The sequence below is a fragment of the Coffea eugenioides genome, chromosome 3 (genome assembly GCF_003713205.1).
Source record: "Coffea eugenioides isolate CCC68of chromosome 3, Ceug_1.0, whole genome shotgun sequence".
Lineage (NCBI taxonomy): Eukaryota > Viridiplantae > Streptophyta > Magnoliopsida > Gentianales > Rubiaceae > Coffea > Coffea eugenioides.
The window spans coordinates 14,646,111-14,717,406 of record NC_040037.1 but is presented as its reverse complement, the minus strand read 5'-3'; the positions used below and the strand labels follow the sequence as shown (position 1 = coordinate 14,717,406).

The window sequence follows — 71,296 nt, the reverse complement described above, 5'->3', positions numbered from 1 at the left end:
AGTACCTTTGCTAAATGTTAAATTTAGCCATCTGGCAATTAAGCTTTTGTCAGAAAACATGAATAATATTTCAAATTATATACGCACTGCTTCATTGACTTTTTTTTTTTCTTTGGACAAAATAAAAAAAAATGGAAAAAAATTGTGAAAACCTGTAACAGCATGTCAAGCCTTTTGTCGTTCAAATGCGAATGCAACCTCCTAACCCCATTACTGTTCCAACTATTCATGGGAGGAAATGCTTTGCCACCTGTGCTACTTCCATTTTGGCGTTGCAAGAAGTCACCACGTAAAGCACCGCTCGTCTCACAAGCCATCGTTCAGAAGCATTCACAAAGATCTCATGGCGATGAATGCTCTAGAGAACAGGCATCTATTTGTACTTATTTACCACATTCTCGGATCCTCACTAGTCTATTTCAAAGGGTAAAATTATCATTTCAAAATTTTTTTTTTTTTTACATTTTATCTAAATTTATTTACATCTTATTTCAACTTTTGCACACTCTAGGAGGTACAAAACTGATCTAAAATGGAGCTTGTGCTCTTCCTCCCTGGGGGCCCCAACATCCCAACATTCTTAATCGATTTTGCTTCTGTCAAAATAGGTAACATGCATTTGCACATTTTTTCACTGCCATAGATAGAGTGGTTATGGATATTTTGTCACACATTAATATGCAACATTCATGTCATACATTCTTGTGCACACATGAGATTTTCAGTACTACTTTTTCAATGACAGCTCAGTGTCATTTCTATATTTAATTCAAGTGTTCTGTTTATTTAATTTGACATATACTGTTTATTTAAATTTCTTCTACCTTCATGTAATAAATAGGATTGACACTGAATTTGACACCGAATAATGACATAGAGGATCCCAATTGCCTCATGCATTGACATATTTCCTTTTTAAGAATTCAACTTAAATAGAAATATTATTATAATCATTTAAAAAATAAGTATCAACGTATCAAAATGTGTAACATAAATGTTACCCTTCAGTGTGTAATAGAAGACCAGTTGCCCACCAAATGCTAAGATAGTTTTTTCTGCAATTTAACGCCTTGGGACACGTTGAATCGCTAAACCCACACAACATGTATGCAAGATTTAATGATTTGCCTTATTGGGAACGACATTATATTATTGTCTCCGTGCCTCGCGCCGGTATAAAAAAATGCGAATCAGTTGGTCAAGGCTTTCATTGTGGGTCGTTAGGAAGGAGCTTGTGGTTTCAAGTTTCAACCCCAATTGCAGGTCAAAGCTTTCAGCATCCTATAAAAAAGCAAATTGGAACAGTTGATAGCTCAATATTAATTGTAGGAAAAATGACCTTCAACAACATATTGACCAAATCGATTGAGTTTTGAATTCGTATTTGTCGAGCACTGCTTATTTTTAATCTTTTTACTCTTGCATCCAATCAATCTTTTGCCGGGAAGTGATATTGTTATTTTACCTATTTTAGTTCCATAGTAAATTTCTTTGCAATGACAACTGCATCCTTCACTGGTCCAAGGTTGGATTCATTGTTAAAAAGTTTAACTTGTTATTTAAGTAGAAATTTGTTGAGGCAACCAAAAAAAAAAAAAATATTTTGTTGTAATGCTACCATTAGCCAGTTTCCTGAAATATTATAATTTCACAATTGAGTTGTAATCCATTTTGCCGTAAGAAACCCTCCATGTTCAGCTCAAGACTATAAATTTTATTGAAGAATTATACTTTCTAACTTTTGAGGGTGGAGGGAGGTCTAACTTTTACAAGGATAGGTATGAAATGTTTAAAATTTTATAGGGGATGTAAAAGAATTTCTAAAACACGCACCCCCATATATAGCTATCTAGTGTAATCCTTGCAAAGTGCATCGATCTGTCCTTAATTTTTTCCCCTTGCTTCTGAAACTTGTTTTACTTTTCTCAATGTTCAAACACAAATAATTTTAAAGTCATGGAATCAACTTACGTGTCTCTAATATAATGATTTTTTTTTTCCTTTTTCAGCAACACTTAACTGCTTTCATTGAGGGGAAAGAACAGGATTGTGCATAAGATGCTCCATTGCTTCATACTAAAAAACTTTCTTCCTTTTTCTTTTTTTTTTTGGTGTCCAAGGATAGATAAAGGAAATTTTAGTTCACATGAAATTCTTTCTTTTTAAATCAATAGTAAAAGGCTGCAGCAAGTTATCAACTTCGATTAATGAGGTGTCACAAAATTGTGAACAGTGAGTGTAAACTCACTTCATAGTGATGATGTAGGACAGATTTATCGAAATATTTATTAAATTCATAAAAGAAAAAGAAATCTCTTTCATTTATTTCTTAAAATCTCTTCTTAATTTTGTTGGGTTATGTTTATTTTTATGCATGTATTTTTCCATTTATTATAAATAAAGTTAGATGTCAACACAAGGTATTCTTATGCTTTTGACATGATCATTTTCAAGTATAGTACTAAATATTCTTTTCAGCTTATATACTATATTCTTTTCAGCTTATATACTATATTCGACAGACACATGTTTGAATAAGGGTCCTTTTGAAATCACTTGTTAGCCAAACAAATAACCGAACTTTATAGAAGATTGAGTTCGTTGATTATGTTAGCAAAAATATTTGCATTGGTTAGTTTAGGTATACCCAAAAGAAAAGAAAAGAAAGACCAATTTGAAAATATTGTTAACTGATTTACAAATAAACCGACCAAAAGTAGCCTTGGTTATGTTGTCAATTTGAAATATTCAATTTTTTCTCTTCTTTGGGTTGAAACTTACTAAGCTGAATTCATATTGCTCAAGAAAAGAGACATGGAGTGATTAAATATTGAACTAGCAAATATATGGAGTCCATATTACATAACAATCCAGCTCTTATTCGTACTTCACAGTGCTATATGGAGTACATATATTACATCATAACTTGCTCGCTGGCTTTGTTAGTTCTGAGGCTCAGCATCCACAGCCTGACCAGGATATCCACCATGGCCATAGCCACCTCCAGGATATCCCCCATAACCACCACGTCCTCCATAGCCACCCCCAGGATATCCGCCATAACCACCACGTCCTCCGTAGCCACCATAACCACCACGTCCTCCGTAGCCGCCATAACCACCACGTCCTCCGTAGCCACCATAACCACCACGTCCTCCGTAGCCCCCATAACCACCACGTCCTCCGTAGCCACCATAACCTGGATATCCTCCATAACCTCCATAGCCTCCACCGTACTTGCCTTCTTCTACACCAGTTGTCTCATCTGTCTTGGCTGCATTGAGGATAGTAAAGCATGCACGTCTATTAGTGTAATCTAGGAATCACCTTGTCAAATAAATTCATGTGGGGTCATACAATTTTTGAATTTTGGACTAATCTGTGTACTTTTTTTTTTTTGGTTCAAAGAATACCAAATCAATAATATTATATTCAGGTCGATAATTTGTCTTTAAGTCAAAATTAGTATTCTTTTTTTTTTTTGTTTGAAAATGTCCCTAGGATTGTTTAAACACTACCTATTAATAGGTAATTTCGTGATATCCAATCATAGTTAGTAACCACCATAACCCAACTCCCACGTTAGTAAAGGCTTGTACTTTTTTTTTTTTTTTTATCGCAACGATAGCATTAGTAAAAGCCTGTACACTTAAATGAAAACCTTATGGAAGCTGTATTTAAACTTAAAAGTAAGCCTTAGCATTGTTTATCACTATTCCAAAGCTTGGCATGCATTTAAAAATGGAATTAGTACACAATCAGAAAGGGGAAATATGGTGATCCTAAATATATTTTCTTAATATAGACATAACTTTAGAGAAGTTAAAAAAGTGGGGGAGGGGGGGGGGGGGAGCAAAAACGAGGACACTAGATAGGAGAAGAATAAATGTCTTACAATTCTCAGCTGACGTGGTAGTCTCAGCCAATTCCCTAGCAGCCACCTGTGAGGCAATAGTAAGAACTATTGCCAAGGAGATGCAAAAGAAAAGGAGCGTCTTGGAACCCATTTTTGCTCAAGGAAAATTAATTTTATGTATTGAAAACTGATTTCGGGAAGGATGAGAAATCGGGTAGGGATTGATATCTATTTATAGGAAAATCTATGCCACATTGCCATTTGCTGGCAGAAGAGTCGGAGAGTCGGCCCACGATGTAGTTGGCCGTTGGGAGCTTATTGCTGTAATTGGTACAAAGTCCACAATATCATAAATTGCAGTCCCTTTACGGGAAGTTAGGAGCAGAGATATATGCCAAGAGCATTTACTCTACTTTCTTCTAAGAACCTGTTGCAGTTGTGATGACTTATCAATAAGTACTTCAATTATTAGATTTTTTTAATTTAAGTGCTTGATTATATTATTTGAGTGCATACTTACATAAGTACTTTTCTATATGATAATGTGCAAATTTTGAATTTTTAAAACATATGTATCTCTGAATTCAATTGAAAATTTATAATAAAATTGTTAAAAGTCAATTTTTTTATATTTTGAAACACAAAAGTTTCTCTAAAAGTAACAATTTTAAACTTATGCCAAAAGTGTTTTAATGGCCATAAGCTCTACTATTAAATTCAAGAAATGATACTCTCCAAACACACTCTCCAAACTTGAGCATTATGAAGAACTAATTCATGTGTTATATCCATCAATATGTCCTTAATCTAAATTATCCACTGAATTTGAAGTTAAAGATATAAGCCTATGATCTCCAAATAAGGAGACACAAACATAAGTAAAATTCTGCCTTGAAAGAAATATAACTGATATATATATATATATATATATATATATATATATATGTAAAAAGTAAAATCTTCTAAATGTTTAAGCTCTTCTGTAATTATTCTAAATCTTCTAACTTGTACTCTCATACGTACGACACAATCAAAGGCCACAGTGGCTTTTGCCTTCAAAAGAGAGGCATGGTAGAAGCCGCCTAGTCAGAGGAGAAAATCTCAGGGAGATGTTGTACCCTTCTTTTTAAGTGCAAGAATACATTCATGGGAATGTAATCTAGACTTGTAGTATAGATTACAGGTTTCTTTTCTTGATTTGATGTATTTGACTAAGGGGCAATCCCTTCTATAGTATACATTCTTCTCTGGATCGATAAAAGATTAGGAATTTACAAAAAAAAAAAAAATTAATCAAGGTTTGATCATGTCTCGTGCTCCCTAATTTCAGTGAATGAGTCTGAGGAGCATATTTAATGTGGTGTAGTTAACGAACAACAGCAACGTGTCAAGATTTGGTCCAGTCCACAGCAGGAACCAGTGAAGATTGACAAACCAAGTTGAGACGACAGAATCGTCTATAAATACTTACCTAATTGTCTATACTCTTAATCTAAGCTTGTTTATACATTAACTAGTAGATGACTTTCCGACTTTGGTATTATTAGGTCATTTGCAGCCAAGGTTTTTCTTTCATCTAGCAGGTCAAAACACTTATTATCTACATTCTTCAACTGCAAGACACACTTGTCAAACCCCACCACCGAATGACAATGTTTGGATACAAAAATTATTTTAAATATTATTTTGTTCACATTATAAATATATTTTTCAATCGTCTTTTTTACATTTTAAATTATATTTTTATTTCACATACATCACCCCATAAAAATATTATAATAATTATTTCAAATATTACTCTATCCAGACACATGATATTTTGAGTCAAATCAGTCACTTTTAGCATTTAACAAAAACCAATTAATACTATGTCACGTAAGAAAAGCACATTAGGAAAATGTGCCAAATTAAACCAGTTCCACAGAAAAGAAAAAAATCAAAATCCTTTTCAAATTCTATCTCCTTGGCTTTCAGTAATTGCTAATTGGACCATTCGGACAGATGTGATTTTGCCAGATAACATTTATATGTGATATTAGAGGGAAAGAAATTTCGAAAACTTACCTCACACATTCTAAGCGAGGTTAACTTCTCAACATAGCAGCAATTGAAACCGTTTGTTGTGTCAAATGCAATGTGACCTTGCTAACTCCATCAAAATTGGAGGGAGGAAATGTTTGACATGGCAATGAGACCTTGCTAAATCCACCTATACGCTATTTTGGCATGCCAACGAGGCAAAAACTTACTGCTTCAACACATAAACGTTGCGTATCTTTCTGGTTATCCTTCAATAAAATTTAAATCCTTGACAAAGACTTTACTGCTTTCAACACTGTGGAAAACAAACACCTATTTGCAGAATTTTACCAGAAACTGTGTACTTATACAATATTTGCAAGTTGAAATAGATGCAAATATTGCGATTGAGCTTATTCAACATCCTGACTTATCCGCTATGAACATGCTGATTGCCGGTCCCTCAACGCATCTGTTATAGCAGATGCAACAAAACAAGAGAACAAGCAAGGACACTAGAACAGTTTTGGGGGAAATCAGATTTTTATTAGGGTTTAAATCAGTATAATTTACAGACTGAATATAAGGTGTATATATATACAACTAAACGGACTGGACCCAAAAATAGGTCCAAAACTAAGACCCAAAATAAAAATAGACACGATAACTAATATATACGTAAGCTTCAGCGAGAGCCCCGAACAACTCAGCGAAGGTCGAAGACCTGATTCAAGGTATCCCAACAGCATCATTAAACCAAATCTCTCTTAAGCATATCTACCGCCAAGCAAATTGTTGAGCTGATTAGCTAGCAAGAAAAGGATGGGACCAACAAGAAGACTTTTTGTTATTGAATGTAACGCCATCAGATGTAGCTTCCTTACTTGAAGCAGACTTCTTAGGAGTATCTACTCTTGCGTTTTGTATTGGCTGATGTTTAATCTCAATTATTATATCTTGTTTTACCTCATTTACCGGGATTTATGCATTTGTTCTTTCGCAATGATAGTTTTGTTCCATTTAATACCTCCGGACACGTTGAGCCATTATAGCCACACAGCACGCATGCATGCTTGCAGATTTTAGTTGATTGGTCTACTTGGCCTATTGAGAGGAATTTACACTGCCTCCGGGTCTCGTGTCCTTTAGGCTACGGCGGTGAGGACGGAGTTTGTGGTTTCAACCCCGGTTGCAGGTCAAAGCTTTCAGCGTCGCACCAAAATTCAAATTGGTTGGTCCGTCAAATTTAATTGTAGGAAATGACTTTACACAACGTGGTGACTGAGTCAGCGAAAGTTGAATTTTGTAAGCGATGAATGATACAGGTCTGTTTGGATTGAAAATTATTTAAAAAATTGTTATAGAATAATATTATAGTAATTTTTATAATATAATATATGTGAGATAAAAAAAAATGATCAGAAAATAAGAAGGGTGATTGAAAAACATGTTTATAATTCAAGTACAAATTTTTTTTTGCAAAATATTGACAATGAAAGCAACCTGCACATCCAATCAATTTTTTCAAAAAAAAAGATATATACTAGTATTTATGTAGTAGCTAGCTTAGTTTCACCATAATTTCCTTTTAAAATGATAATTATTTACGTTACTAGTTGGGTTTAATTTGAAAAAGGGATTTTGTCATTTTAGGAAAAATTTGCTGTGCCAATAAAAAAGAGGGAAAACACTAGCTTTCATCGCCAAACTTTGAGGCATAGATACATTTTGTCCTTAAACTTTTTGGCATAACACATTAAGTATATGAACTATCAATTTTTGACCTATTTCATCTTCAAACAAAAAATTAATAGAAAAATTCTAGTTTTCATCCCCAAACTTTAGACCATGGACGCATGTCGTCCTCAAACAATTGCATCCGAGTCAATTGCTACCAAGAAAAGATAGAATCAGCAGAATAGCAAAACACATTGTTTGAGGACGAAATGTCCCAAAATTTGCATCCGAGTCAATTGCTACCAAGAAAAGATAGAATCAACAGAATAGCAAAACACATTGTTTGAGGACGAAATGTCCCAAAATTTGCAGATAAACACTGGCATATTCCCATCCAAATTGATTAATTTTTCATCTAAAGATGAAATTGGTCAAAAATTGATAGTTTAAATAGTAACTGTGTTATGCCAAAAAAGTTCGATGATAAAATGTGTCTGTGACTCAAAGTTTGGAGATGCAAGCTGATATTTTCCCAAAAAAGTGGTGTGGCATTATCAATAGCAATTTTATCCTAATAGCTAATACCATAACACTACAACAAAAATGGTCTTTTCTGACATGTCTATAAGGACACTTGCTGGTTTGTGCCATTATAACACTTCTATCATGACACTAGTTATCAACTCAATAATATATACTCTAATTTTTTTTATTTTATTTGACATAAAAATAATAATGTACCTCTAGACTCCCTATTATGACACTTGCGGAAATGTGAGATACACCAAAAAAAAATTAAAACACAAAACGACGTCATTTGATTTTGGTGGAAGATCCCTTTGCCAAAACACTTAGTGAAATCTCAAAATTTCATTTTGCCTCCTAGTGAAATTTTGCTTCTTCTCTATCTCTCGCAGAAACTCTCTCTCTCGGCAAACTATCTCTCAAAACTCTTGGCCAAAATTTTGCTTTCCCGCAGAGTCTTTTCTGTTGAATCTCTCCGCAATCAAACTACCCTTGCTTTCCCATTGAAGGGATGTAATTGCATGATAAATTTTTGCCCTAAATTGATTTCTCTCGGTTGCCTAAATTTTTGCCCTCCGCCTCGCTCGGCCACTCTCCTCTCCTCTGCTCCCTACCTCCGCCGTCCCGTTGCCCCTACTCCTTCCCTCTCATCATCAGGTTTAGGTTCGTCAAAACCAGAAAATGGAACAACATGACATCGAAAAGGACGAGTTCGGATTCTCCAGAAATTATTTCTTAGCAAACGAATTAGGCAATTCCGGTAAGAAATCCAGCCGCATGCTCGCAGATATCGATGTCGTCGATGAACAGGTTATACTCTGCAATTTTTCTATATGTAAATTTGGTTGGTGGTTTCCTGCAAAAAGAGTTACCTTTTTGGGCCTTTTTCCTTACTGAATAATGCAGGAGCTAAGGGAAGCCCTTGCCCATCTCCCCAACATTTCTAATTTCCAAACTGGTGTCCGACGAAAATTAGGGCTCTGAGTCTGAGAGAGACCTTAGATTTGGGGCAGTATTCGCAGCATCTGTAGTTATTCTTTCTTCGATTTCAGCGATCGGCAGCAAATGTCGCCTCCTCCTGGACCCTACTCCAGCACCAGCACTCTCGCCTTGGTTAACCATCCACCTCCGCCAGCTTTAATTTCTCACAATTTCATTGATGTCTGATCTAATTTGGATTTTTTTTTCGTTTTCGTATAACTGGTGGCAGGTGGCTCGTGCTTCAGCCTTCACGTTTGGAGTCGTCTATGGAAATTTGAAGCTTAAGTATCTTAAGGTATTATTCACTATTATTTTTCTATTTTTCTCTAATTTTTGAAAATTTTCTTTTGTTTACTTTTGTCTGATTTTGAGTTCTTTTTGGGTAATTATTTTTTGTCATTTGGTGATTTGGGTTTACATAGTCAGAAATGAACATGTAAGGATATCTGTTCACTTTTCTGTTCTGCACTTTTGTTCACTTGAAAACTGCTTTTCTGTTCTGCTGTAAGAATATCTGTTCCATAGCACCATATGTCAGAGAGAGCTGTAATGCTATTGAGATTTGTACAAATTCATTAAACATAGGATAAATAGTTGATAATGCAAATGTTTGTACTTGTCATGAGTTCAATTTGTGTGACAAAATAATGTATTTTCATTTATTTTATTTGAGTATTTTGTTGGCTTTGGGCTTTCATGACACCGTGACTCTCAGGCCAGAATATTGCAAAACCCATTCTGGCTACGTATCCTTCTCAAATGTCTCAAATGGCCCTGCTTCTGATCATTCCGTTGTGAAGATATCAAGTAGGAGTCATGTGTTTGTGCATGACTATCAGAGGCCTACTTACAAATCCTGGGGTGACGTGACTCAATACTATAAGAGAAGAAAGGAAGCTTATTGTGCTGAACGGACTTCTAGTTTGCCTAGTTTGACAGATGGAAGTGATCACAAATTTAGACAACAAAGCACTGATAATGACTTATCTTGTCCATCTACTAGTAATTCACCTCTCTCGTTCAGAAATGTTCATGATTCAGCTTGTTCTTCAGGAAACCTTAGCCTACCGAATATCGTAAGTGTGAATACAATTGCACCAGATCGTGAGATGAAGGACAACTTTTCAAGTAGCAGACAGTCTTATACATCAAATAGCCAACAAGCAGATATACACTGGAAAATCTCTCCGAGGACAATGCAGTTACTTCCAAAGTCTTCCCAACCTAAAATTTCCCTGCCAAAATTATTCGAAGAACAGAAAGAAAAGTATCCCTCAATTGATAAAGGCAGTGCTCATAATGTAACAAAAAGGGAGGCTGCTGCTGAAAAGTCTGTTGGTGTTGACAAAATAAATGGAACCCCCACAGGAAAAGGATCTGTGGAACCAGAAGCTATTATCCAGTCAAATCTTCGTGAGAGGCTTGGTTGCATTTATGACAAGGTTCTTGTGGTTGATACTGTCTCTGCTGCAAAGGAAGTAGTTGGTATGCTCACAAATCAATACAGGCATATGGTCCATGCATGTGACACGGAAGTATGTTTTTCATTTGACTTGCTTTTAGACTATTTTACATTTGCATACAACCAGTTGAATTCTGTACTTTAATTATCTTATTCGCTTAATATTCATGTTCTCTCCAGTAGCATTCAATTTTTTTTTGGGAGCTCATTTTACTGGTTTCTGCTAATGTCTAGGTATCAAAGATTGATGTTAAGCAGGAAACACCAGTTGATCATGGAGAAATTGTATGCTGCAGTATTTATTGTGGACCGGAAGCGAATTTTGGAAATGGCAAGTCTTGTATCTGGGTAGATCTTCTTGATGAGGACGGGAGGAATCTTTTGGCTGAATTTGCTCCTTTTTTTGAAGACCCGTCAATTAAAAAGGTAAAGATTTTTTGTATGTAATTCTATGTGGGGCTCTTTGTTGCTCATCAGTTCTTCGAATGATTATATGCCATGTGGGGAACTGCACTGGCTTGTTTTTTTGTAGGTGTGGCACAACTATAGCTTTGATAACCATGTTATAGAGAATTATGGACTTAAACTTGATGGTTTCCATGCTGATACAATGCACATGGCCCGATTGTGGAATTCATCAAGAAGATTAGAAGGTGGGTATTCTCTGGAAGCCCTTACCGTGATTCTTCTGTCATGTCTGATGCTAGGTTATGCCTTGGTGAAGAGTTGATTGGTAAGGTGTCAATGCAAAACCATCTTTGGGAAGAAAAAAATTTCTGTTCACTTGAAGCTCCTGAATCTGTGCAGAGCAATGGGTGGTGTAGAAAGGTTGAAATTGAATGGGGAAACCATGCCCTATCCAACAGAGTTCAGGAAGCTGTCCAGGCAATGTTAAACTTTGTCAAAAGAGAGGGCCCCAAGGGATGGGATGACCCATGGAGTTAAATATCAACTTTTTTTTCCTTTTTTTTTTTGAATTGTTATGTCATTGAATTCAGGCAATGGTGGTCCTCCTTTTAGTTGTTTGATTTTTTTATAGGTACGGAATGGCATCTATAGCGAAGTTAGTAGATTAGTATAGTTTCTTTTCTTCTGAAAGAACTTAGAGTTTCAATGGAAAGTTCAAAGACTTGTATATCTGACATAATTGTGGCATGAATGAAGTGAAGGATTATTTGTTGTTCTACATTGGATCTCGGTGTTATTATATGGTGTGATTAATTTCTCTTTACCTATGTATTCCTAGCAATTAAAAGTGTTAGCATAGCGTAGCTTCTAAAGCAATATTCTAATGTGGTAGAATAGCTATCTTGACACTTTCAATTATCAAGAAAAATATTTTTGTTGGTAGATGAGATGCTATAACAACATAGTTTTCCTGACACATTTTAATGCTACGAGGCTATCCCCACATTGGAAGGGACAACACTCGTCCCAGGTGTGAGGAAAGATAAAATGTCAGCTTAGATTATCTATACTGACACCTTTAAATGCCGCTAAAGGGCATTTTTGTTGTAGTGTAATATTGAAAATGAATGTTAATCAGCATTTACGAATTTGGCAGTTGAGAAAGTTATATCTTTTTACTGTTTCTGCTTCTTTTTTTTTTCCATAAGAACAATGCATCTTCAAGTCTAGAATATAATTTTCATCAAAAAATTACACTCATAACTACTAACTCAAAGAAAAAATAAAAAGCCATCAAAATATTTTGGGCTTATGGTCATGAATGGAACTGTAAAAATATAAAGTAAGAATAGCCATATTGTCTAGTGCTAGCAAAGTGAAGTCCTTCATTCTTACCCATGCTTCTAAAAAACTTTATTTTTTTATTTTTGTATTTGAAAAAAAAAACTGAAATAAACGTATACCAATTCTGTTTATAACTTTACCCTGTCTTTTTTAATCCTTACAGATGGAGGTATCATCGATGGCCAGTCCAAAATCCAAACCCAAGGATTGAATGTGCTTCAATTCAAGACAGCCTTCTTTCAAGTTCCTCTAACTTACATATGATACTTATGAACTTTGATAGCCAATATCAATTTAAGGAGTTGGGATTTCCAAGTTTCCTACAATTTAAGACTTAGGAGTCAGCATCAACAAGAAAATTTTTAGAAAACTCTTTAATGCCCAGTCTTTTTGAATCCTTTTCCTTTTCTTTTTTTCTTTTCCTTTGTCGCTAATACCTTGGAAAATACAGGGAGTAGTAATAAATACATTTTCCTTTTAAAGCCTGTAAGAATGACTTATCATTTACATAGCATTTAGACATGATTCAACTTGGGCATTAATATATGCATGTATACACCCAAAAGGGAATTAAATTTATGATCCGATGGACTTCTTCCTACTAGTTGTCGTATTAATGCCAAACTACTTTATGGGCCAGTGTCAAAACCCTTTCATGCATTTTATCTCACTTTCTGACGGCATTGTCCCCGTAAATCATCTTTCCTGCAAATTGAGGGTAATATACACTAGCTTTTTCATCCTTGTAAAAAATGAGTTTTGACACTAGATAAATTCCGTAAGAAAAAATGAGTTCCAAGATACTTCTTTTCTTTTGAAGTTCACTTGCTACAGTTCTAGTGATTGCATCAGATGTGGCTGGTAGGGAGTTGGCTGAGACTTCTAATTCAGTAGACAATTGTGAGATTTTCTCCATTTTCTTGATTTTTTTTAATGTATGTGTACTAATCTTTTTAGCTTAGTAATGTAATGAAAGTGCATGTTTCTTTTGTTGGAGCAAAGATTAAAAAAAAAAACTGAGAAGACAAATGGCTTAGGAGAATCCAAGTATCTTGGGGGTGGATATGGAGGATATCCTGGACGTGGTTACGAAGGACGGGCGGGTGGCTGCCGTCGTGGTTATGGTGGATATTGCAGGTTTGGTTGTTGTGGCCGTAGTTAATTATTATGGCTGAGGCTGCAGGTGCTGCTCATATCCTAGTCAAGCTGTGGATATGCTGAGCCTTGGGAATTAATAAACTAGCCTCTAGTCTAGGCTACCATCAATACTTAAGCTGGCTCAATGTAATAGTACTTGTTTGTAGAGTGAAACATGAAGAAGAGCTTGATCAATAGTTTCATAGTTTATACATCCATCTAAGTATGTACAACTTTGGTTGCAGCTACTAGTGCAGTAGCTACTATTGCATAATCAGAGTATTTCATTGCAACTTCTAAGGAGCTTTTGAATGAAGTTTCGAGGATGTGCCTCAAATATCATACATCCTAGAGATTTTGAACTTTGTCCTTTACAGTTCTCCTTGCATACTTGGTGGGATATGATTGGCATTGGTGCAACTGCAGTACCTTCTCTCATATACTCTGAAGAGCTGATGAGAAATCTGTCCGCTTGCAATTTCTAATCATTACTTTCAACATTACAAGCATTCTTGAAACATAAAGCAAAGACTCTTTCTCTTGTATTATGGCTTTCTTGGACTTGACATTGATACTTGTACTCGCATTTTGTAACGAAAAGTAATCACGATTAGTTCATCGTTCTACCCTTTTATCATTCAAAACACTAAGAGAGGAAAGCTTTTTCTAGAGCAATTGTAGTGGCTTTGCTTATAAATTTGATCTTGTTTTTCCATGCATTGACCTATCTTGCAAGTATATTTCTCATAATTCTAATTTTTTAGTGTACCATATAAGCAATTTTTGTACAACAAGTGGTATAGTCTATACACCACTACATCCCAGAGATAAAATAGATTAGATCTTTTATCCTAAATGTACTAATCTATAACACAAATATGTCCTTCATTACTTAATTATAGTTAATAACAATAGTAAACCACAAGTACTTGCTGCAGGTCAGAATGGGGCCCAAAAATGGTGACGTGTCATTTCCATAGCAAGTGTTTTGCACCTATATATATTAAACAACTTGCTGAAGGTCAATTATGTAATTTCACTTGGCCTTTGATATATTTTTTAATGGTTTTGCTATAGTTTCAAATTCTCTTATTATGAATTTTGCTGATGTTTTGCCCCCGATTAGGAATCAAACCCGTTGCCATTAGACAAATTTTCCCAAGATTTCAAGAGAAATTCCAAAATTATAGGGAACATCAAAAAGGAATGCCAGTGTTTGGGCCAACATGAACATCAAGAGAACAACTTCGTTGTAGAATTGATCCATTGACCCATCTAAGCAATTGTGAATATGGGCCAAGTGCGGCTCATATATTTATAGTTGGGCCAACATAATGTTAAAAAGTTTTTTTTTCTCTTCAGTGTAATTGCGATGTCTCAGATCCAAGACATTTCAGTTACATTCCCTTTTCCCTCTTTTATTATATTGTTTAAGAATTTTTCAACAAATAACGCAATTTCTTGCAGGCTATATGAAATCAATTTGTATAAATGAAAACTTATTAAGTTTAAAGTTTTAATATGTTCGTACGTATTTCATATATTCTATTCAAGAGATGTAGGGTTGGGTAAAACTTCATTCAATTCAGTAAACAGAATATAAACTCCTTCGTTACAAGATCATCTATATAATTCAGCGAAGAATGAATTAATAGTGGAATTTTTTTTTTAACATGGGTTTCTTAGTAACAGCAACATCGTTTATTAGTATTAAACAAGTACTAAAATAAAAAAGGAAAAGAGAGGCCTTATCGTCTATTGCTTCTTATTATCATGAACATAATTGGAATTCAAAAGCACATATTTTGTTTTTTTTTTTTTTTTTACTTTTCAATTGAGGTAATAATGTGATATCAATGACACTCCGTGTCTCACATATGCATGCAGTCTAAAAAGTACTTGGAATACTTGTGATGAATTTATTAGAATTGGTTTCAAGCCGTTAATTACATTCATTTTGCTTTAAGCAAAATTTACCTTTTATTTAGTGCAAATTAATGGACTAATTATCTTTAGATATGATGAAATTTGGTTGATGACCCTTGCATATCAAGATTACAAAGAAGAAGCATCTGTTCTGCATCTGCAAAATTTCTAAAATTGGGTGAATAATTTTCCGCAGCAAGCCCAATCTATTGATTATAGGTCAGAAATATTAACGATTAGTTAAAAATGATCCCAAGCTGTGCTTTGAAATTTGGATAAAACCTATTGAACAGGAAATCCCATTAGCTTTTTGGTCCAACTCTTTTGAAAAACCAAATTGTAGTTGACCAAAAAAATAGATAAAATGGGAAAAAACCAATCTTAGTCTCTACAGCACTTGACCGAGGAAAACTGCTACGGAAAAAAAATGTAAGGAAGTACACCAAAGAAGTCTAATGTATAGATCAAGAATCCAATCTTGAACCAAATATTTAAACTAGTAAGCCTTGAACTAAGCATTTTTTTCTTGTTCTCCTGAACCAACATAGAATAAGTAACCTCATAAAGTTTACAATCTCTCTTTTCATGAGTAGCCTATCATATTGAAACCAAACTCACAAGCTTATACTCAAGCCGCCTTGATACTCAAGGCAAGTCTATCATTTCCATCTAAGTCAGTCTCTTCCTTAACATCTAAATTGGATCCACAACCCTTACCAAGCTCCTATTTGTCCCTACCTCAGAGCTCGATCGAGTCACTGCCACAGTCCAAGTTTCAAATCAAAGAACCCAAGTCATGTATTTTCATTGTTAGTAGTTTATTCTTGTTCTAATTGTGTTAACGATTAGATTACAACATACCTTTGTTTGTCTTGATCACCAATATGTTAAAGTTTGAGACACAATTCCAAGTGTCAAAAGGGGCTGGGGTTACAATCGAATCGAATTGAATTTTGACATAATTAAGCCAAGCTTCACACTGTTTTATCAAATTCAAACTCAATGAGCTCTCAATGTGACATTCGAGTTAAACTCAACCTCAAGTTTGAGCATAATTGAATTTGAATTCATGACATATTCTAAAAATATATAAAATAGACATTTCACCTTGACAAATATAAAATGTTGGAAACGTATGTGTAGTTTCACTATTAATAATGCTATTAATAATATATATATATATATATATATATATATATATATATATATATACGCGCGTGTGAACTAGTTGGATGAGCCAACAAGCAAGCATCAGTATTTTCACCTTGACTCTATAACTCAACTTGATTGGTTCAAACTCGACTCAAGATTTGACCAGGCTCACGAGTCATTTTGATTCGCTGCAACCCTAATTGAATATGATTGTTTGAGTGAGAAGACTCAGAAGTCAGAAGAGTTAAATGTGGTAGGTCTTATGCACGACTTGCTAAAATTATGATCATTGGCTCCGGAAGACAAATTTGCCCTTCAGTCAAAATGTGCTGCGGAAAAAGAATAACAACTGTGGCAAAATCAGCTCCAAATTCTAAAATTCCGAAGCAGTGAGCCTACCACTTTCATGTGCCTCCAAGTACCCTTTACATTTAAAAAAAAAAAGTACCCTTTACATGGTGGATCGATCATGGATGACAATTTGACAATGTCGTGCCAATGTTTTAAAACTCAGCTCGGACTGTATGGTTCAACTAGTTAAATCGTTGACCAGCCTGCATTTCTATCTGGTGAGCCTCAAAAGCCAGTTTGGATGAAGATCATTCCATATCACATTAAACCAAAAAAATCATTCGGTTCGACCGTTGAACGATTAAACCAGAATAGTTTTTATTGAACCAATCAGTTCCTTGCCCAAATTTAATTAACCAAAAAAATTTTAATTTGGTTAGTTAATCTCATTCAATAGCATTCCCAAATTAAACCTTACTAATTTTTCATGCATAATTGTCTCCAATTAATTAGGCAATAACAATTGTTATCTTATTTCTACTACTCTTTCTCTCTCTAACATTTATTCCATATAGTATATTAATTATGTTAACTCTTCAGTGCATTTCAATTGTTTATCATTGCCTTCTATTATTTTCATTTCTATCTTATAAACAACTTATCATATAATTCAGAAAAATTAAAAATGTAAAAATTAAAGATGTAGATAATAATGCTATTCTATAATTCTTTTACCTTTTACTATGGAAAATATTATTTGCACTCTCACTATTTATTTTATTTTATAGTCCAATATATGAAAACTAAATGATTAAAATGACAGTGAATGTATGATTAACAAAAATGAAAGTGCAAATAACATTTCCCTTTACATATAGCAGTTATTCTTGAATTTCAAACAAGTAATACATAAAAAATTAGAATGAGAATTGATGTGATTCTTTTTAACATAGAGTGTGTTTGGATAGGAGTTTATTTGAAATATTATTTGGAATAATTACTATAGTACTTTTTTTATGTGATGTATGTGAGATAAAAAGATGTGTTAAAAAATGTGTTCGTAATGTAAGCAAATAATTTTTATGAAAACAATGCCTATCCAATATTTATTAATAATATGTATGATGTATTTATGATGTCACGAGTCAATAACAATTCATCCAATGGTTAAACCAGTGATTCTTGATCCAATCATTTTTTTCACGTTAATGAACAATCTGAGTTTCAAAATCTTGTGCCATGCGACCTTTTATTTTTTCAAGGGAATTATCCTTTTCCCGTTATTTCCATTATTTATTTGATTACTTTTGTTTGAGGCAATATAATATAGCAGAGGCTGATCCGTCTAGATCATTCTCGGTGGGGATAAATTCCACTCTTCATGCTTTAAGTTTATGTAGATTATCACTTTGCACCTTTTATTTTTATATCCCGCACTAATATCGTCAAAATGTCTCAAATCATCCAGTCAACTTATATTGCAAAATGAAATTGCACTCTTTAACCATACTCGTATTTCCACTTTGATTCTTAAACTTTAAAGTGAAATGATTTAGTCTTTAAAATATAAAATCGATCTCACTTTAATTTCTAAGGTACAAAATTATGTTCCATTTCGTTTTCATAGTATAAAATTTGTCCCAATTTAGTTCCTAAAGTATAAAATTTCTTCCACATAAGTATAAAATTTGTCTCATTTTCATCAATAATTTTACTTAAATGGCACGAAATCTGTATTTTAGGGACAAAAGTGCCACACTTTAAAGTTCAGGAACTAAAGTGGAAATACTAATGTAACTGCAGGATGTAAAGTGGAATTAACCCCTAAAATATATGCATTCATTCATTTAATTTGCCAAAATGAATTAGTTCACATTGGTGGCATTATTGATTCAAACAACCCTGCTAAATAATTCGATCTCTTGGTCTTCAGAATTGGAAATTTATCAAAATTTCTTTTCTACATCCTCTAGCGTTTGTATAGCATGAATTTGATGGTTTTATAATGGAAACCCGTTGCTTACGAAACAATCTATTAAGATATAAATTGATCCTTTGTCTACATTTTCCTTAACCATGTTTTCTTGTTTGTTAGACCGCAGACGTACGATAACCAAGCCGGCCTCTAATTTCTTGTTTGGGTTTTCTATTTTTTTTTTTATTTTGACATTGAAATGAGGGATTTTAACTTAAAAGATTATCAGCTAGATGCTTTTAAAAGATTTCCCTTGGCTTAAGCTCTTCCCAGATACAGCCATACAGGACACATGCCACGTAAAGATGAAGAGCAAGCCTACTAGCAGATGATGATGACTAACGTAAGTTAGTTCAATTGATAACCACGGATTTTTTTTTTTTTTTTTTTTACAAAAAATCGTGTATTTGAATCTCACCAAAAGTCTTAAAATGGGTGATTGGACGGGTTGAAATGTGTAATAGGTTTAAATGAGTCAATCCATTTATATTCATTTAATTATATGTGTATAAATGGATAAGTTAAAATTTGAGTTGAGTAACCCAATTATCCATTTATAACTCATTTATTTTAACTTTTTGTAAACTCATTTAAATTCATTTTTGCAAACTAAATTATCAATTTATACCACCCTTTGCACCCATCATTGGTTTTAAATATTTACTTATGTTGCTCAATAAATCTAATTACCAATTTTTTCCCATTCGTACTGTATGTCGCAAAATTACATACTATTTAATAATTGAACAATAAAAATTTAAAAATTTAAACTAAGTACTATCAAAGTTAACATAAAAACTTAATCCAAAAATTTTGAAACCGTGGCATTTTTTTTTCGTATGTAAATTTAAAATTTCATTTTGAAAAGGTATGAAAGAAAGTTAAACCTTGTCATAAATTGGTAATATTGAAAAATAAGCAAATTAACAAACTACGAGAAAATAAAATCAGCAAGTTAATAAACCATTAATTGTTTGGATCTCAAACAAAAGACCAAAATTGCAATTCATGTATCCAGTGGAGAAGCCAAGGAAGTAAAAAAAAAAGTTAAAACTGAAGCCCCATCATTATTTGCAGACTATAGTTGTATCACAATCACCAAGCACCATATGGATTATAAGGTTTATCAGTGCAAGGCCGCAAAAGAAATAGAGTAAAACAGATTTACAAAAATGACAAAAATCAAGAAAACAGATATTGAGCTTAAGATAGCCTATTAGCTAACAACAACACTACTACAACACTGTGAATTAGTGAAAAAAAATTCCAAATGACACCTAGGAAAGATTCTACTGACTACAAAGTTGAATGATTATTAATCCTTCATTTTTTTTGTCAAATCTTTTACTTATCTTATTGTCCAATAAACTTCAATTGGAGATGAATTTGAAAACAAAAATTACTCTAACATGATTCCAGAATTATTCAAGGAAGAATTTAGTTTGGGGAAGAGAGGAGGCTTGAGGAAGATAATTCTAAATAGGTTAATTGGATTTGATAGGTTATCCAATTATATTCATTTATTAAATGGGTATTATTGAATAACCCATTATAACCATATGTAAAAACTTAAAATATTCATATCCAATTATTCATGGGCGGGTATGGGTAAGTTTAGTTAAATGGGTTTGTTTTCTACCTATAAATCACGCTGTCGATGTAAGGTTTATGTTGGTACACGATCTATAAGAGTCCCTGTAAGCTATTTATGGTCCGAAAGCATGCCTTAACCGATAATGGTGATCGAAATCAAACTCATCCAAACTTTTTTATTAAAAAAAAAAATTATACTGTCACAAAATAATTGTATAATGACCTAGTGACTTCTTGGCTGGCAGTGTCTAGCATTGAGAGAAACAATGACCGAAGAATCATTGCCCGGGTCTTGACAATCTGTAAAATAATTGAATAATTACCTAGTGGCTTCCACGCTGAATGCACGCAGGGCTCAAGTGCGTAAAGCTGTAATTGTATTTGGTACGCCATGTCCCTTAACATTTTAGGGTTTTTTTTTTTTTAAGGAGTGATCTTGAAAATGGAATCTAGAATCTCACAATTACATAATAATGTTAATCCCAATTAAGCTGGCCATTAACATTTTAGATTTACCAATTCATGTAAGGTACAAATAGAGGTGGCAATTTGTCCCAAGTCCCAATGGATTACCCATGCCCATGGGGACTTTGGGCGGGATGGGTACTAAAATTTGATATTGGGTTTAAAATGGGACAAATCCCAATTGTACCCATTAATTGATGGGAAATCTTGGGAAATACTTGGGTACCCATTGGGCTCAAATAGCAAGGGCTCCGTTTGGATTAGTTATTTTTGGGGGGTGTTTTTGAAATATTTTATTGTAGTAGTGTATATGAAAAATTTTTACTATAAAATTTTTTTTGAAATATTTGATATACTAATATGGATGAGATATTTTTTAAATTATTGTATATTACTGTAATATTGTATTTGAAAAACTTATTTTTTGAAAAAAATAGCCAATCCAAACAGAGTCTTAGATTCAAAAATTATCTTTAACAATTTTTATAGTCATACCAACAAATATAATCTAGTAGTCTTCCTAGTCATTATCCACAAGAATTTCCAACATTTCAGTCAATTTAGACCGTCATCCTTGGACAATGATGAGGATAAATATTCAACACCCTAAGTACCTTGACCATCTTGATATACGTTGGAATATAGTTGTATATCTATTTTTTCCTTTATTTGTTAATCCAATTGTTGGTGGGAATCTTGAGTATAAAGCACTTGCATGTTTATTTAATAAAACTAAAAGAAATTTAATAAATCAAAAATATTAAATTTATATAAAAAATTAAAAATGAATTAAAGGAAAAAAAATATGTAAAAAATAGATTTAGGTATTGGGCGGGATCAATCTAAACCCATCCCAAAGTGATCCCACCCAAGTTAGTCCCAAAACACATATGGGTAAGATTGGGCCCAAACCCATATGACTCGGTTCCATCTCAAACCCAATCAAATCCCGCCCATCCCGCCCATTTTGCCACCTCTAGGTACAAATTGAGATTGCTCTTCGCTTATTGTTTAAGGTGTTAAGGCCTTGTTGAAGTTGTCATTAGTTTCACTCATGAATATGAAATATCTATGAAAGTAACTTCATGATCTTCTTACTAATTATAAATAAAAACTATTTATTTCATAATATAGGATCTAAATATGTTGAGCAACAATTCTTGAATTCCCAAAGAAACAATCTACTGAAAATTAAAGAAAGCAAAGATGAGTATGACTTTCAATTTTTTTTTTTTTTGGCCTTCCAATAAGCAAGCAACTTATTACTCGTGCTAAAGAAATTATTTTTGTGATGTTGCATGTTTCTATTTAAATTGAAACAAGTCCAGGTTTGTATTATAAAGGACAATGCCACAACTACAAAACGAGCACGAAATAGTCCAAAAACAATAAAGTAGTGGATAAAAAACTTCTTTGCTTTTCTAAGCCGAGATGACTTTCTTATGATTCCAACCTTGTCTCAATTACTTTGTTAATCATTTCTTTCTCCCTCCGTTTGTTTGTTGAATGATTGAAATATCCCACAACAAAAAAGAGTAGGCTTCAGGAAAGAAATACTTGCTAGCTTTGGAGAAGGTGAGATTTGTTTCTCCTTTAGCTGCACTAAAATTTGAGACTGAAATTGAGGAATATCCCCGCATCATAAGAGATGGAGATGGCCTCTACTTGCTTAGATCGGGTCTTACTTGATCTCCAGTTGCTCCTGGACAACCACCAAACGCACTATCAGTTTGTACCTTCCCACCTTGTGGAAGCGATTAAAGACATTAAATTGCTCAAATTATTTCTTATCTGTGCAAGAAAGTGGAGCAGCAGCAATGATTTGTATTTCGAATCTTATAATGACGTTAAGAAGGCGAGTCTTCCTTTCTTCTTATCTGATATAAACAAAACAGTTCTTGGTGCAACAGAATCGAGCCCCAGCAAGAAGGTGAGTCTTCATTCTTGCATATCTTACATTGAAGATGTCGTTAACAAATATGAGGAGTTTAACAAATATGAGGAGGAGATTGACTATCTTTCCAGTAGATCAGAAACTGATGCAGCAGTCACTTTTATTGTTTGCCATGAAGTGATCCCCGAATTTTTGAAACAGATCAAATCATTCAAGCAAGAAATCATCCAAGTGTACATTACTCTGATAAGCTGCGGCTCATTGCATTTGAATTCTTGCATGAGAGATGATGAACTTGTGGAATTTATAGACTTCATTCTACAAAATTTGGTGGATCTGCTAACTGTTATGTCATCTGGTTATGGGGCTTTGCTTGCTCAACTTCGCGCCCTTGAAAAAAAGCTAACATTCTTGAAAAGTTTCATTCTCTTTGCCAAATTGCGAGGAACGGTAGATATTCCTTCCTTGCTATTTACTCACATTGAAGTCGTGGTGTTGATCGCAGCATGCCTCTCTTACATGTGTTCCCTCTGGGACGATGCTGAGGCAATGTACAATCCTGAGCACTGCTCTATCATATGTGAACAACTGGAGATGATCAAACCAGTTGATATTCACGTCTATGAGATTTATATGCAAGTTCTTAGAGCCTCAAGCACCTCAGCATCTTTACATACTACGATGATGGATCAACAGATATTGAACAACTTCAATGATTCTCTGATAAGTTGTCTCTGGGACCTATTATGCTGCAGTTCTAGCTTTATGGGTTCAGTAAAAGATGAAATGCAAATACTCTATGCTGGATTGAGATTCTTCAGAAGCATATTAAGGGAGCCAAAGGAGCACATGGATGAGCTGAATGAAAAAATTGGAGCTCTCCTCACTGAGGCGGGGATCATAATATGCCTACTTTTGCTCAACAGAACGAAAGAAGGAGAGCCTGACTCCTTAGAGTCCACAAAGGCCCTTGATTTTTATGATATGTTGGTTAATACCAATATTCATATCAAGCATGTTAAGGATCAGATCAGTGGCTCAAGCATTATAGGGAGTCCTCCTTCCAATCATAGCTTCCAAGAACAAGGAGGTTGCAAGCCTTCCAGCCATATGCCATCAGAAGGTAAGAAACCAATAACCCATGAAGTCATGGTTGGTCTTGATGACGAGGCAGAAAAAGTAATTGATCGACTTATAAGCGGACAAGAACATCTGGAAATTGTTCCCGTTGTGGGAATGGCAGGGCTTGGTAAGACAACTTTAGCCAAAAAAGTTTACAATGACAATTCAATTATCTATAACTTCCACATTCGTTTTTGGTGCACTGTTTCTCAAGAATTTAACGTGAAAAAGTTGCTACTTCAAATTTTGCACTCTGATGGAGAGAATGAAAAGCTCAAATTTCTGGATGAAGATGAATTGCTTCAAAAGCTCTATCAAAAGCTGAAAGGAAATAGGTATCTCGTCGTTTTTGATGATATCTGGGACATCAGAGCATGGAATGAATTGAGGTACTCGTTTCCAGATAACAACAAGAGAAATAGAATCCTCTTCACTAGCCGATTCTCTAATGTGGCTTCACAGGTTGAATATGGTGGCCAACCTCACAATCTTCGCCCGCTCACTGAAAAAGAGAGTTGCGAATTACTGCAGAGGAAAGTATTTGGAGAGGAAGATTGTCCTCAACCACTATGTGGATTTGGGATGGAAATTGCCCAAAAATGCAAGGGACTTCCCCTTACTGTTGTTGTTGTAGCTGGAATTCTAGCAACTATAGAGCATGAGGTATGGGCTTGGGAAAAATTTTCTGAAAGTTTGACTTTGACCATGGTGTCTAGCACAGAATTGTGCAAGAAATCATTAGAGCTCAGTTATGACTATTTGCCATATCGTTTGAAGGTGTGCCTGCTTTATTTTGCTGCATTTCAAGAAGATGAAATAATTGATACGAAGAACTTGATGCGTCTGTGGATTGCAGAAGGGTTTGTGGAAAACGTTGAAGGAAAGAGATTAGAAGACATTGCCGAAGAATATATGATGGATTTAATTGGTCGAAACTTAGTTATGATAAGTGAACGTAGATCCAGTGGTGGAGTCAAATCTTGTTGCATTCACGATTTGTTATTTGAGTTTTGTAAGATCCAAGCCAAAGAAAAGAATTTCCTTCAAGTGTTACGGGGATTTGATGAGCTTTCTACTTTCAATGAGCCTCCCAACCTACCTCGATTGTCCATTTTTTCCAGTGGAGAAGATTTCATAAAGTCGAAACTGTTTTGTCCACATTTACGGACTCTGCTATTCTTCGATCAGACCGCAGCAAGATACTTTCAATTGGCTGATACCTCCTTTCCTTTCAGCATCTACAAACGTCTTAATGTTTTGAAGTTAGACCACATTCACCTGATGCAAGAGGAGCTTCCAGAAGAAGTTGAATCACTTCTTAATTTGAGGTATCTAGCTATTAGAGCTAAGAATATTCCACCATCAATAGCAAAGATCTCAAATTTGGAAACTTTTAGCTTGAAACATTGTAGGGAAGTCACACTTCCAGGTACAATCTGGAGCATGAAAAAGTTGAGGCACCTACATGTAAGGCCAGGCCCCGCGGTTATTGGTCGTTTGCCCAAAGACAACGGGGTTGAAAACTCCTCCACTTTGCTCAACTTAGACACACTTTCCAATCTGGATCTTCCTTTTAATCAAGAAGGAGAAAACATAATGAGGAAGATTCAAAACATCCGCAAATTGAGAATTTCCAGCACAATGGCAGGAAGAAATGTATGCTGCAACATGAGTCGATTAGAAAGTTTGGAATCACTCACCTTACTGTTGATAGACCCCCTCCGTAAAGGCTCCTTGCTTGACTCCCTCCGTAGTCGGAACATTGAGCTTTCTTTACCTATGAGCTTAAAAAAGTTGCTCCTTGCCGGATTGTTTCTCCCCTGTAGTAAAATGCAGTTGATTGAACAACTCCCCAATCTTGAGGTCCTCAAGCTACACCATGATTCATTGTATGGAGGAAGTTGGGAACTGACTAAAGGAGGATTCACTAAACTTCGGGTTTTGACTTTCTCCCAACTGGACATTGTTGAGTGGACAGAGTCAGACCCTGATAGTGATGATTATTTCCCATGCCTTCAGCAGTTAAACCTGGAATTCAGTTGGAAGCTGGAAAAGTTCCCTTCTTGTTTAGAGCGTATATCAACTCTTGAAAAGATTAAGATGAAGCATTGGAAAAGCAATGACCACGACAGAGTTTTATGTTTAGTACGTGGAATTGAAGAGTCCCAGAGGAACTATGGAAATGAGAATCTGAAGATCATCACCCAGAGGATCTACTAGGCAGGATGTTGAAGGGCATCAGCCGGTAAATTGTGAGGTTTCTTCTTCTTCGTCTTCCTCCTCCTCCTCTTCTTCTTCTTTTGGTTGCTTCATACTTTTTTCAACTTTGAGTTGCAGTAGTGCATACATGAGTACATTGAAATTTAGGGATAAACGCCTTATTATTGCTCTAACCTTTTTTTTTTTTTGTTGATATCAGCAGGGAGTGTCATGGTTCTTGGTAGCTTGAGATTATAATTGCTCAGCTGTGTAGCTGTCATTCTATGGTGTGGCTTTCACCATTAATGAGTAGATGGTGAATGGTCTTCCATTGTTAATTTTGTGTGGAAGATGTGGTTTGGTTTTCTTTGTTGCTTGTGTGGATGAAGGGGGTAAGATGTGACTCGTTTCTTTTCAAGACGGAGGGAACAATCAATCAGATCTTAATGCCTTGCACCATGCTATCAAGTCTCCGGGTCACACAGCAGAACAATGGTTTATCAGCTGTGCCTGATAAGCAAATATTTTGCTGTTAGTGTGGAAGAAGAGGACAGCTGAAGAGGACAGCTGAAGAAGCAAAATCTGTGCATGTATTTTTTTCTGTGTATTTTGTGTTGATTAATTTACACTTTCCTTTCAAACTTATGTCAATTTGCTGAATTTGGATAAGGAAAATAGGACAATGTGCATGTCAGTACTGCAAAATGGTTTGGCTTTTCTGTCATCAGGAAACTCTGCAGCTCTTTTTTTTTTTTTAATGTTTTAGGCAGAAACTCCATAACTCACATAATTTGAATTAACAATTTATGTTTGAGATCATGACTATTGGAAGAATGAGATATAGCAATTTGGTACTATTATTAGGCTTCTGCTATGAAATTAATAGCAGAATTTTAGTCTACAAGTACATCTCAACAGAAGCCTCCATAATCTCCTCCTTTCTGGCCCCAAAAGCTAAGATCAATGGCATATAATGGCCTAGAAGGGTCAAAATAGCAGAGTTGGGATTGCCAGCATATAAGATCAAGAGCATGGCTTCAACAGGTTGTTTTAGTCCATTGCAGCAGTTGCTCAATATGCATTCTGCTCAATTGTAGTTTAGAACCAAAGAAATCCAACTTTGAAAGTGCAAAAGTTTCCCAATCAAAATTTACTTTCTGAACTTGCTAAATCATCTGCTTCTGTTTAGCCTACCAGATCAAGAACCATCATCTACATTTTCCTTCACTAAATTCATGCTAAAATCCCAAAGCTTCTTTGCTAAATCCACTTCCATGGCCTTGGAACTTGCTTTTGATAGGTTATTGTCCTCAAAATATTCACCACTTATGCCCTTCACTTGCGGATGCAATGCTACATAGCAAGTTGTTGAAGCACCCTAGACAAATCAGGGGGGCAAGGAAAGCAGAAGAAAACAAAAGACAATGATGGAGTTAGACATTTCTTGTTATAGATTCTTCATTAAATTGTTCTTAAAGTGACAAAATGAATATGTTTCCTTAAAAAGAGATCACTAGACAAGATGTATTTTAGTCCTCTGAAACAAGTTAAGATTCCTTCACAAGAAGTATTGCCAACTAACCTAGGCATCCTGCTGAAAAAGAATGGTCCAAGAATTCTGTTTCTTCCCAAAAGATTGGAGTAGAATTGCATCTAAATAATATGCTAAGTGAAGCAAACATTTCAAAATGACACACATAAAAGGCTTGATATAACTTACTTGTTGAACATTCTTCATAATATATTTGCCCACATAGTTGAGTAAACCTGCATCAGAAAGTAAGATGCATGAGACAGTCGACAAAATCGTATTTCGGTGTCTTTGGATAGCAATTTTCTAAAGCAAAATTGCTACGTTTTCCGTGAACACATTTTTCAATCATTTTTTTATCTCAAATATATTAAATCGCCACAGTAATTTTTCTACGAAAAATTCAGAAAAATGCAATCCAAACAAGGCTAAATGGAAGATGAAGAAATGAAATACCACCAATCTCAAGCAACATGTTAAGGTGTTATATGGTTCTAACCCACTGCCACTACCCACCAGCTAGATGATGACCACAAAATGTTTGAACTTACTGAAATTTTAGAACTGAGAAGGGCTTCTTATTAACCAAAAATTGGACGAAAATCAGGCCCTTCTCAGGCTTTACCAAGCCAGATGCCCCTCAAACAAGGTTAGCTTAATCTGGTAAGGAAGTATGTAAAAGTAGCAGAGGCACATGAAAATTCATCAACACAGATTTGTTGGAGCAAAGTAGAATGTAATACTATACGAATTGAACTAAATGAAGAAGTACAAAAAAGAAACACTAGAATAGCACCAAGATGATGACTGTTAAACTGTCAAAACAGATCTGAGGACTCGAGAGTAAAAAAAAGTGGCAATGTCCACAGAGAGATTTTGATTCTAATTGAAAGACATTCAGCCTAAGTAACTTGGGAATACCTTCAAAAAAGCCGAGTTGACGGAAGATACTGGTTGCAACTACTCCGGGATGAACCGAGTTCGCTGTTATCCCTACCCCATCCTCCTGTTTAACAATCAAATAGCCAGATAATCTCATACCAGCATTGGATGGCTAAGTACAGAAGTTTATGCAAGAATCTTTAACATCAACGACAAAGACTAATCAATTTAGAACAGACATATTTGTTTGTTTAGAAGACTAACATGAGATCTTTAACGGAGCAACTTTGAGCTGGATAATAAACTTACTGGCGTTGGGAAGAGTTTCAAAGCAATGCAAGAAGCTTCAATTAAAGTTCAAGCATCAGTACTGATAAAGGCTTTTCAGCCTCTTCAGATTAGTAATCAGAACTTATCACCTTTAAGCGTCTTGCAAGCTCATTAGCATGTAGTACGTTGGCAACCTTTGATTGAAAGTATGCAAAAAAACCGTTGTACCTGCAGTATGTGCCAAAAAAATGGAGAGGTAAATCAGATAATAACCAACATACAACAATTTATTTGTTGAGCCTAACAAATTTCATAATGTAAGTATACTAAGATTAGGCAAGCAAATAACAGCAATCTGGAAAAAGGTATCATGAAGATTCTGATAAATTTCAAAATCAAGAAAAGAAAAATGGATACACACCCTTCTCGATCATTGATCCTATCAAAACGAACACCTTCACGATATGTATGCCGGTGGCCATCGGATGATACAATTACAATCCTTCCCTCTCTCTGAGTTTCGTGATATGTTTTCTTCATAGCGTCCAATAACAGATTGGTTAGAAGAAAATGACCTGAATTACACATAGGAAACAAAAATCAATTACCAAAACAATGGCAATAATGTGGAGGACAGGAGTATGGCGGAGGAGAAGGAATATCAGGGTATGAAGTAGTCCATCATCATTGCATATAACCAAAACATAAAAAAAAATACAAAAAAAAAACTAAATCTAATTAGTGCTTGCCAATTCACTTAAAAATAATTTAAGAATGGAGTCATTCCAAGCTTGTTTCGCAATAATTTGTGTAATGAATTGAGAAAAGGAGTTACCTAAGTGGTTTGTGGCAAAATGTAATTCTATGTTGTCCTTGGATAGCGTAAATGGAGTTCCCATGACTCCTGCATTATTACTTGAAATGCAGAAGACAGACAACAGAAAACAATCCAAAAGGATCAAACAACCAGAAGCAAGTACCCAGAAAGTGCAAAACCATGCAAAATAATACAAACATATACCAACAAGGGAAGCTGACATGAGAGAAAGCAAAACATGTTATAAAACAAACAACGTTGAATCCACGACACATGGTACTTGAGTAATCTAAAGAGGGTTGCCGGTGGTTCAACTATTCCTTACATTAAAATGTTCAATGGACGACCAGAAGTTTTAAAGTCTGCTGCAAATTTTCTTACAGATGCAAGTGAACTAAGGTCTAACTCCATGACATCAACTTTGGCTGCAGGGATTTCCTTAACGATTGCATCTTTAACCTCTTGGCCAGCAGTCATATTTCTGACAGCCATTACAACACTGACACCACGTAGAGCAAGAACACGGACTGTTTCAGCACCAATGCGACTTGATCCCCCTGCAATTATTTGTTTGTCACCAGCATCGACCAATCAATAATGGGCAAATTACAGTACAGCCTCCTATGATTTTGCGCTTTGTTATATAACCCTCCTATGGTTTCAAAATCTATACTTTAGTTATGTGTCCTTTGGGGGTGCAGTGAAACATTTAACCATTTGTAAATTAAATTAGCCAATAGCACTTCATTCTTTTTAGTTTTCACAAGAGAAAAAAAAAGTGAAAAATTCGCAACCATCTCATAACTAAATTAAAAAAAAAAAAGTAAATAGATGATTATTTCAGGGAAGCATCATCACATGCAACATATAGAGGATGCGGCTTATTAATTCAAAATGAAATATAGACGATGCTAAATTAGCTAACTGTAGTGAGAGGTATAAAAGCAAGGACTAATTGCACCTTGCGCGCCTAAGATTTTATTCAGACAGTCAAAACTTTGCATTGGACATATTGCACCCTGAAGTTATTAATCACAGCTATTTTTGTTACCATCAAACTCTAAAGTTCACAAACTAAATCAACCACAATCAAAGTATAGCAACAATACGGGCCTACGTCGTATATCATGAATTTGTAACTGCATCCAATTTCCAAAAAAAAAAAAATTCTAATTTTGTCGAACTTTCCATTTCTGAATACTAAAACATTTTGCCTGTGTAATGCTAAAAGAAGGGCATTAATCTTCAAGAATCTCAAAAACTAATAAGTAAAAGCACACGTTTTATCATTTATGTCATTTCATTAACATTAGAAGCCTTGGAGTGCCTAAATGAAAATTCAAAGGTGCATAGTGTCTAATCTAAAAGTCAAACATTGGAAAGTGCAAGTTACACCAAACATCAAGGGTGTAAAGTTGGCCTTTCACCTGTGACAAGGGCAGTGAAACCAGAGCCGTCAATCCCCAGTGTGACTTCATCAGCAGTGGAAGAGGATGTAAAACCGCATGGCCCTTTTCTCTCAAACAGCCTCATCTTCCACTTTCTTTCTTTCTTCTTCAATATCCTCTGTTTCCTCTGTTTTCTTGTATCTTGTATTGTCTGTTGGTGAAGTCCCTTCTCCTTGAAAGCAACTACATTATAAAAACAAGATGGCAAGAACTAGAGCTGGAAATCATGTCAACAAATAAGGATTTCCGGGTAGGTGGCAACTCATGGAGTTAAATCATTGCTGAGCAAAAATATAATATACCATCGTTGACCAACAATAGTGATCGCTATGGACTCAAGTAGTCTGGACCAATAATGGATTTAGGCTTTGCTCTCGTTTACGGGACCATACAAAATTTGATTTTGAAAAGTGATCATTTCCATAAATGAGTTTTTGACGTTCTAGGTGACTTCATTATGAACGATTATTTTTTGACATTTTAATCTAAATCATGATAAGGTTATATATGCTTTGAAATCATAGAAAGGTTATGTAAAAAATATTAAACTACAGGGCAGAAAAATGTAATTTACCCAATTATTACTCTCATAATACTGGCGTAATAATTCGTGGTCAAGTGAAACAATCAAATGTGCACAAGCACGCGTGGAGAAGACCTTTCAACATTAGTGTTACTGTCAATTTTTCCTTTAACATCATGTTTTAATTATTTTACTCTGGGGACTAAAGTCTAAAGGTTATATGTAATGACTAATGAAGTTTGTTAATTCAAGTAAAATAACATGTTTAACCCTTATGAGTATTATCATTTTATCCCGTAAATTATAGCATTATTATCAATTTACCCATTCAAGTTAATTTTTATACGCTTTACCCTACTATTAAACTAACTTAGCATGTTGAAAGATTATAGGCGAAAGTAATTTTCTTCTCTTGTATACCTAAAAAGTAAAAAATTAGGAATAGTTATTCTTCTTTTTCTCACCAATACCAAGAAAATAAAAGTCAAACTTTTTGCACCCTGTTTTGATCCTTCAGTTTTTCAAAAATTAGTTTTGGATTAGTTGTTTTTGAGGGTATTTTTGAAAAATTTTACTGTAGCAGAGTTTTTAGAATATATTTTGGGATATTTTTAGAAAAAATTTTGGAATATTTAATATTTAAGAGTAGTAGAGTTTTTAAAATATATTTTGGGATATTTTTTAAACATTAAAAAAATTTAGACTACTTTTTAGTGAGAGAGAACTCAAATTTGTTAAAAAATAAAAAGACAAATGAAAAAGAATTCAATATTCTCATTATTTTAAAATCACTCCTTACCTTTTCACTTCCCACCCAACTCCAATCGTAATGATCTTAAAGTAATGATAATTCTGGATTCTTCTTATTTTCTTTTGTTTTTTAAATTCAAAATTGAGTTTTCTACCTTTCTCTCTTCTATCTGTTTTTTTTTTTTTTTTGTATCAATAAAAGTCAAGAAAAATCCTTTTACTTTTATTTTTTTGGTACTCTTAATGTGAAAACAAAAAGGAGAATGATCGTTCCAACTCTTTTATTTATTAAATAATGTATAAGAGAAGGGTAATTCCATTCACAAATTTTCTACACACTGAATTGAGTTAACGATGGAATAAAATAAATACCTACAAAATAATATCAGAGGTAAACCGATAGTAATGTTATAATTTAAGAGGTTAAAGTGATAGCAACACTATAGTCGTGGTGGAAGAGAGAAGTGTAGTTTTATCCAAAACTTTTTAACTTACAGAGTTATCTTAACGGTGGGGGTAAAGTAATTAAAAAATCACATTAGGAAATAAATTTGATAATAATGCTACGGTTAAGGAGTTAAAGTGATTTTTTTTTTTAACCTCAAAAGAGATTTCATTCACAACAAATTTGCTGCAGCAGCAGCATCAATGACACTCTCGGGGAAGTTTACAAGCCAGACTCTTCTTCCCTCAAGAGATAATGACAATTTAGACAAGATGTAGGCCGGAACATTGTTTGCCCTCTTTGCATGAACCACTCTGATAAAAATCAAAATCATTTAACATAGATCTCATGCCATGAATCAAGTTACCTAACAAAGATAAGTCAGGCCCATTGCTATTAATCTTCTGAGCAATGCTAAGAGCATCATCTTCCATTATAAAGTGCGTGATACCAAAATCCCTTGCGAACTGTAAAGCTTTGAGAAAAGGTAGGCACTCCATATGGTCTGCGCTTAAAGCTTCAGTAATCCTTTCAGCCATTGCTGCCTCCACTTGGCCTTGGTGATTTCTCACCGCTAGACCCATTCCTGCTCCCTCCTCAGAGAAGGCTCCATCAACATTTGTTTTGAGCAAATTTTCATCCGGTGATGACCACTGGCTATGTTCCTGGTACCCATGTAAGCTTTTGCTGATTTACAAATTCCATCCTTTGATGTGCAAATTCCAATATTCCTGTAAGACGGCCCTTGCATACTCACCAATTTGGTCTGTGTCCTTATCATTCGTTTCCTTCAAAAATCTTCTGGTTTTGGCTTTTCCATATGATCCGCATAGTTAGAGCTACAAGCTCTGCTGATTGTTTTCCTTCTGAATGCAGAAGACAGTCAAACCAATCCTTAAAATTTGAGGCCCAAGGCTTAAATGTTGATATGAGAATTCCCAGCCCAACTTCCTGAGCAAAAGAACATTCAAAGAACATGTGCCTGTCAGTTTCCAAGCCACGCCACTTGCATCCTTTCACCTATCCCTTTAGTCTGTGGCTGCTAGGTTCTGTCCGGTTGGGAAAATGCCAGGGCAAGCCCCCCTCCATATTTAACATTTTAACCTTCGGAGGAATGTCCAGTTCAGTCCCTCCGGATTTTTCCCGAGCCTCTTCGGATCCCCTTTCCCCTTAATATAAAGTAAATGTAGGTTTATCGTGCCCGAAAAAAACGAGTAATGTCCAGGTTCCAAATTTTGTGCCAAAAGCGATTCTCATTTCTGCTTGAAGATGCGCTTACACCACCTTTGTCAAAGGCTTCCAAATATCATTGCCCTTCCCTACGATAAGAGTTAATATTACTTTTAATTTATTTTACTAGGGGAATTAGTATTTACTTGGTTAATAAATCAAGTTACTTTTTGGTTGGCCCAACGACAAATGAAGGCTTTTAGAGTCGCTTCAAATCGTGTGTCGCGGATTTTTTCTCGTTTCGGCTATCTCATCTCTATTTAACTATCATGTGTATTAATTAATAACCTTTAGAATTCTGTTGTAGATAAATCTAATGATCAATAACTCTTAGAATTCTATTGAAGAATAAATCTAACAGTATAATACACGTTGCAGTTAAACAAAGACAGGATAGACGGGATGAAGACAAAAAATAAAATTCGGGACAAATGATTTGAAGTGCTTTTAGAGTTTTCTTCGTTTTCAAGTTCAGGATTCGAATTTTAGACCTAAGGATAGCGGAAAAGATATACGGTGTAAGGAGGGATGAAGGCCAAAAGGAAAAAAATAAAGTTACTTTTTGGTACTTTAGAGACGCGTGTATGCTGAGTACCAAGATTGAATTAGCTTTTTAATAATCACTGAAATGACTTTTATCACGAAATTAGCTACAGGCTCGCACAATTTTAACTTTTAACCATCATTTAATTAGAGCTTTAACCATTGTTGGGAAGACAAAGATGCACTAATTTAACAACCGGTAAAGGCTTAAACCGTCCCTTAAATTAGCTTTAAGCAGTGGGGAGGACAAGATGCATTGCTTTAATTCTCACTAAATTAGCTTTAATTAATAACGGGTTAAAACAAAATTCACATAGACTAATCGTGAGAGAAGGAACTTTTTTATTTGTCTCCCACGGAAGGAGTTCAAGAGAGATATTATGAGGGACCATATATATATATGGGCCGAGTTCAGCCCATTTATTCACATGAGTTTGGCCCATTGAAAGTTGACAAGGTTTATAATTTCTTCTTGTCCTCCGTAAGAAAATTTCAACCAATCATAAAATTACTAATTGGATTCATAAAAGTGAAAGATTTTCAAAAATTTTTGCATCACCACGAGCTTATGGTTAACAGCAACATCACTCATTAGTTTTAACCACTTAAATTATGACCAAAATAAAAGAAAAACAAATTATAAGATTTAATTCCCATACAAACCAATTACTGACGTTGACAGTCTAAAAATAAGTATTATCGATATTACTTCTTTTGTTTCAATCGATTCTGTCTCTATGATTCTCCAACGCACAATCAGAATGTGAAAATACTGTTTTAGATATTACTATTTTTTTTCAATTTTTTCGCCTCCAAAAGGTTAAAAAGTAGAGATTCAAAGTAAATAAAAAAGAGGAGTTTTTTTTTTTGGAATCAAAAGTTGAAGTCGGCGTTAAAAATCATTTGATAACATCAAATTAGAATTTAAATTCACAGGAGTACTTTTTAAGGTTTTATCTGGCTAGGTGCTTTGAACCTTAGCTAAGCCATGAAGGAAAAAAGCCCAATTGTCCCCATCAACTTAAACCACCTTCCACCAATCACCAACCACCACCTTCTTCCCCCACAATCCAATCCAACCCACTTTCCCACGCACTCTCATCAAACTCGTGTCCCGTCCTCCAGAACTCGCGATCTTAAAAAACGTATCATGTCTACGTGTTTTATCAAGAGTTTGGTACCTGGTTCCTAGCTCGTAATTACCAAATCACCCTCCCGTGATGTTTTAGGAAACCTGGCCTCTACACGCGTCGGTTTCTTATTTGTCTTCTGTAGTGGATTCAAACGCTAGTGAGGGCGTTTTATTATTCCCTCCCTGTTCTCCGTATCGAGAAGAAAGTGACCGATGTTTCTACCATCCAGTTCTCTTTACAATTTTAACCTTCCAAAAGAACGAAATTTAAGCTGTTTCTAATTTTTTTTTTGTTCAAGTGTCTCTAATCTTGTAGAAGGTGATTTTTATTAGAATTAATTCTTAAATTTTTTGAATGAGAGATTATTTGCAAAAATTATTTGATTACATCATAAATACTATTTTCAATGTGTTTTTTTTTATATTTTTAACAATCTTTTTATCTCAAATATGCCACATTACAAAAAATATTATAATAATCATTTCAAAAATATTTCCAATAACACTCTATTCAAGCACACTCTAAAGTTTTTATAACAAGTTACACATTTCTAAATTAGTGTTAATAAAAGTTGTTTACAGCCCCATTTGCGATTCTAATGCATTTACAAAAAAATTATTTTTTTAAATATTAAAATTACTTTTAGAGAATTTTGTAGCTAATTTTTCATAATTTAAGGAATCAAATTTTTTTTACATCAAAAAATTGGATTATTGCATCAACAAAGACACCTGAAAGGGTGCCTTAGATGACCGTCATGAGAATTTTAACCCAGTACTCATCGTTTGCTCTGTAGTTTTTGGTAATTAAAAAATCATTTTATTAAAAGTACTTGTGTCAGAAATTTTTTTTTTTTTTTTTTTATAAATCCTTGAAATTTCAAACATGGTCTAAGTCAATGCACGATTGTTCTAAATAAAAATAAAAAAGTTGCAAAAGATAGAGTAATTAATAACTAAATTGCCGGTTTATATATTTTGTCAACAAACTTAATGTGCTTTAGTATTTATCTGCAAAGCAAATTGTGAGCATGCTTCTATTTGTACAAAAAGATAGTCCACAGTTATAGTTTAAAAATAGTGTCGGATCAGTTGATAATTTTTAGCTTTTTTTGATTAAAAAAATCTAAAATTATAATAAAAAGTAGTAGCAATCGCAATAAAACATGAACTTATACAATAAAAATCAATTAGGTAAAAAAATTTGAAATCATAATACAAAAACAAGTTTTTATTTTGGAAATAATTCAGAAAGAAATTGAAGTTACAATTTTATATGAAATTTTAAAAAGTACCCTACCAAATCCGCTTGAGAACAAGGTCGAAACTATTCTCGTAATAATGAACTCAAACGGAAGGGTAATAAAGGCATTCCAGTGTACTCTGCCCATTTTTGTCATGTAGTACAAGTGCGCAATCCTAGCGTGGAGAAGGCGCAGTCGAAGCCTGATTTCACGCAATTGCCACTCCCAAATTCTCTTGTTCCGCCACATTAAATTTCACAAATGTCCTCAACAAATCTCACAACATAACCCCTCACGTGAGGCTATAACAGTAATTTCACCTATGTCTGGTGAGTGGAAATAGCAAGATCGAGAAATCGCTCTCGTACACCCAAACGCGAGGAAGAAAAAGGGGGAGGGGTTCCATTTATTTATTCTAATTTAGATTTAAACTCTTTCGACCACTTTTATTTCTTTCCTTTTTGGCTGGAAGCTTTCTTCCTCAAATTCGATGAGTTTCTGAAGAGAATATCATTCCTTCGTCCCCAATCTCTCTCTCCTGTTCTTTCCTTTTCTCCTCCATTTTTTTCTTCTTCTGATGATCGATTTTTCCGTTGCTTTTCCCTTTCCCTTTTCCCTTTTTTTTTTTGTATTAATAAACGAATAAATAACTAAATATACTAGTAGCAGAATTTTCTGCATCATCATCGTCCACGATGCTGTCGCTGCAGAGTGATCCGCGGCAGCACCACCAGCAGCAGGTGCAGAACCACCAGCAGCAGGTGCACCAGCAGCATCAGCAATTGTTGCAGCAGGTTGTTGGTGTTGTGAATTATAGCAATAGTATAGGGAATAATAGTAGTAACAGTAATAATGTTGGAGGCGGTGTTGATCGGCGGAGTGATCTGGTGTTCTCGTTGCATAACGACTCCGGTGCTTTGCCGCCATCTGCGAATATTAAGCAGGAGCTTTTGTCCCGTGAAGGTATTTTTGATTTTTGTGAATTTGGATTTTTTGGGGGCTTTGATCAGTTTGTGGTCTAATTTGGGGGACGGGGTTTGGAAATTTAGGGTTTCGAAGCGATTCAAATGATGGTTAATTTTTGGGTGGCTAATGGTTTGCAATTGTTATTTTTTTTTTAAAAAAAAAATTATTTTAAAAAAAAATTAGGGCTTGGGAATTGTAGGGATGGCGTTCAGTTGATAATATTTTGGGATGGATGGTTTTCTGGTTTTGTTGGTTAATTTGGTGGTTTTTTATGTTCTTTCTTAAGTTAAAAGAACAAATTAGTAATTTTTGGCTTATGGATCTGATTGAGCATACTGATTGTCCATTTGAAGATTTTATTTGGGAGTTTTAGATATTTGACGGGAGTAAAATTTTTTGAGGTGTTTTGGATGATTTCAGATGAATTTAATTGAACTTCTATGCAGAGAAAAGTCAATATCATACCCTCTTGATTATAGTCCTTTTTCCTTTTTGGGTTGAGTAGAAGCTGGTTTTTTTGATTTTGGGAAGTCGTGATGCCATAAATATCCTAGGATTTTCTTCCTTTTTTTTTTTTGGGGGGGGGGGGGGCAGCGTGGGTTTGAGCGACAACAGGGGGAAAAATTAAAAATTTGCACATCGGGATGCATTTTAAGGTCTGCTGTGAAGATACAGAGTTTCTGGCTAAATGCTAGTTGGTTGAACTCTTTGCTCTTGAACATGGGATTAATAAAACAGAATTCCTGCCTCTCGGAGTTAGGTGTCAAATGTATAATTGTAAGCTAGCATCGTATGGTTTTTTAAGGTTTCAGAATGGTTAATATCAAGCAAATTTCTGGACTTCTAGAAGTTGTCCTTAATAGATCTGTACGCTATTATTCAGAACAAATAATGGTGGCAGCATCCTTCTATTTGCTTTATCATCCTCAACATGGCTTAATATTTGGACTTTGACTTCCTTGCGTTGCAGTTGATGAAGATATGCTCTTGACAATTGCTCATCAGAATTACAAAGCGGGGAACTATAAGCTGGCTTTAGAGCATAGCAAGGCTGTGTATGATAGAAACCCTCGTCGGACTGATAATCTTCTTCTTTTGGGTGCAGTTTATTATCAGGTAAATGTCACCACTAATTTATGTAGTTTATTCTCGTACTGTTCAGTTTATTTTTTGGATGAGATGAATGCCGACATCTAAGGCAAAGCTTGTATCATTTGCTTCAGTTGCATGATTTTGAAGAATGCATTAAAAAGAACCAAGAAGCTATTGCATTGGAGCCTCACTTTGCTGAGTGCTATGGAAACATGGCAAATGCTTTGAAGGTAAACTTTTAATATTGCTTGTTGGTTGTAACATTTTTTTCTTTCAAGGATGTTTAATACTATTTTATTTTTTTGGGTATAATTGAGCAGGAGAAAGGCAATATTGATCTTGCAATCCAGTATTATTTGGTGGCGATTGAGGTCTGTATGCTTCAGAGATCTGATTGTGCCTTTTTTTTAATACATTGATTGAAAATTGGGAATATTAGTTGTGTTCTTTATTTATACTTTGGTCATGCAATGCAGGAAATAGAAAATACACAGCCTGAATATGTTTATTAGGTGACTGAGAGGGTGGAAAAAGCATCTTAATTTCTTAGGGTTGAATTTGGTTGAAGACGCTAATGAAATTCAAAACAAACCGATTTTTGACATAATGAAATTCATTGAGTATAACCTTCATGGTACTTGATGTTTTTACTGAGGGCTTGAAATTTGTGAAGATTTCACGTTCTCCATTAGAAAGGTTGGATTTGATTGAATCTTGCCATCAAAACTTGAAGGAATAAACCCTGGAATCTTTGTGTGACATACTAATTGGGACTTAATGTTGTACCCCATTTTCCTATCTCTTACTTATCTATATCAGTTAGGCATGCTTAGTGTGATAAAAGGATGCTTTTTATTTCGAGTTAAGCATGTTTTCCAACTTTTGATTCTTTTCGTAAATGTGAAACATGAATTCTCGTCATCATATACACATTCTGATGCATTTTCTAAATTAATTGGGATCACTGAAGAGTTTGTTAAAACATAGGGAATGGGTAGTTGGTTATTTCCGTTCTTGAATGTAAATATTTTGTTGTGTTAAGGTTTTGGAAAAGTCATTAAATATGACATTGCACCAAAATTTCCCTTGTGCTTTACTAATATAGGATAAAAGTAAGGAATAGCACCCTGTGTTATGTTCTCTCTTCCACCTTTTGACTCGCATATCAATCAAATGGCCACTAAAAACTACCATGAACATTTGATTCGCTTTTTAAATGTCTGTGTCTATTAGGGAAAATATATGTATCAAAGAATGATCTGTGCTATTATCTCAATTAATAACATCGTAATTACTTAATTAAAAATGAATGATTTGATTGCACACATCTTTGTGGTAAGAGAGCTGTTAACTTGAAAAGACAGGCGTCTGTATGGTTTTTGTACATGTTTGAGGGAGTAAATGACATTGATTTGAATTATTTTGCAGCTTCGCCCCAATTTTGCTGATGCATGGTCAAACCTAGCTAGTGCATATATGAGGAAGGGAAGGCTTAATGAGGCAACACAATGTTGCCGTCAAGCTCTTGCTTTGAATCATCGTCTGGTAAATTACTTGCTAAAGCTATGTTATTGAATCATGTAGAATTGCTGGGCTGTTTGCATTGCTTTTCATTTGACACTGGCATATTTTGCAGGTTGATGCTCATAGTAACCTTGGGAATTTGATGAAAGCTCAAGGATTAGTGCAAGAGGTAGTAGAGGATCTCAGTTGATTTTCAATTTCTCTTTATGTTATTGTTTTGTTGCCCTACAGTTCAAGTGGTTGAGATCTAAGACTGGAAATCATGGTCAGTCATGTTTAATGGAGATGTTTGAAAACTGAATATAGTGCCTGCCTTCTTTTTTTTCTAGTGTAAACTATTGAAATCTTCCATGCCGCTGCAGCTTTCATGTGGTTCAATGTCCAACAGCTCTTCGATTGTGGAGTTTTTACAATATATTAGCAACTGAACTGGTTATTGGATTTGTGCTTCTTGTTCTAGAATTATTTCATGACCCTTTGCGGTCTCTTTTATCATTATGTCTTTAACCAGCCGTTTGGTATGGGGGAATCCCCTCTCTTCTATGGGTTTTCAAGGTCTCAAAACACATACCTGTTTGGTTGGTACATATAGGTATGAAGCTATCACTTTGGAAGACCCAAGAAACACCAATGGTCATTACTGTATAAATTGGGCACTTTCACGCCATCCTGGGATCTTAAAAGCATGAAAGAAAAAACATGAAAATGATAAAAGAAACATGAGACCCAGCAGCCTCATTATTCTCCTCTCCTGTGTCTCATCTCTCTCGTGATGTCTTTTCCTACTGTTGTGGCTCTTGAATCTCTCCTCCCAGCGAAAGCTCCTGTCCTCTCCTTTTCCCATTTCACCATTTTGATTCTTCTTGTCCTTGCTGGCCTTCTTGCATAACCCCCTTATCAGCTGAAGGAGGGCACTTGGTGGTAATGGCTGCCATGAGGGAGTTTCTTATTTCTTTGTGATTTTTAAGTGATAATTTTGTGGTTAAGGAAAATTTCCTGTAAAAAGCTTGCAATTTGTCAAACATTAGTATTATGAGGTTTAGCTTGAAAATTTCCTGTAAAAAGGTTGCAATTTGTCAAAACATTAGTATCATGGTCCTGCACCTTTTTACAGTTTATTCTAAAATCTTATTCAGCTGCCTTATTGTTTTCTGAGTTTGAGTGTCTGCTATTGACTAGGCGTACAAGTGCTATGTCGAGGCTCTTCGTATACAACCATCATTTGCTATTGCATGGTCCAATCTAGCTGGTCTTTTCATGGAGGCTGGCGATCTTAATAGGGCAATGCAGTATTATAAGGTATATTGAATTGGTAGTGCTCCACGGTTTATTTTGGTTGTTTTGACCTAGCTGTTGATTAATCTTTTGAACAATTGAGTGTGTGTACTTTTTGGTGTCCTCTTGTTGAGTATATAAGCTGTTGTCATATTTGAACTCAGGAAGCAGTCAGGTTGAAGCCAAATTTTGCAGATGCCTATTTGAACCTGGGGAATGTTTACAAGGTAAGGCTTTATGCATTGTGCTAGTAAGGTCGGGTAGCTGCAAATGCCACGGCCAGAATCTGGAGAAATACGAGATCTTCTTTGCATTTTCCAGGCTTTGGGAATGCCTCAGGATGCAATTATGTGTTATCAACGTGCCCTTCAAGCGCGACCAGATTATTCAATGGCTTTTGGTGAGTTTTCTTTTTGGATCTTAATTCTGATAGCCTTTTGCTGGTGATTCAGTTCTGTAGTCTTGCAATCTTTTATTGCAATTTCACGCTATTACAGCTCTAGATTTACAATTCTAGATTTACAATTGCTCTGCTCAAGTCTTGTTATTTTTCACCGAGGTTGGGTGCTATCTCTGGCTTTATGAGATACCATTACGACTCTTGAGTAAAACTGCACTGCTTGGCAGTGTCATGATTTTCACTTTTTAACTGTCTGAACACATCGAAGCTATTCAAATTCTGCAGGCAACATGGCTAGCGTATACTATGAGCAAGGCAACCTGGACATGGCAATACTCCACTATAAGAGAGCGATTTCATGTGACACGGGGTTCTTAGAGGCATATAATAACTTGGTTGGTTTCTTCTTCTTTTTTTTCCCATTCTTATTTTCCTTTTCCTTTCTTTGGTACATTTAGTCAATTTATAATTTCTAAAGCTTTTTTTGAAAGGAATTTATCTGATAAATATTACACTGCTTGTGTCATTTACTTTTAGGGAAATGCTCTAAAAGATGCTGGAAGAGTAGAAGAAGCAATTCATTGTTATCGAGTAGGTCCATTTCCATTTTTGAACATTTGTTATGCTGTTTCTCTTGGACATTTATTTGATTATTTTTCTTCTTGTCTGTGAAGCAATGCCTCTCTCTCCAACCTAGTCATCCCCAGGCACTAACCAATCTTGGGAATATTTACATGGAGTGGTAAGTTAATTGGTATCATCCTTTTCTATCGACTTTGCAGTTGCAAGTACTTCTATTGGTTATCTTTTGTATGTTCTTATAAAGTGGTTCCAAAATTTGTTTCTGTCGCCTGTAGGAACATGATGAATGTTGCTGCCCAATGTTACAAGGCAACTATTTCTGTGACAACAGGGCTTTCTGCTCCTTACAATAATTTAGCAATAATACACAAACAGCAGGTAAATTTGGAGTTACTGAATGATTGCATTCATGCAGTTAAAGCTTTTAAGTGAAAGAAAGTAGGATTGCAGTTTAACTTTTTTTAAGTGGAAGAAAGGAGTATTGTCTCTTTGTTGCACAAGCTTATCAATTGTTTTATTGTCAAGAAATGAAAGTTGATTTTATACTTTCTTTCCCTTTCAAACTTATCCTATTTCTCTACCATATTTGACCCTGAGTCTACTTTCATATGGGAAATGAGTCGGTTCTGTCCAATTACAGGGTAATTATGTGGATGCTATAACTTGCTACAATGAAGTTCTTAGAATTGATCCTATGGCTGCTGATGGGCTTGTCAATCGCGGTAATACTTTCAAGGAGATTGGAAGAGTTACTGAAGCAATTCAGGACTATTTACGAGCTATAACTATCCGGCCTTCAATGGCTGAAGCTCATGCAAATTTAGCCTCAGCTTACAAGGACAGGTATGTTCCACAGTTCTAAGGAGATAGCATAGTTGTTTCTGTCTGTTGATTAATTTCATCCCAAGACTCAACACACCTTGTTCAACTGTGATACTTTTTTTATGTCAATTGTTGTAGTGGTGGTGTGGAGGCAGCCATTAAGAGTTACAGGCAAGCGTTGATGCTACGTCCAGATTTTCCAGAAGCTACCTGTAATCTTCTTCACACGTTGCAGGTATGTTTGCATATCTACATTAGGACCCTTCAGGAAACTCTCATTAATTTTGTTTGAGATGCTTTTGATGTCTAGTTGTTGTCAACGGAAACGTATAGGCGTATGTTGTGTTGCATCAGTCCAGATGATAGTTGATGTTCATGTTGCCTTTACAGTGTGTGTGTGACTGGGATGACCGTGATGGGATGTTTAATGAAGTTGAAGGCATACTCAGAAGACAGATAAAGGTTTTCATAAAAGCTACTTGTTTTCCTTCTCTAAGCATAGCTGTTGAGTGTATAGACTAGTTTATTTCTGTCAGTGCCATGTCTCTAATTTTATGAGTGTTGTTTTTAGATGTCAGTCATTCCAAGCGTGCAGCCGTTCCATGCAATAGCTTATCCCCTTGATCCTATGCTTGCTCTGGAGATCAGGTGAGGATCTACTAAGTCATATTTACATGCACAATACTAGATCTTTGGATCTTGAACTAATTTGATCATTTTGCAGTCGAAAATATGCTGCCCATTGTTCTGTGGTTGCTGCCCGATATTCACTTCCTCCTTTCAAGCATCCTGCTCCATTACCCATAAAGGGCGGGGGTAGGGTTGGCCGATTAAGGGTTGGGTATGTATTTTTGATGGAAAAACTTCTTGAAATCATTGAGTTCTCTAACCTCTCTCTCTCTCTGGGTAACAAGAATGTGATTTCCTTTGTTTGGCAGGTATGTGAGCAGTGATTTTGGTAATCACCCACTGTCACACCTTATGGGTTCGGTATTTGGCATGCACAATAGAAATAATGTTGAGGTGAAATTGTGGTTCTCTATGATTTAGCTGTGATTGGATTTTTTTCCTCATTTTTTGTCTTTAAGCAAGGGAACTAAGATATCTTTTTCAGGTTTTCTGCTATGCTTTGAGTCCTAATGACGGCACTGAATGGAGGTTGCGGATCCAGTCAGAAGTTGAAAATTTTAAGGACGTGTCTTCCTTGTCGTCTGATGTGATTGCCAGGATGATCAATGACGATCAAATTCAAATACTTATTAATCTCAATGGATATACTAAGGTAATTCTTAATCCTCAAATACTTATCAAATTCAATATGATTTCACATTTTTTGTTCCCCGTGATGCTTATGAGTCATCATTAACCAGTAATTCTTATTCCTCCTGATTTTCATTCCAAAGTGGTAAAATTATTCTTTGGTGCCCTTTAAGAGGACTTGATACTGTTTATGCGTGCCATTTGTGCTACCCTTTTCTTTGTGTCGTCGATCCACTTTTTTGCTTTTGACTTAATGAATTTTTCTGGATTTCTTAATCATATAAATAGGGGGCTAGGAATGAAATTTTTGCCATGCAACCAGCTCCCATCCAGGTTTCATACATGGGATTTCCTGGGACAACTGGAGCAAACTATATAGATTATCTGGTCACAGATGAGGTACTGTTTCATTTTCTTCTATTGTGACTTCATGCATCTGAATTCCGTTTTGAACGCTGTTTTTCTCGTTCTTTTTGCAGTTTGTTTCACCTATGTGTTACTCGCATATATACTCTGAGAAGATTGTCCATCTGCCCCACTGCTATTTTGTAAATGATTATAAGCAGGTAAACTGCTGTCGTCAACTATGGTACCTGTTTTAAACGTTAAGCTAGCCTTCTATATTTCATTTTATCTATTGGGGCTGATTGGGGTGTGTGTTAACTTCTAATGATGTTGCTGGAGTTTTTTCCCCTAATATTTTGATGAGTCTGTGTCTCTTCAGAAGAATCTGGATGTTCTAGATCCAAATTTCCAGCATAAGAGATCAGATTATGGGCTTCCAGAGGATAAATTTATATTTGCTTGCTTTAACCAGCTTTACAAGATGGATCCAGAAATTTTTACCACCTGGTAACTTATAGAATAGTACTTTCAGCAATTTGATTTGGATTGAAACATAGTGCTTATGACTTTGGAATTGTACAGGTGCAATATTCTAAAACGTGTGCCAAATAGTGCTCTCTGGCTTCTGAGATTCCCAGCTGCAGGCGAAATGAGACTTCGTGCATGTATGTATTTTACTTAGAATGGAGTGGAGACCTCTATCCTTTTGTTATTAAGTATTACTTATTAGTGGCTGGAGTTACTGATAAGAAATTAAGAATCTTCTAATTGGCTCATTTGTGGAATTTTGTAGATGCTGCTGCACAGGGTGTGCAACCAGACCAAATTATTTTTACAGACGTTGCTATGAAACAGGAACATATTAGGCGAAGTGCCTTAGCAGACCTTTTCCTCGACACGTATGCTCACCATCAGCTGTGAAAATAAAGTTTTTATGCTGTTTCTTAGTTAAGTTCTACTCTCAAGTTACATTTTTGTTTCTTGTTATTCTGTTTAGGCCCTTGTGCAATGCACACACAACTGGAACTGATATTCTCTGGGCTGGTTTGCCTATGGTGACCCTTCCACTTGAGAAAATGGCAACTAGAGTTGCTGGATCATTGGCTTTGGCCACAGGATTTGGCGAGGAGATGATAGTCAGCAGGTAAAATGTTTTTGAACTTGTTTTCTCTATTTTTCTGGTGAATTTTAAGGCAGAAACGTCTGTTGCTATATTCATTTTAATTTCCTTTTTGTTGGATATTTGACACATTATCCTTGTGTCACTTGTTTATAATTGTTGAATCTGAATTACATCTACTTAAATTCGGATCACTAACATAAGAGCATGTGGATTGTATGTTTGACTTTACACGGAACTTCGACATCAACTGAAAAGTCTAGAATGGGAGGTTCCTGTGATGACTTGCATGTTTGCGTGCTGTAGATTTCCTATAAAACATTAGATTAAAATGCAGGGATGCTGTGTATATGAGATATTTGATGTAGGCGTTAGATCAGATGTGTAAATTTCTATGTGACATTTATGTGGCGCTTTACCACTTCGGTTATTCTTTAGAAATTTTATAGACAGACACAGTATGGGTTATGAATCCAATATTGCAGCTTAAAAATTTTATAGAAAGACAGGGTAAGTTATTAACCCATATTTCTGATGGCTTCTGCATTTAGCTTGTTTAATTAAAAATGGAATTGTAACATATCTTTTTAGAATCTTTCGACTTGTTAACCAACTTGCTTCTCACACCTTTTTCTCTTCTTGGTGGGGGTGCCTTAGGTTCTCTCTTGCTGCTTTTTACTTGTCTAATTATTATTACTATTGATGGTAATTGTTCCACACACTGTTCTTGGTTGCTGATTTTTTCTTTCTTGCAACTTGAAGCATGAAAGAGTATGAGGAAAGGGCCGTATCTCTGGCACTTAATCGTCCAAAGCTCCAGGATCTTACAGAGAGACTGAAAGCTGCTCGTATGACATGCCCTCTATTTGATACAGCACGCTGGGTAAGCAATTCTGTTCTTTCTGTCTGCTGCTCCATGTGATTCAGGTGGTCCTCTGATAGACATGTAGACGTGTTTTCTCTGCTCCATTGATAGTTACTGTGTGATTACATTCTACTGTGTGTTATTTGATAAGCATAAAGAGCGTTCCTGATTACATATTGGCAATTTTTTCAGGTGCAAAATTTGGACCGTGCTTACTTTAAGATGTGGAATATCTACTGCTCTGGCCAGCATCCTCAGCACTTCAAAGTGGCTGAGAATGATTTAGAATTCCCGTATGATCGATAGAAAGAGTTAATATAGGAGAGAGAGACAGGATTGTAGATAAGGCAACGAGAATATAAAAAATTATTGTTTTGAAGCTTAGAATATGATTTGGGCTGGTAATGTTAGTAGGATGTTGGTTGGGTTAGTTATTCTAGTAGTTTGAGGCGATCAAACTACAATTAGACTAAAGCCGTTCTGACAAGGAGGTCAATAATATTATACAGGTTCCTTGCCCAATGTTTGCTACATTTTCCTTAGTGGTTCTTGAAGCTGCCGCAGGAATTTGAAGTGGTACATGCATCTTCAAGTTGTCGTGTGGGGGTTCATTTGAGGAAATCGAATGTGGAAATTCATGGAGCTCAAATGCGGGGTTGATGGTCTTTTTGGTTCGGGGGTGTGTGGTTTTGAGGGCCAAGAAGCTTCAGAGTTCGGGCAGTGGATTGGACACCAAATATACAACTGGATAAGCATTGTTCATTGGATTTCGCTTTTCAGAACTATGGGGCATTGAAAAGTATTGAATCGTTGCTTTGGTGGAGAAAACAAAACCGTGTCCCATTGAAAACATGCACATCCAGACGGATACGTAAAACTTTTATCTAAAGCGGTTTGGTACGAGGCGAAAAACTTGTGCGTAACCGAAATGAATGGTTGATAGGAACAGGGGTCTACCACTTCGGCCATCTTTCAGACCATCCTCGATGGACTAGACACGGTGGATGACGTTTTGTTATTTTCCTGGGACGTACATCTTTTGTCTTGTTCCTTGGGAAATATTGGCCGCCACTAATTGCTATAGACACGAGAAATCTAAGTGGAGAGATGAACTTGAGCATAAGCTCCTCTTTTGGTCCTGTCATGTTGTCTAGAAGGATGGCAAAAGGAGTGTTCTGGATTCAGCAATAGATTGAAAGTGACATAAGGGCAATTTTCTTTTTTGTTTTCTTGATAGATAATCAAATACAGTCCCCTCTGGAGCTCGGGTATGTTCTTCTAGTTTCCACTTTTGCTAACATGGATTGAGGGAGGGATGGGTTGGAATGGTTTAGGAGGGAGTGTAAGAAAAAAATTTTGAGTATGAACTTTCTAGTCAATCACAAAGACTTTTTAAGTCTTTAGTTGTGGGTGGAAGGTCAAATATTATCTCCCATCAGCCGTTATCTGTGGCATGCCACTTTTTATGTTGCGATAAAATGAATTCCTTCGACGATGTTTTCTGGCGGTTAGGTTTCTCCTCCTCTTGGAATAGGACAGAATAGGTTACCAAAAAAAAAAAAAGGGTGAACCAGTTTATGGGCGTTCGCCCATTGTTTTAGGGTGGCATAATGCTGTCACCCATGCTACTGGGAAGTGAAAACAAACCATTACTGGGAAGTGAACGGAGCTTGCTATGCTTAAATTATACCTAAAAGAAAACAAGAATACAGAACAGTATAGAGATAACAGTCACCCTGTGTTTGATTGTTTGTGAAATCATCTCCAAACTCCAGGAGCTCAAATAATTAAGCAATATTGTGGGCATCCATTCAGTTTATATACTCTGATTTTTTGAAATTCAGCAGGTATATCAAAAAGTCAATGAAATTAACAAAATAAAAGTAGCAGCAGGAAAAACATTAAAAAAAAACTCAGTAATTTATAACTTATGCAACAGATTTTAATTATTACTGGATCATATACCATATCATCGTGACCATGGTCATAAATAGACACAGGAAAAAAAAAACCGAACACTTAACAGCAAAGAGAATTTGCACTGAAAGGTACTAATAATCATCAGATTAGATCTCCCAAACAGTTCCAACTTTTTCAACATTTTCTTCTTCATTTAGTGGCAGGGGAAGGGGAGAAGTTGAGCAACTGCCTTGGCTTAGTATGAACCCAAGGCCGAACCACCACAATGGCATCGTAAACCTTGGGAACCCCAGAAGAAGTGGTGGCCTTAATCTTGAGATAATATTTGATCCCAGCAACCACCTGCTTCTCAGCCTCCACCACAGATGTGAAGATTATAGGAGCACCGCTTTCATTGTTCTTCTTCCTCAAACTCTTGTTGTACTCAGAAACACAATATTCCCCAAGTTCTTGAACTTCTTTGTTGCTCTTCACATCCTCAATCTTCTCCCTTGCTCCCACTTTCCTTCCCAAGGCATTAACTTGGAGGGTGGTGGAAAATAGTGCAAGAATGAAAAAGATCAGAAGAAAGGAAGGAAGTGTGAGTAGAGATGATGATGATTTTGCCATTGGCTTTTCTTTTTTTTCTTTTTTTTCTTGTGGGGTTTTTTTGGGTTCTTGATTTTCTTTCAATGTTTGTTGCGCAAAGTATGGGCTGGGGGTGTCAAAAGATTTATAGAGAAGAGTTGAGTGATTAATGGGGAGTTGGTTTGTAGGAATGGGGTTTTTGGACACGTAAATGAAGTATGGGGGCGGTGGCAACGTCTACCGGGTGCCGCGTTTTTCTGAAACACCAGTGCTATCAGACAAAAGAATTTCAGGATTTCATGGTTTTTCAACATTTTTTTAATTTTATGCATGCTTTATTTGGATTTTTAAATTCATCACAAACTTGGACCTTATCTGTTAGTTTCGTGATGGTACAAACCGGTTTTACCTCTGAACTTTTGTTTTTCAATTCATGCTTTTATTATATTGACACCAAAAGTTTTAACGTTAAATCAAATTGTTTTGCAAGTTTTCTTGTTGATTGATCATTTTATTATTAGGCTTTGTACATAATTTGGAATGGTTTTTACATATTTCATTATTGGAAATGAAACATCCAGTTCATTTCTATCGGTATCCAAAAGAACAATCATGATATGGACCGGTGGAAATGGCACACTATGTGTGTACAGATTTAGAAAGAAATTTTTTTCAAGAAAAATTATTAAATTTTTTAGTAGTTGTTGGAGGTTTTTCTTTTAGAAATATGTATAGAAAATGGTGTTTTTCTCTTTTTTTTTTGAATTGGGAGTTGTTGGCAGTTATTGTTTTATTGAAAGTATGTTAAGTTAGAAAAATAGGGGTGTGTGTATGTGTTTGCGTGTGTTTTTTATTTATTTTAAGGAAATGATGGTAACATTTGACCCTTTATTTGGAGGATAAACTAGGAATTATAAAAATGACACAAAAAATTTACACCAATCCTCTCCGCTTTATATATAGTATAGATATAGATATAAATAAAAGAAATTTAGATGACAAAATAAAACAAAAAAATTTCTTATTATCTGCAAATGAAAAATTCTAGTTTTCATATATTCTAAGGATTTGTTTGGTTCATAATGACATAGGATTGGATTTTTAATTTTATATCATCCCATGTTTAGTTGCGTTTTATATATAGGATGATACATCTCACCTAACTGAATTAATCTCCCGTATAAGGGATAAAGTAACCTTATAGAGGGAGGTGGTATGAGTATCTTGGATGAGTAAAAGGTAGGATGATGACAATTTACACTTATTTACCCTTACTATTAGAATAATGCTTTGTTCAAATAACTATGTGCACTTATACTCTTGCTATAATATTATCTAAATTTTGGACTATTTTTGCCCCTCTTAATAACGTAACAAACTTTTGGATGAATTTGCCCCTCCTAATAAAAAATTTAAATTTTGGACTAATTTGCCTATATTAATGATATACCATAGTAGTGGACTGATTACCTACACTATCAACAAAACTATATGTTTTGCTCATTTCTCCGTATTAATGAAATAACTAAAATTTTGATGGAATTTTCCCCTTATTATTAACAAAATTGCCATTTTAATGAAATAACTAAATTTTGAACTCATTATCACTATTATTAATAGAATTAATTTTTGAAAAATTAGCCCCTACTAAAATTTTAAACTAATTTGCCCCTACTAAAAGCAAAAGTAAATTTTACATTAATTTGACCCTACTAGTTAAATATATAACTATATTTTCTTGGTCAATTTTAATTTATAAAGGTTAGACATGTTAATTAAAACTTATGAACCCATTTGTAAGTTCAAACTTGGCCCAAAACAAAAAAAAAACTTATATGTTGGTTCAGGTTCGGACCATTTAAAGCTCACATATGTGTGTTGTTTACTAACATTGAGCTCATGTTCAACTTTATATAAGCCGAGTTTGGGTTTACTAAACACTTAACACTCCTAATTGTAGTTCTATCAAAGAGGGTATTATGGTCTATAAATAAGCAATCCCACCTCATCCTATTTCTAACCAAAAGTATGTTGAGATTATTTTCTAAAACATCTTATCTAACATAAAACCAACAAAACACTGGATAACAAGATTATTCATTTGAGGATGAATCAATCCAAGATGAATAATCCGAGCATAACTAATCTCCTCTCATCTGGTATGGGAACCAAACGCACCCTAAGGAAAAATTTAGGGAAATAAAGGGAAATGTATGGTGCAATTGGTTGTGGATTTCAAACTAAATTGAATTAGAAATTGATTGTTAATGTCACTGCCATATTCCTTAGTAATCAAACTAATTAATGGGTATGTTTGGATACAAATAGTTTTTTAAATATTATTTTACTTGTATTATAAACACGTTTTTCAATAATTTTTAAATATTTTTAATTACCTTTACACTTCACATACATCATATCATAAAAAAGTGTTACAACAATTATTCTAAAAGATATTGTAAATATTAAACTATCACTGCTACCATTTAACTACTTTTTTTTTTAAACCATTTAAATACTTAGGAAACTGCCTCTCAACTTTTCCTTCGGTTGTACTTGCACAATAAAGGGCCTTAATGCTAGAATGCTCGAGGCAATTTTAGGTGCTCCTAGAATTTTAGGTTCTTTCTCTCTTGTTACAATTAACAGAAATTTTAAATGTTTGATACTAGAATAGTGTAAAAAAAAAAAAAGAATAGTGTACAAATATAATATACTAAGGATTGCGTTTGATAAAATTGAACTCTGAAAATTAAAATTTTGAAATCTATTAAATTATTGAATTTGTAAGTACTAAATTTGATACCTATGAATGTATATCACATTAACTAATAAGTGCATAGTTTATTAATTATTTTTTGCCTAAAAAAAATTCAATGACACTTAACTTAATTAATTTAAATATTTTATATTTTTGTTATTAAATGCGTTTGAATATATTAAGATTTAAACCTATTAAATTTAAATATTAAATTATGTTAACAAATAGGGCCTAAGTGTTGGAAAAATGCCTATATTCATTGTAGAGTGAATGAGAAAAATTGTTCTCATAATGGCACTCTTGAAAGAATTCAGGATAATTATCTATCATGTATATTAATTATTGATACATGATTTTGGATAGGATTCATGTGTATTAATTATTGATACATGATTTTGGATAGGATTCATTTGGGGTTATCTTATTGAGATACATGTATGTACATGAATGTGGTCCTTTGATAAACGTGAAGATAATTATCTGGAATTTAACACTTGTTGCCAATTTCTAACAGTCACCCTTGGCCAGCATCTATAAATATCTCTTTTGTTTCAAAAGTAAGGGTGCTCTCTCTCTCCTTTTCTTTCTTGCATCTGCATCTTTTATAGTGTTCCATATTGCTCTAGTTCGAGTTCGCTGGGGTGAAGAACGTTTGGTGCTGACATATTCACCTTTTATCCGTTGTATCCTGGGAGACAGACGCCTATTCAAGCTCAAGCACTCTACCTGGAGGGGGCGAATCTGTTTTAAGGAAATTGTGCTCACAAGCCTCGGATTGTTATTATTGTTATTTTCGATCATTTCTTTCTTTCTGGGTTGTATTTATTCTTCTCTATTGTGTATCAGCCTATATCTTTTATTATTAATCTAACAGTCTCTTAAAACAGATTCGGTCAATGGCTGACAATACAGGAAAGAACACCAATATTTCTACTTCTGATGCCTGCCGCCTCTGGCTCAATTGTGAAACAACCTGAAGGAAAGATTACTCCTATGGTTTCTACCAACCATAGTGAGAAACCTGAGAAGTTCCATGGCTCGAACTTCAAGACATGGCAACAAAAGATGTTGTTCTATTTGACAACATTGAATCTCTCGAGATTCTTAAGTGAGGATGCTCCAAAGCTGCCTGAAGGCTTAACTGATGCACAAGCTGTCAGTGCTATTGATGCTTGGAAGCACTCCGATTTCCTTTGTCGAAATTATGTCATGAACTGCTTGCATGACTCGCTGTATAACGTGTATCAAATACTCAAGACGGCGAAGGCATTATGGGAATCCTTAGATCGGAAATATAAAATCGAAGATGCCGGGACAAAGAAATTTGTCGTTGGAAAATTTCTAAACTATAAAATGGTGGATTCCAAAACTGTTATCAGTCAAGTGCAAGAAATTCAGATTATCTTGTATGAGATTCTAGCTGAAGGCATGATTTTGAGTGAAACCTTTCAAGTAGCTGCTGTTATTGAGAAGCTACCTCCTGGGTGGAAGGATTTCAAGAACTATCTCAAGCACAAGCGCAAAGAGATGAGTATGGAGGACCTTATCGTTAGACTTCGAATTGAAGAAGACAACAGGGGTTCTGATTGCAAGGCAACAACTTCTGTTGATGCTAAAGCAAATATTGTGGAGTATAAGCAAGGGCAAAACTCCAAAGGCAAAAAGCCAACTCGAAATCTTGGGGCAAAAGGGAAAATCTCTAAGCAGAAATTCCAAGGAAAGTGCTTCAACTGTGACAAAAAAGGTCACAAGTCCACTGAATGTAAGCTTCCAAAGAAGAAGAAACATGAAGCAAACTTGCTTGATAGAATCGAGGGAGACATGGAAAACATGAACCTGACTGCTATGGTCTCTGAAGTAAATATGATAGGGTCAAATCCGAAAGAATGGTGGATTGACACTGGAGCCACAAGACATGTTTGCACAAACAAAGACCTGTTCACTACCTTCGAAAAACTTGAAGGTGAAAAAATGTTCATGGGGAACTCTGCCTCATCTGCTATTGAAGGTCAAGGGAAGGTGTTGTTAAAGATGACTTCTGACAAAACATTGACTTTGAACGATGTTCTGTATGTGCCAGAAATCCACAAGAACCTTGTTTCTGGATCATTGCTGAACAAGCATGGCTTTCGCATGGTTTTTGAATCGGATAAAGTTATATTATCCAAATCTGGGATGTATGTAGGGAAAGGATATACTACTGATGGGTTGTTCAAATTGAATGTAATGACTATTGTGAATAATAAGAATAAGTCTTCTGCTTATTTGCTTGAGTCTTCCAATTTATGGCATGGTAGACTAGGTCATGTTAATTATGATACTTTGCGTAGACTAATTAACTTGGATCATATTCCTTCCTTTCACATCAATTCAAATCATAAATGCGAGATTTGCGTAGAAGCAAAATTAGCAAGGTCATCTTTTCAAACAATTGAAAGAAACACCGAACCCCTTGAATTGATTCACACAGACGTCTGTGATTTGAAATTTGTTCAAACAAGAGGTGGTAATAAATATTTTATCACTTTCATTGATGATTGCACAAAATACTGTTATGTGTATTTGCTCAAAAGTAAAGATGAAGCCTTGAAAAAATTCATTCTCTACAAGAATGAAGTTGAAAATCAACTTAACCGGAGAATTAAAAGGTTAAGAAGTGATAGAGGTGGTGAATATGAAATACCTATTGGTGATTATTGTGCAAAATATGGAATCGTTCATGAAGTAACTGCACCTTACTCACCTCAATCAAATGGTGTTGCTGAACGGAAAAATCGCACATTAAAGGAAATGATGAATGCGATGTTAATAAGTTCAGAATTACCTCAAAATATATGGGGTAAAGCTATTTTGTCAAGCAATTACCTTTTAAATAGGGTACCCCGGAAAAAACAAGATAAAACTCCTTATGAGTTATGAAAAGGTAGGAGACCATCCTACAAATACTTGAAAGTGTGGGGGTGTCTTGCAAAAGTGGCTATTCCAGCACCAAAGAGAATAAAGATAGGTCCTAGAATTGTGGATTGTATCTTTATAGGCTATGCACATAATAGTGCTGCTTATCGGTTTCTTGTGTATAATTCAAAATTTTCGGATATACACAAAAATACGATAATGGAATCAAGGAATGCTTCATTCTTTGAAGATGTGTTTCCTTGTAAATCGAATGGTGCATCAAGTTCATCAAAACGAACACATGAAGTTATGAATCAAGAAAATCGTGATCATGACTTGATTCAACAAGATGAACCGAGACGTAGCAAAAGGGCTAGAGTGGAAAAATCATTTGGAGATGATTTTACAACTTTTCTATTAGAAAAGGAACCACAAACCTATACAGAAGCTGTAAGTCCTTCTGAAGGATTTTTGTGGAAAGAAGCAATAAAAAGTGAGGTTGATTCTATTTTACAGAATCATACATGGGAGTTAGTGGATCTTCCTCCTGGTTGTAGACCTTTAGGGTCCAAATGGATCTTTAAAAAGAAAATGAAACCTGATGGCTCTGTCGATAAGTACAAAGCCAGACTTGTAATCAAAGGATACAAGCAACAAGAAGGTTTGGATTATTTTGATACTTATTCTCCTGTTACGAGAATAAATTCTATCAGAATGATTCTTGCTATCGCTGCATTGAGAAATCTAGAGATACATCAAATGGATGTAAAGACGGCTTTCTTAAATGGTGATTTAGATGAAGAAATCTACATGGAGCAACCTGAGGGTTTCATAACTCCGGGAAAAGGAAATAAAGTTTGTAAATTAGTGAAATCATTGTATGGACTAAAACAAGCGCCAAAGAAATGGAATGAAAAGTTCGACAATGCAATGATAACTAATGGATACAAAATAAATGAGTGTGACAAATGTGTCTACAGTAAAGAAACAGAACATGGCTATGTCATCTTATGTCTTTATGTAGATGACATACTTATTGTTGGTAGTAATGACAAAATGGTCAAGTCTACCAAGAACATGTTGAATTCAAAATTTGACATGAAAGATATGGGGTTTGCTGATGTAATTTTAGGAGTTAAAATTACAAGAATATCAGACGGGTTGGTCTTGAGCCAAACTCATTATGTGGACAAGATTCTGGAAAAATTCAATAAGAATGATTCTGGAATTGCAAGAACTCCATTAGACAACAGTTTCCATCTATCTAAGAATAGAGGAGAGAGTATTTCTCAAGTAGAATACTTAAGAATCATTGGCAGTCTAATGTATTTAATGAGTTGTACTAGACCTGACATTGCATATGCAGTTAGCAAATTGAGCAGATTTACAAGCAATCTGAGTGCTGATCATTGGAAAGCAATTTCAAGAGTACTTAAATACCTATGGTACACTCGGAACTATGGACTGCATTACACTAGATACCCTGCCGTTTTAGAAGGGTATGCTGATGCAAATTGGATATCTGATATAAAAGATTCAAAATTCACAAGTGGGTATGTGTTCACACTTGCCGGTGGGGCAGTATCTTGGAAGTCTTCTAAACAAACTATTGTAACTAGATCTACAATGGAATCTGAGTTCATTGCCTTGGACAAATGTGGAGAAGAAGCTGAATGGCTTCACCATTTCCTTGAAGACATTCCAAAATGGGAAAAACCTGTGCCACCAATATGTATTCACTGTGATAGTCAATCAGCAATTGGAAGAGCACAGAATAACATATATAATGGTAAGTCTAGACATATACGTCGTAGGCATAATACCATCAGACAACTACTCTCAACAGGAGTTATCTCTATTGATTATGTGAAATCAAAGGATAACATAGCAGATCCGCTAACCAAAGGATTGAATAGAGAGTTGGTTGCAAAAATGGCAAAGGGAATGGGACTAAAGCCCATAGAAGGCTAAGTGTTATAAAGGAAACCCAACCTAGCTGACTGGAGATCCCAATATCTAGGTTCAAAGGGACAACCTAATTATAAGGACTTAGCATAGTCATTGTGGGAGGATATCCCTAGACCCATTCCATAATGAAACAATGACGCAAAGAAGAATTAAGGATAGCACAATGGTGTGCTTTAATGATTCTTAAGTGAAGTAATTAATTACTGAAGACTTAAGTAAATCACCTATGTAAGAGTGAAGTGGGGCCGCTTCAAAAGAGAATTGTTTAGGGCTCAATTCTTAAAAACTCTTGCTGAACCAGGTTGATGTTCATGGCCAAAACGAACATAACTATGAGAACTGAACAAATGGAGCATGATTCCTGTGTGAAATATATGGTTCATTTACACTAAAAAGTGGGACAGTTCAAAGACATCATGTCTACTGGATTGCTAGTAAAGTAAGTGTATTTCACAAGAGAAGGTTCAATGGGTAACACCAACCTATCTTATGCAGGTTTCAGTCGTGGAACACTACTGTAGAGTCAAATCAAAAACAATTTTTCCATTCATGTGGGGGATTGTTGGAAAAATGGCTATATCCTGTTGGAAAAATGGTTATATCCATTGTAGAGTGAATGAGAAAATTGTTCTCATAATGGCACTCTTGAAAGAATCTAGGATAATTATCTATCATTCATTCATGTACATAGGATTCATGTATATTAATTATTGATACATGATTTTGGATAGGATTCATGTACTTAATACATGATTTTGGAGTTATCTTATTGAGATACATGTATGAACATGAATGTGGTGCTTTGATAAACGTGAAGATAATTATCTGGAATTTAACACTTGTTGCCAATTTCGAACAGTCACCCTTGGCCAGCATCTATAAATATCTCCTTTTGTTTCAAAAGCAAGCGCACTCTCTCTTTCTTTTTCCCTTCTTGCATCTTCATCTTTTATAGTGTTCCATATTGCTCTAGTTCGAGTTCGCTGTGGTGAAGAAAGTTTGGTGCTGACATATTCACCTTTAATCCGTTGTATCCTGGGAGACAGACGCCTACTCAACCTCAAGCACTCTACCTGGAGGGGGCGAATCTGTTTTAAGGAAATTGTGCTCACAAGCCTCGGATTGTTATTATTGTTATTTTCGATCATTTCTTTCTTTCTGGGTTGTATTTATTCTTCTCTATTGTGTATCAGCCTATATCTTTTATTATTATTCTAACACTAAGTTATCCATGCGATTTTTTTGTGGAGGTAATCGTGTAAAACTATAAACTTTCTTCAGGCCCTAATCCTTAGGTTACTGTGTCAACACGGGCTGCTAACCTTTTTGAGATCTATCTTGACTTCTTTTTCTGCATGTGCATCTAAATGTGTGAAATATAAGAAATAATCATCAACAATGAATCTCTCAAAAAAAAAAATCATCAATAATGAAATAGGATAACTGAATAAATATACAGCAACTTACAAGTTGGTACGTAGAAGCTATGTGATCATGTAGCCTACCTAACCATTATTTGTTTTGCTTAAACCGAATGGGTTTTACCTACACGGTTGGGGAAAGTTGAGTCATTAGGAAATCCAAATCCATAGTTTTGATGTATTGGAAATCTATAAGTTGTGAAGTTCTGTTTGATTTGATTTTAGGAAATCAAAATGTCAAATGAATTCAAACAGGATGAATTGGTCCAATTTGGAAATCCACCCACTTCTTTTTTTTTTTGCTTACTTGTTTTCTTCCTAGGGAATATAAAAGGGGGTTGCAAGTGATAAGGTGATAATTGCATTGTTGTTTTCCAGCAACAAGATGACAAGAGAGATGGGACAATGTTAAAAAAGGGTCAGCTGATTCACAGATATTGGTTTCCGTGACACAAAAGGCCGAATTAATCCTTGTCAATTGGCAACTTTTTTCCTACTCATTTTCATGCACAAATATTATATTCACAACTTAATAAACGCCAGGAGGTTAAATATTGATGGGCGATCGCTATTAGGGGTATTAAAATTGAAAAAAAAAAATCAGTGGATTCAATTTAAATTGAAAATCAGAAATTAACAAAATAGATTGATATCCAAAACAACACCCTAATAATGATTTCTATTTCCTCTAGTCCTCTAAATCAAAACAACACTTTTCTCCATGAGAAGGGGAGGTCATTTGGTCTCCTTCTCTCTCTGACCCTAATGATTTCTATTCTGTGCTCATAGGTAATAAAATTTTTAATGAGAGTATTGTTCTTTCTTAGAATTTTCTAATGGCAGATTTCTTTTCTTCTAAAATTTTTTAGGAGAGTTTCTTTTCTATTGGACTTTCTCATGAGAGTTTTATTTTTAAGTTTATGTTTACCTTTGTCAAATCTCAACTTTTTCATGTTGATCAAATTTGAAATTTCTAAGAAGCAATTAAATAGTAGATTTGCAAGAAAAGACGTGCATAGATATTCGTTGGGTCAAAGATATTTATCGCATTTGGAATAGATTAGAGCTTCTTCACAATAAAGTATTTGTTATTTCCTCATATCTAATATATATGAAGATCCTTCAAATTTGTTGTTACATTTGTGATAATGTAGTTTCTGCCATTAATACAAATCTCATGAATGAAATCATGATGTTTTAATTTAAAAATTCAAATCAAATTATAATAATTTTTGCTTTACCCCTTGAAGTTTGATTTAATGTTCAATTTTCTCCTCTAAATGTATGCATAAGGCATGTTACCCCTTTTTAATAGTTTTGGTTCAGTTTTTAATATTTGACCAATTTGACTGCTTTTAAAATATCAATACTATCCTTCCAATAATTTATATAAACTATAAAAAATTTAAAAAAAATACTTTTTGACTTATAACAAGCTGAATACTACCTAATCTTTTCAAAATTTTGCTATTTGTTATCATTTAGCTTACATTTCTATAAATTGAAAACCATGTATGCAGAATAATCATTAATCCAACGAAAACCATCATTATCATTACTATATAAAAAGTATGAATCTTGATATTAGCGAATGTAAGTGTAAACATTTTTTTATCTTAATTTTTGTTATCACTAAATTACCCTTATGTCTTTTAATTAGAATTATTGCATTTTAATGTGGCACTAATTAAAAGAAATAAAGCACTCCAATTGGTTACATCTTAATAGTATTGGTAATTATAATTAAAAATTGCTCATTAAAAACTATTTACCTACCTTAGACTCCATCTCCAATTATTATATGCATCAACATTTATTAATTGAAGCATGAAAATTTCTCATTGGTCATTAGTTGAGATTGTAAAAAAAAAAAAATCAATGCCAAAAATTAGATATTCTCTAAAAAAATAGAGAAACATACATGAAGAAGAGAACTCTTATTCATCTTATATCTTCATACAAACATCACAAGCAAATTTTACGATTATGTACTTTTTACAAATATTCACACTTTTTATATAGTAATGATGAAGAAATTTTCATATTGCACCCAAAAAATGATGACACCTTTATAACTGAAATTGTAGTATAAAATTGGAAAAAAGAAATATGAAATAGTACCATACAAACCACTATTATCATTAATTGCAACTGATCAAAACAACAAGAACCGAAAAAAAATTGAAAACTATTTATAAAATGACATAAGGTAAATAGCAAATGAATTAAAAAGCTAAAATACAATTCAAATAATACCAAAGAGGACATTCAAATCACTAATATCCAGGCAAAGACAAACATTGTTATTGACAATAATAGAGTAATGTTTCATTTGTATTGGTTTGATCAAACCAAGTCCATCCATCAAGCGAGAAACCATCTCCAATGATCAAATGAGAATTATAATAAGAGTAAACTTAAAATAAAGAATCATAAAACGAAATTGATATTCGAATTGTTATTGGTGATGCTCAAAACAACCTTATTTTTCTAATGATTACATATATTTAGTGTATTGCAATATTAGTGAATAATGGAAGCAGTTATGAAATGAAAAGCTTAAAATTAAGTAAATTTTATTTATGGTGACAATTGTAATTAGATAGATTTAGTGCATTCCAATAATTGATAATAATGATAACAGTTATGGATTAGCAATTAGCAATTAAAAAAAATGAAACATTGCAATATGCAAAAAATTAACATTAAAATTGTTAATTAGCCACACTTCTCATTCCAATTGCATGATCACCAGAAAAACTAATACTAAAACCAAAAACATTGTGCTCATATGAAAAAAAAGTAGACTTGTTGGTTTTGCTTTGCATTGGATTGTGCTAAAAATATGAATAAAAGAAAAGGAAAATGAAAAACTCCAACTATTTTATCTCTATTTATAAAATTTTAATTGTCAGAATGTATAAGTCAAAAAAAACTTTACGCGGTAGATCATTTATATTCCATTATTGACAAAATAGAATTAGCATAATACGAAGAATTCAAATTACATGTATGTTTATTTTTCTAACTTAAGTATATTCTTTGTTTATAAAAAATTGTAATGATTGCGGTTTATATGCAATAGAATCATGAATATGCAATAATTTTGGTAAAACATGATATTATTAATATTTAATATGTTAGAGTTCATACTATAAATCAAAAAATGTTTGGTTCATGATTCCAAATTCAATTCTAAGGAAGTCAACTACATTGGATTGTTTTTTGTCTCTTTTCATTTAATAAAATTTTTAAAAGTACCTAGCTTAAAAAATAAATAACATAAAAATACTATATTATGATATTGATGATCAAAATTTTATAAAAAATTTTTAGTATCTAAAGAATAATATATTTTAAGATATTGCAATCATAAGTAAACCACGTGAACTATTACTAGTAATCTAAAAAGTCCTTGAAAAATCCCAGATTACAAAAGGGTGATAAAGGAAGCTGCATGCAGGATGTTAGCTGCATTGCTTGGTCTTGAGCTAGCTACAAAAGGGAGCTGTCAAGTTGGTCCCTCTCAGTGGCTCTATTATCAATATGGGAAAATTTCTGTTGCATTCCATCTTGATTCCAGTTTGGTGGATTTGACAGTAGTATTTTCAAGATCAACACGAAAAATCATCCAAGCTAGCAGAGCCAATTTAAACTCTCTCTACTCCTGAATCAATTGCAAGCTCACATCCCCCTAGATTTTGATCAACATATTTGCACTTTTCTTTTAGCATGGTTGGCTTTCTTTCCCGGTCAAGAATCAATTCGTTCAACCGAAACTCTTAACAAATTCAAGGATCTCATTCTCAAATGCTTGCCTAATCTCACCTAAGTCATAAGCTATGGAATCCAAAACAGATGATTAAATATCCTTTCAATCATATCACCTTCTAAGCTTTTTGGGGAAACAATTATGCTACTAATTTCCTTTCCAGCAATTAACTCAAGATGCAGAAGATCCATGCTGTAGACATCCTTTTCAAAGGAACCTGACTCCTATACTTCATTCTTTGCCAAAATTCTGCCAACTTGAACAAGTAAAATATGATTTTGAAACTTTAGCACTTATTTCAAAGTTGGTTATCTTTGTTTCAAAATTCTGATCGAGCAGTAAACATGTTCAACAAAATAGTGCGATAGACTACTCTAAGATGATGAAGCCTTTATAGACCACACTATATATGCTCTCGACTTAACATTTTTTAGCAGAAAAGAGAAGATGAATTTGTAGATCAAAAGTCAGCTGTGAATTTCCAAATTGCACCGTCTTATTCTTCCAAGAGTCGCGAGCTCAAACATAAATTGTTAATCAGTTGTGCCAAAATGGTGGAGTTTCAACCTCAGAAAAGGAAAAAAAAAATTAACAGAGTTTCTTGACAGCAAAAAACCAACCGTTTTGCTGTAGTACCTTGTACATTGTCCCCATTTTTTGGGTCCCAATTCAGCAAATTGAAACATGTTTGAACAGAAATAGAACACAAGAAGTACTAAATTCAGCAACACAAAAATTAAACAAAATTCAAGCACAAATTTGCTTTTTCAACTGTCTTCTTCTTGCACACCAACAGCAAAGGATTTCAGGATGAGGCATAAATTTTAAACCTTCATGCTGCTGTAGAGATTGATAAAATGCTGCACGGTGTACAAACCTCATTGATTGTTTTCACCATATTTTGAGAAGAAAAGAGCCATCCACTCAACTTTTACTTCCATCTTCCACAAAGGCACCAGAGAATGCCAGAACACGCAGATGAGAAGCTACAATCTCAGGAGGAAAAAATGTAGTAATCCCTGCTGATATCATAAAACAAAAAAGAAAAAAGGAGCAATCATTAGTTATTTATTCATCAATTTCAATGTACTCATGCATGCATTACAGGCTACTGAAAGTTGAAAAAAGTACAAAGCCACCAAAAATAAATAGAGAAATAGAGAAATAAGAGGAAATCAATTAACTTCGTTTGAAAGAAAAATGCATGATTGATTCTGCAAGCGAATTGCTGGTAATGACAAAAACTACCTGACATTGCACCAGCTGACTCCCTTCAATAGGAGCCGTTCACCGAATTCTTCATGATGATCTTCAGATTCTCATTTCCATAATTTTTCCGTGCTGCTTCAATTTCCCATACTAAAGAGTCGACACCTTTTCCGCAAAAACTCATCTGAATTGTTTCAAGAGTAGATATACACCCCAAACAAGAAGGCATTATTTCCAAACCAAAAATAGAGTCGAGTTTTAATTGCTGAAGACACGCAAGTAATCATAATCACCGTCAAGTTCTGTCTCTGTCCACTCCACAATGCCTAATTCGGACAAAGTCAAGACCCTGAGTTTAGGGAATCCTCCCTCCATCAGCTCCCATCTCCATCTCATGCCAAACCATGGACAAGAATATAATTTGAGGACCTCAAGATTAGGCAGTTGTTCAATCAATGAAATTCTACTTGAAAAAAGAGTCAACCCGAAAAGAAACAACCTTTTCAAATTCATGGGAAAAGAAAGCTGATAAACAAGATTCTCCGAACTTAAATAGCCCAGATCTAAGGTGAGTGCTTCTAGACATTCTAGTCGACTCATGTTGCAGCATACTCTAATTCCTTCCTTTTCAGTGCAAATTTTTAGCTGGCGAATGTTGGGAATCCTTCTCAGTATGTCTAAATTGGAGAGACACAAATTGGAGAGTGTGACTAAATTGGGTAAAGTGGAGGAGTCTTCAGCACCATTGCCATTGGAAGAAGGACGAAAAACAACGGGGCCCTTCCTTACATGTACGTGCCTCAATATCTTCATGTTCCAGATACTATCTGGCAATGAGACCGTCTCATCAGAATTTAAACAAAAGGTTTCCAAATTTGAAAGCTTGGCTATAGACGGTGGGATGAATGTCATCTCCCAAGCTGTAAGGGCTAAGTACCTCAAACAAAGAAGTGATTCGACTTCAGTTGGAAGCTCCTTCAACCTTAGGTTAACGCGTTCTAACTTCAAAACCTTAAGATGTTTGTAGATGCAAAAAAGGAAGGAGATATTGAGCAACTGAAAAAAAGGTGCAGTAGCCTCATTAAAGAATATCAGACTACCTAATGTGGACAAAATAGCCTTGACTTCATAAAATCTTCTCCCTTGGAGCAAATTAAGAACCGAGGTAGGTCGGGAATCTCATTAAATGTAGACAGCTCATCATATCCTCGCAAAACCTGAAGAAAATTCCTTTCTTTTGCCTCCGTTTGACAGAACTCAAATATCAAATCGTGAACGTAACAAGTTCTGACTCCACCAGTGGATCTCCATTTACTTACCATAACTAAGTTTCGACCAATTAGGTCCATCAGATATTCTTCTGCAAAGACCTCTGATCTCATTCCTCAATTTTTTCCACAAACCCTTCTGCAATCCATAGACGCATCAAATCCTTGGCACCAATTTTTTCATCTTCTTGAAATGCTGCAAAATACAGCAGGCAAGACTTCAAGTGATATGGTAAATGCTCATAACTGAGCTCCAATGACTTCTTGCACTGGTCTGTACCAGACAGGCAGACACCATGGTCGCAGTTAAACTTTCAGCAAATTCTTCCCAAATCAAAACATCATGCTCTATAGTTGCTAGAACTCCAGCAACAACAACAACTGCTAGTGGTAATCCCTTGCATTTTCTGGCAATCTTCATCGTGATTCCACACAACGCTTGAGGACAACTTCTTTTCCCAATACCTTCTTCAGCAGTAATTCAAAGCTTTCTTTCTCACTGAGCGGGCGAAGACAAGTGAGGTTTCCCCCCATGTTCAACCTGTGAAGCCACATTAGAAGATCAACTTGTGAAGATGATTCTACCTCCTTTCTTGTCATCTGGGAATGAAATTCCCACCTCATTCCATACGTTAATGTCCCAGACATCATCAAAAACAACAAGATACCGATTCCCCTTCAGCTTTTGTTAGAGCTTTTGAAGCAACCCATGTTCATCCAGATTTTTAAACTCATCATTCAACCTGGAATGTTTCCCATCAGGGCACAATATTTGAAGTAACACATTTTTCATCTTACAGGCTTGAGAAACAGTACACCAAAGACGAATGTGGAAGTTATAGATTACTGAACTATCATTGTAAGCGTTTTTGGCTGAAGTTGTCTTACCAAGGCCAGCCATTCCCTCAATGGGAACAATTTCCACCTGTTCTGGTCCGCATACAAGTTCTTCAATTACTTTTTCTGCCTCATCATCAAGACCAACCATGACTTCATGGACTGTTGGTATTTTTCCTTTCGATGGCATGTGCCTGGAAGGGTTGCAAACTTCTTGTACTGTAAAGCTATGAGAGGAATTAGGAAGACTCCCGGTAATGCTTGATCCACTGATCTGATCCTTAAAATTCTTCACATGGATGTTAGTATTAGCCAGCATATCATAACAAACAAGAGCCTCTGTGGATTCTACGAAGCTAACTTCCCCTTCTTTCACTCTGTTTAGAGAATGCGAGAAAATTATAATCCCTGCCTCACCAAGGAGAGCTCCAATTTTTTCATTTTTTTCATCCATCATCTCATGATGCTCCCTTAATATGCTTCTCAAGAATCTCAGTCCTGCATAGAGTATTTGCATTTCATCTTTCATAGAATCCATAAAGCTAGAGCTGCAGCATAACAGCTCCCAGAGACAACTTATAAGAGAATCATTGAAGTTGCTCAGTATCTGCTTATCCTGCATCGTTGGTGTATGTAATGATGCTGAGCAGTATGAAGCTCTAAGTACTTCCATATAAGTCTCGTAGACATGAAAATCAACAGCTCTGATCTTCTGTTGTTTTCATATATCTGCATTTCCTCAGCATCATCCAAATTAGAACACATGTAAGAGAGGCGTGCTGCGTTCAAAGCCACCACTTCAAAGTGAACCAATAGCAAGGCAGGAATATCTGCAGTTCCTGGCATTTTGGCAAAGGGAATGAAGCTTTTCAAGAATGTCAGCTTTGCTTCAAGGGCTTGGACTTGAGCACTCAAAGCAGCAGAAATAGACGATTCACTAATGTTCCGAACCATATAGCCATTCGTCAAATCTGCTAGATTTTGTAGGATGAGGTCTATGAATTCCATTACTTCATCATCTGTCATGCAAGAATTCGATTGCAATGACCTGCTGCTTGCCAAAGTAAAGTAAACTTGGATGATTTCTTGCTTAAATGATTTGATCTGTTCCACTAATTCGGGGAACACTCGACGATTAACAAGATAGTAGTCATTTTTGTCCGTTTCTGATAATGTGAACGGTATCTTCAATGCAAGATAAGAAAGACGGAAGACTCACCTTCTTAACAACATTATCAGATTTCCGTCGCTCCACTTGCTTGCACACATAACAAATGTTTTAAGAAATTTCATCTCGTTGATTGCATCTTGAACATCAGAAGTATGACTAGTAGCATACATATAGCGGAGTGGGAAGTTGTTCAGGAGCAGCCTTAGATCAAGTAAGACACGATCGATGCAAGTGGTGGCCATGTCCATCTCTTATGCAGGGATCTTCCTCAGTTTCACACTCAAATTTTAAGGGAGAAACAAATCTCACCTACTGGCTACTGCAGAGCTAGCAAGTATTGGTTTCCTGAATTTTATTTTTATTGTTTTCTCTTTTCTGGTGGGAAGGTGAAGAAGAGAAATGTAATAATGAATTATTCAACTGTGTACAGATAATCTGGAAGTCGTCTTGGTTTCATTAAAGTAAAGAGACGTTATTGTTTTTGGAGTTTTTATATTCATTTAGTAGTTGTGAACCTAGACTTGCCTTTCGTTTTAAAAGATTTTTGGATAAATTATACTTTAACCCCGTATAATTTAGTGCATTTTCGTATAATCATTATACTGTCAAATGTGCATAATTCCAATGCTTTGAAGTACAGCATCAAACTGATGGACATCGTCCTCCGCGATGGAATTAATTAGCTAAAATGTTAAACATATTCTATTAAAAACCTAAAATGACTTCAATGACTAGGATTTGGAGATTTTGAATTCTAATCCTCCTTTCTCCTCTTCACTTCTTAAGTCCCATCTCTTTTCCACTAAAAAATTTTTTTAAAAAATATAAATATAGGATAAATTATGCTTTTGTGCCTGCATTCTCTCCTCCTAATGAAGCATTGACATTTCTTGGCCCGTATGGTTCAATGATAGGATCAAGTGGAGAACAAGAAGGCAATAAAATATTCAAGTGCATGTGAGGTGGCATATCAGACAAGGGGTGAATTCTTAGTTTATGATGGAAAAAAAAAAGAATTCTACAACGAGGGCGATTCTTGGAGTGTATTCTGCAAATAGGGGTCTTCGCATTCTGCAAATGCGAGCTTGAATTGGAGCTCGCATTCGCAGAATGCGAGCTAAGTGAGCTCGCATTCCCGAAATGCGAGCTCACTGAGAGCCAAGACAAGGAGGAAATCATGCAAATATTGAAAATACTTCATGCAAGATGGTTCGGCAGCAGGCTCGCGGCACAGCCTTTATGGTGTCTGATGTAGTTTCCTTTCATCCGACTGCAACTAATGACTTGAACAGTCTAACACTTAGACTATAGTAATAAAAATTCTAACATTTTCCATCTTTTAGCCGCAAAAATCCTTATGTTTAAGCACAAAACAAATTAGATGAAAGGATCATGCGAGCATCAAAGAACAGTTTTTTCTTCAACAACAATGCTTCTGCAAATTTCGATGCAGAAAAATCATGCAAAGCTTCAAACAAAACTAGTGAACCTATCACCCCAAATACCCCTTAACACTGAACACTTCAAATGAAACCAGGGTTATTGATTATAAACACAAATCTCAGCAGATCAGAACTTGCGGCCAAACAAAGACAACCAAACAGCAACTGAAGTAGATAAAGTTTCAAAGCCGCAAGTCTGGGGGAGCTAGCAAAAAAAATTAAATTAGAGCTCGCATTTGCGGAATGCGAGCTCAATAAGTAGAGCTCGCATTTCGCGAATGCGAGCTCTATTCTAACCTCGCATTCGTGAAATGCGAGCTCAGTAGAGCTCGCATTTCACGAATGCGAAGACCCCCGGACGGAATCCATTACCAAAATCACCCCTTTTGTAGAATTTTTTTAAAATTCATCACAAAATTAGAAATTTCTCATCAGGACAAGCATTCGTCTTCATAAACAACAGGCGTGTCATAAATGGAACAACAAAGAGTTTTAATGGAATATGAAGTTAGTGATCTAACAGTTATTTCTGTCATTGAACCTCGGGCGGGAGGGTAATCAAACTGGTCTTGTTGGTTATAGATTTATTAAGGAACATTAGATGCAGTAAAATTATTGAAGTCAGAAATCACATATAGATTGCTAATGTTAGCTGTGGTTGTGGTAGGGCTTATGGTGAAAGTCATGGCTTGCGTTGTGATTCCAATTTCAGGTGTTCATCTTTAAAAACTAAGCTCTTAGCGTATTTGTTCATTTCATGTCTCATAAGATATATCCACATCATCGGTTTTTTTTTATGCCACCTGGTACGGAAGTACATATAGAGATTTTCAATTGAATATATTTAATATTGCTTCCTTTTTTTTTTTTTTTGAGTTTTGCAAGGACGAATTGGGTGGAGAGGGGATCTTGAATGGGCTTTTGTTGATTGATACTGATACGGGATCTATCTGCTAAAGAAGCCAAGCCAGCCGTTGAGCCTAGTTAAGGCTATAAAGAGTCATTTTTCCTAAGTTAATGTTATAGTTTTTTGGTTTGAGTTTCTTTGTGCCTGTGCCGTTTGCGTAGATTAATTCCAGCAGCTTTAGTTTATCAAGTTGAGTCATTATTTAGTGGAATAAATGGCTAAAAGGTCATGTTAACCATAGTTAGTAGCTGAATTGGAGTTAATTCGTTGATTTAAGTGGAGTTAGAGTTAAGTTTCTCATTTCCTAGTTGGATTAGGAGTTGGTCTTGTAAAAGGCTATAAAAAGCCTCAGCTTTAATGTATTTAGGGCATTGAATAAAATTGAGAAAATTTTCCAGATTTCTTTTGTGAATGAAAGAGCTCTTCTTGGCTTGTGAAACCACCATTGAATATCTTAGAGTTGCCCTAAGATGATTCGTCAATTTATCAATCAAGTATTCACCTTGATTGTGGCGTTGTCCTACCTGTTCTAGTCTTTCTTATGCCATCCAAGATAGATTATGAATTCCATCTCTAAGCATTGATTCCTAAAACTAGATCCGGGCTTGTGGTTCATGTTCTTGATTCGTTTTGGCGTTTCAAAAATCGTATCGGTTGGTGATAGGGTATAATTTGTTAGTAAATTTATTATTGATTTCCCCTTCTATCCCTGACAAATATTGTGTTAATTGCTGATATTTACTCATATTTGGTATTTGGAATCAATTTCAGGAGTGAAGCAGAAAATTACCAAAAAGGAGGGACTTGTATGAAAAAATGCAGACTTCTAAGGGCTTCAACCTTTAGGTCCTTGAGTTGGTGGGGACCACAAGCTAGTGCAAGGCATTTAGTCATTTGGGCTTTTTAAAGAAAGCAACGTAGAGAGACTTGGAACAACAAGTACTTGGGAGGCTTTGTCCACATGTGCGGGGACCACGGATAAGAAGCATGAGTCATCTGGACTCTAGGAAAAGAAACGTACAAGACTTTGAATTTGGTGTGGGGACCACTAGAGATAGCATTAGACTTCCTTTTGGCTTTAAAAAGGGAGACAAACGTACAGAGAACTTTAATCAATCAATAGTTTTAGTTTAGGTTTTTAACATAGTTTTAGTTTTCTTTTCTTAGCTCTTTCGCATGGTTGTTCTCCATTAATGGAGGACTAACCTCTTAATTCTAGTCAAGGGGACAACTGAAGACTTGGTTCAACAATTACTGTGAGATCGAAATTATTTTAATCGCTTCCTCATTTGTTGGTATTTATGTGTTTCCTGTTTTTAATTGTTATAGTTCTTATGTATGATTGATTAGTGCGCAATAATTAATTATTCATATAGGCTATTTTTGCTAAATAAGGGTAATTGAATCCGTAATTGTTCGTTATCTCCATCTCAGTAGCAACTGGCGTAATTGGGTTTATGTCAGGGGAGCATATGATCTAGCTTAAACAAACCCTCGTAGCGTGTTTGTTGGTTAGGATTGGACCTTTCTAATTATTAATGCAATCTAGAAATTAAATCCTACGGTCGTACCTAGGGTTATTTTTGGGTTAGAGAAATAGCTAACGGTCGTACCTTAGCTATCGAGAAATTAAGGAAGGGTTGGTTGTTTATCGCGTGCATGACAACTATAACTAATCTATTAATAAATGTGGAATTATCTGTGAATCAATGATCAGTGCCTGAACCATTTCTGAAGTGTACCCTTGGCTAGAGTTTCTCCAATAATTATTTCTTTTATTTATTTTCTGCATTTAATTTATTTAGTTAGCATTTAATCCAAAACCCCCCATACCTTGGATTCTAGAAGAAACGAATTATCCCCAGTCCCTGTGGATTCGACCCTACTCACCGCTATATACAAAATCTATATTTTTTTCGAGTAGGTACTTATTATTGCACAGGTTCGGCACCTGTCAGTTGGTATCAAGAGCTAGTTGAAAGGTACACATGAGCATGGAGAAAGTGAATACATTCAAATGGCTGACCCTACACTTAAATTGAATGCCATGTTCAATGAGTTCTACA

General features: G+C 35.0%; 6 protein-coding genes across 7 annotated transcripts; 3 read left to right on the top strand and 3 right to left on the bottom strand.

The window, feature by feature from the left end:
- Positions 1–2,796: 2,796 nt before the first annotated feature.
- LOC113764928 (glycine-rich cell wall structural protein-like) lies at positions 2,797–4,054 on the bottom strand. Of its 2 annotated transcripts, XM_027308973.1 has the most exons (3): positions 3,896–4,054; positions 3,149–3,274; positions 2,797–3,094 (listed from the first exon to the last, which is right to left on the bottom strand). In XM_027308973.1, the coding sequence occupies exons 1-3, from the start codon at positions 4,005–4,007 to the stop codon at positions 2,943–2,945; spliced, it is 390 nt and encodes a 129-aa protein (XP_027164774.1). In that variant the 5' UTR covers positions 4,008–4,054; the 3' UTR covers positions 2,797–2,942. The 2 variants fall into 2 exon arrangements, with proteins under 2 accessions (XP_027164774.1, XP_027164773.1); XM_027308972.1 differs by having other exon boundaries at positions 2,797–3,274.
- Positions 4,055–9,705: 5,651 nt separating this feature from the next.
- Positions 9,706–11,684, top strand: LOC113766126 (DNA polymerase I A, chloroplastic/mitochondrial-like). Its single transcript, XM_027310350.1, has 3 exons — positions 9,706–10,593; positions 10,755–10,946; positions 11,053–11,684. Exons 1-3 carry the CDS (start codon positions 9,706–9,708, stop codon positions 11,248–11,250), a joined length of 1,278 nt encoding a protein of 425 aa, XP_027166151.1. The 3' UTR covers positions 11,251–11,684.
- A 10,775-nt stretch (positions 11,685–22,459) lies between these two features.
- LOC113766125 (putative late blight resistance protein homolog R1B-14) lies at positions 22,460–26,047 on the top strand. The gene has a single exon (XM_027310348.1). The coding sequence runs from the start codon at positions 22,460–22,462 to the stop codon at positions 26,045–26,047; it is 3,588 nt and encodes a 1,195-aa protein (XP_027166149.1).
- Positions 26,048–27,168: 1,121 nt separating this feature from the next.
- On the bottom strand, positions 27,169–31,163 carry LOC113766889 (short-chain dehydrogenase TIC 32, chloroplastic-like). Its single transcript, XM_027311054.1, has 8 exons — positions 30,954–31,163; positions 29,852–30,083; positions 29,545–29,624; positions 29,131–29,284; positions 28,859–28,937; positions 28,479–28,563; positions 27,747–27,793; positions 27,169–27,404 (listed from the first exon to the last, which is right to left on the bottom strand). Exons 1-8 carry the CDS (start codon positions 31,057–31,059, stop codon positions 27,225–27,227), a joined length of 963 nt encoding a protein of 320 aa, XP_027166855.1. The 5' UTR covers positions 31,060–31,163; the 3' UTR covers positions 27,169–27,224.
- A 6,118-nt stretch (positions 31,164–37,281) lies between these two features.
- On the top strand, positions 37,282–48,363 carry LOC113766838 (probable UDP-N-acetylglucosamine--peptide N-acetylglucosaminyltransferase SEC). The gene is made up of 28 exons (XM_027310999.1): positions 37,282–37,804; positions 38,778–38,923; positions 39,031–39,129; positions 39,220–39,270; positions 40,328–40,444; positions 40,536–40,592; positions 41,603–41,722; positions 41,863–41,925; positions 42,020–42,098; positions 42,384–42,493; positions 42,636–42,689; positions 42,773–42,840; positions 42,956–43,058; positions 43,321–43,523; positions 43,641–43,737; positions 43,893–43,964; positions 44,074–44,150; positions 44,227–44,343; positions 44,441–44,525; positions 44,617–44,784; positions 45,051–45,161; positions 45,242–45,328; positions 45,487–45,614; positions 45,690–45,772; positions 45,901–46,006; positions 46,105–46,251; positions 46,990–47,110; positions 47,285–48,363. Exons 1-28 carry the CDS (start codon positions 37,537–37,539, stop codon positions 47,396–47,398), a joined length of 3,051 nt encoding a protein of 1,016 aa, XP_027166800.1. The 5' UTR covers positions 37,282–37,536; the 3' UTR covers positions 47,399–48,363.
- A 635-nt stretch (positions 48,364–48,998) lies between these two features.
- LOC113766979 (cysteine proteinase inhibitor B-like) lies at positions 48,999–49,700 on the bottom strand. Its single transcript, XM_027311142.1, has one exon. It carries the CDS (start codon positions 49,619–49,621, stop codon positions 49,202–49,204), a length of 420 nt encoding a protein of 139 aa, XP_027166943.1. The 5' UTR covers positions 49,622–49,700; the 3' UTR covers positions 48,999–49,201.
- Between the last annotated feature and the right edge of the window lie 21,596 nt (positions 49,701–71,296).

What these genes read in the sequence shown, in the direction of transcription:
- LOC113764928 (XM_027308972.1), bottom strand. Translation starts at nt 4,007, where the DNA reads ATGGGTTCCAAGACGCTCCTTTTCTTTTGCATCTCCTTGGCAATAGTT. An exon ending in TACCACGTCAGCTGAGAATT is followed by an intron (nt 3,275 to 3,895) that starts GTAAGACATTTA and finishes TCCTCAATGCAG; the next exon opens with CCAAGACAGATGAGACAACT.
- LOC113766126 (XM_027310350.1), top strand. Translation starts at nt 9,706, where the DNA reads ATGTATTTTCATTTATTTTATTTGAGTATTTTGTTGGCTTTGGGCTTT. An exon ending in TCCATGCATGTGACACGGAA is followed by an intron (nt 10,594 to 10,754) that starts GTATGTTTTTCA and finishes GCTAATGTCTAG; the next exon opens with GTATCAAAGATTGATGTTAA. An exon ending in AAGACCCGTCAATTAAAAAG is followed by an intron (nt 10,947 to 11,052) that starts GTAAAGATTTTT and finishes GTTTTTTTGTAG; the next exon opens with GTGTGGCACAACTATAGCTT.
- LOC113766125 (XM_027310348.1), top strand. Translation starts at nt 22,460, where the DNA reads ATGGAGATGGCCTCTACTTGCTTAGATCGGGTCTTACTTGATCTCCAG.
- LOC113766889 (XM_027311054.1), bottom strand. Translation starts at nt 31,059, where the DNA reads ATGAGGCTGTTTGAGAGAAAAGGGCCATGCGGTTTTACATCCTCTTCC. An exon ending in AGGATCAATGATCGAGAAGG is followed by an intron (nt 28,938 to 29,130) that starts GTGTGTATCCAT and finishes CACATACTGCAG; the next exon opens with GTACAACGGTTTTTTTGCAT. An exon ending in TTATGAAGAATGTTCAACAA is followed by an intron (nt 27,405 to 27,746) that starts GTAAGTTATATC and finishes TGATTTGTCTAG; the next exon opens with GGTGCTTCAACAACTTGCTA.
- LOC113766838 (XM_027310999.1), top strand. Translation starts at nt 37,537, where the DNA reads ATGCTGTCGCTGCAGAGTGATCCGCGGCAGCACCACCAGCAGCAGGTG. An exon ending in ATCTTCTTCACACGTTGCAG is followed by an intron (nt 43,738 to 43,892) that starts GTATGTTTGCAT and finishes TTGCCTTTACAG; the next exon opens with TGTGTGTGTGACTGGGATGA. An exon ending in TTGTAAATGATTATAAGCAG is followed by an intron (nt 45,329 to 45,486) that starts GTAAACTGCTGT and finishes GTGTCTCTTCAG; the next exon opens with AAGAATCTGGATGTTCTAGA.
- LOC113766979 (XM_027311142.1), bottom strand. Translation starts at nt 49,621, where the DNA reads ATGGCAAAATCATCATCATCTCTACTCACACTTCCTTCCTTTCTTCTG.